The following is a 70,029-nucleotide window of genomic DNA, read 5'->3' as shown; positions in this document are numbered from 1 at the left end:
GTGAAGCCAGTGAAGGCAGGAGGCTGGGATGGGGCTGAACCTCTCAGAGAGGAAGGAGTGAGCCCCCTGTGCTGGAGGGAAGCAGGGAGGAATGGGGAGTGTTTCTTCTCCTCCTGTTTTCAGAGCCTTCTTACCAACCCAGGGCACTATGAATGGTGACCACGCCCCAGCCCGGGTCACCTGCACCCCTCTGAGAATGCCCCGTCCCCTTCGGGCACCTCCATGGTCACCTCTGGCATCTTCTCTCAGGGGCCATTCTCTTATCCACCTCCTGAGTTAGACTCTGGAGCCCAGATTCTGCTAATGGCCAGCTCCTGAGTGGCGTCCCCTCTCTGAGCCTCAGTTTCCTCATCTGTAAAATGGGTGCCTGTGCCCCAAGGTATGTTTTCTGTGAGGCGAGGCCCGTAAAGCAGTGGGTACAGAGCCTGGCTGGAGAAATGCCCTATGGCAAGGAGCCACGATCATTAATGATGTAGCTGGGGCCTCACCCCTTATCCCACCCTCCTCCAACCATCCCTGGGCCCTGGCCCCCAGCCCGCCCAGCACAAACCCACCCCGGTTCTCTTCCTGAAGCAGGACAGTGCTCACCCACACCTCTGCTCCAAAACTTCCAAGACTTCCTGTCCACCAAGCCAGTCTCAGCTCCTACTCTGCCTCCGAGGCTTCTGTGGTTGCCATGGACCCAAAGACCTTGCCCGGCCCAACCGAGGCAGCTCCCAGTGAGGGAGGCCTCCGTTTGTCCATGTGGTTGGGTTGGCTTGTGTCAGGAAGGACAACGGGCCAGAGCCCAGGGAGGGACGGACATCGGCCGTGAGCAGGACAGCTTGCCTAAGACGCAGGGAGGAGAGATCCAGGAAGTCCCGGAGGGTGGGGCCCCCACGCGGGTGGCCCTGCTCTGTGTGTCAGAGGCCCGGGCCCGAGGAACATCCAGTAGGAACATCCTTCTCACAGTAAGGGTCCCGGGGATCTTGGCGCTGCTTATAAGCCCACGCGTGCCAAGTTCTTCCTTGCTAAATAATTAGCCACACAGGTTTTTAGGAGTTGGCCCGAGAGTGTTCAAGCTGCATATAAATAGGACAAAGGAAGTGGAGAGTCAGCACTTCTGGGTTTGCCTTCACCCCTGGAAAGCGTTTCAGGCCCATGAATGTCGACCTCGATGTGCTCATGGGCAACACGGTGATGAAACAGGGGACAGTGTCAGGGCTTCATTTCCAAATCCACAAGGGATGCCCATTCTAGCTGCCGAAGGCCTTGGGACCGTGTGCACAGTGGTGTGGCATCTCGACGACCGTGGGCTCACTCAGCGTCAGGACCATGACCACAGCAGCCAGCCCGGGGCCCAGGTGTCACACCAACTCCCAGGACCTCTGGGAGGCTGAGTTAGATCCAAAGTCTCGCAAGCCCGGGTCCCCAGACCGGGCTCTGGTGGTGCCAACGTCTTTTACCATCAGTGACCAACAAGAACAGGACGTGTGACGGGCCGTCCTCTCTTCTGACCTCATGTGACTTTCACTCCCTGGGGGTTTAGATGTCCTTTGTTTTATGAACTCGTGGTGACAGCGGACGGAAGTTGGGTGTTTGTTTTGTTTGTTTGAGGGTCTTGACTCAGTAAAGGAAGAAGTGAGCCACTGTTCTATCCCAGATGGCTGTCTGCACTTTGTTCTGGGTGCTGAGGGATTTAAGCCCTAGAAAGCAGCCTGTTCTGGGCCATCCTGGGTATTTCACCTGCCACCACCATAACAGCTCCTATTTTGACGTGAGCAGGGCAGAATTTCCACCCTAAGGAGGGAGATGGATGTCTCCCAAGTAAATAAAGAATATGGTTTCTGGTGAGTGTGATGGATGTCACACAGCAAACAAGCAGGGGCAAGGACTGAGAATGGCAGGGACGGGTGGGCCCCTTGAGCTGAGGGAGGGAGGGAGCAGCTCCTGTGGGGGAACAGCAGGTGCAAAGGCCCTGGGGTGGGATGGAGGGGCATGGCTGGGCAGAGGGTGCACAGAGGGCAGTGTCTCAGGGTGTCCACCAGGGTGCGGCAGGGCCAGCGGGGCCTGATGGACAATGATGCCGTCATTTAAGGGGCGGGTGGACACAGGGAAGAGCGGATTTCTGGTTTGGACACGCCAATTATGAGCTGCTAGGTAATCTCACAATCAAGGTTGTAAGAGATACGGGACTTCCCTGGTGGTCCAGTGGTTAAGACTCCATGCTTCAAATGCAGGGAGCTATGGGTTTGATCCCTGGCTGAGGAAATAGAATCCCACATGCTGTGTGGTGTGGCCAAAACATTAAAAACAATTTTTTTAATTTTTAAAAAGAAAAAAAAGGTTGTAAGAGGTTGACACGTTGAGGAGTTGAGTGGGTGGCTGGATGAACACAATTCTGGATCACAGGGGGGACTGGTGCCCAGGAGCCATCCCCACATGGATGGCATTTAAAGGGCTGGGAGAGGTCCTGGGGGAGGGGCACAGATGGGGCTGAGTCCCGGTGCTCCCAGGGGGGAAAGAGCCAGAAGGACCAGCCCAGGAGACGGAGAAGGCCCTGCCCAGAGGGAGGAGAAGGCCAGGTGGGGCCAGTGCTTCGGACCGGAAGGCTGAGCATGAGAGCCTTTCTGAGGACGGACTCTTGATTGAAGCCGGAAGTGAGGAGGAGGAGTTTGAAAAGAGATGCGGGGAGGGGAGTGAGCTCGGTTGCAGGTTGCTAGGACTGAGCCCACATGCAGGGAAGCTGATGACCAGGCAAGAGTGAGGGTGGCTTTGGACCTGTCCTGCCCCAAACCTGAGACCAGGTGCGTTTTGGTGCCTGGACTCACCCAGCCGTTCGCCCTGAGCTGTGTACCTCCCTCTGCTGAAGCCCCCATGGCTCCCCAGTGCCCTCAGGGGAAGTCCAGCCCCCATCCTTCCCCAGGGGGCCTGCGCTCCGGCCTTGACCTTCTAAAGCCCCTCCAGGATGCCCGCCCCCCTCCCCTGGGAGGGGGCAGGTCAGGCTCACTCCTCACTCTGCCCGCCCCAGACCTCGAGCTCCCAGAGGCCTCCACCGTGTGTCCAGCCCGGCTGGGAGTGAGCACCGAGACACGGCCGCAGAGCCAGAGCCCATGACAACTGGGGGAGACTGCTGGGGTCAGCCGGGCCAGCCACATGCCCTTCGACCTCCCACCTCTCCTTTTCCTCTCTGCTCTCATTGTCCAGCTTCCCCTTGGATGCCCCCCATGATGGGGTGCTCAGCACCATGCAAGGCTGCCGTGTCCCTGCTCTGGTTATTCCCTCCTGGTGTTGGTTCTAGGCTAGAGCAGGGAACCGGGGCCAACAGGGCCAGGGGTGGGGCACACTCTGCAGCTCGGGGGCCCCGCCACTTCTTTGCCTCCACGACACCTGTACACACGTCTCATTGCCTGTTCACAGACGGAAGATGGACCCACCGCTGACCCAGCTCTCAGACATGTACAGTGACACACACCTTTTCATTCGGACCCGTTATTGTAACCTGCTGGAAATAAAGCATCTTTCTCCCAGGGACAGAGTCACACGGGTGTTCCCAAATTCTCTTTTTGCACAGCCCTCGGAATCCTGCCCACCGGTCATACCCATCATCCGGGAGAAAAATAATGTCGTTTCTATCATGCGCACCCTCTCCACGGAGGCGCTATAAACATGGAGAGAGGCCGTTGAGGGCAGCACGGTTGTGTGAGTGATGTCATCTTGCGGGGTCGCCTAGCAACCCAACAACGTTTGGGAGGCACTAATTCTCGAGCAGGGCAAAGTCACATTTCTGCATTCAGTTCATCAGCTTCCTGGCAACTCCGCCAAGATGATCTCATTTTATTCATGATTATTTGATGTGAAGTGCACTTTTAGCTCTAAGAGAACACAAAGATTTAATTCAAAATCCGCTATTGCTTTATGTTTCCAGGGTGTCGTGTTAACATGGCGTCCACGCAGATAACCATGGTAACACATGGGTAATTAGTATAGGCAGCGCACGGTGTTAATACAGAGCCGGGGCCAGCTCCCAATCAGTGGGGGTTATAGCACGTCATTACTGGAGTGATTACCTGCAGTAACACACAAATTGAACTAAACGGTCAATTGAAGTAAAGTGAATGGCTTTTTATTCTAGTCCCTAAATAATGTGTCTGCTTGCCTGAGTAGTTCAAGGTAAATAAAACTCTCAAATTGATGGCCTCTCCCCCACCTCGCCCTGGCAGAGAACTGGGCTTCCTTCCAGACAGGTATTCCTGGGTGCCCCCTGCTGATCCACCAGCTTCCCCATCTCCTAATGGGCACCCCTGAAAGAGGGGGACGCCCGGCCCCCTGTCTCTGCAGTGCTCCGGCCCTTATTTTAAAAATCCTGAGGCCTCACACAGCTGTCTTACTCATCCCCCGAGGGAAGAGGGCACAGAACTTTCCAGATAGAGGATGGGGTGAAAAGGCAACGGCCTTCCTCCCAGGGATGTTTTCTTGCCCCTCTGGTAGGTGGGGCAGAATCGCTGGCTTCCTGTTACAGGATGTAAGGGGGGAGGGTGGGTCAAAGGTTACTTCTGCCTTTATTAACGCAGCGTTTCTCAAATTCCATAAACTTAGCAAATCTTCAAACAGGAAGTCACCCTGGACCCCTGAAAAGGACCTCCGGGGCACGCACACTCCGAGTTGGAGATGCCTTGCCTTCCTTTTGAAGAAGCAGGGAGCGCCCGCAAGTGGTCCTCAGAGAATGAGACTTGTGCAGCCAGATGCCCAGCGGTGGATAAAAGGGAACCAACTCAGTCTTATTCCAGGCATTACCCACCGAGAGAGGCAGAACCAGACAATGGTGAGCAGGCCGGGGGAGTCTGGGCTCAAAACACCCAGAACCCCATTTGATGGAGGTGAATTGGTCTCTCCAGCAGTTCTGGCACCAAGGGCCAGCCTTCTGGACGATGGCCATTGCCCTGCAAGGCCATCAAATGCCACAAAGGCAAAGATGGGGTGCAGGGGGCAACTTGAAGGGGGAAACCTGGCTGGGGGGTCTTATCTCAGGAGTGATATTTAAGCTGTGGTCAGGGAGACTGACCAGGAGGCCCTCAGTCTGAGGGCAACTGAAAGAAGGCCACTGATCTTATCACTGTCTTGACATGCCACCCATGCCAAAATTTGTAAAGGTAGAGACACATGTAGAGGGAAGAAAGACGTGACTTCAAAACCCATGGTCATGTCTGCCTCTCGGGGTCGGGGTGGGCAGATTCACCACAGGGGAAAGTGGCTGTGTTTCTCAGGAAACATTCTAAAAGGCTTTGGTTTCCAGGGCCAGACCACCCTATCTACTCCGGTTTGGAGAAGCCAAGACAGACAAAGGGAGCAAATCACACTCCAAAACAAAGGGTGCACCAAAATAGCTCATGGGTGCACCCTTCTCCCATCCTACTGCTCCAGTGATAAAAGCCACGCAAAGGAGGTGACCCAACACACATGGTGGGCTAAAACCGCGGTAACCTCTCCAGAAATGAGGGACACAAAGTCAGGGTAGGGCGTCCGGACTCTTGGCAGTCCCTGCAGGGAGCAGGTACCTCGGTCCAGGTGGGGGCCGACACAGGTCTGTAGAAGGGGACAAGAACAGAGCAGGGCAGCTCCCACACCAGGTGGTCCTGTAGAGGGGCTGCATGCCATGGAGATGGGAGTGAGGAAGGCTGATGCCAGAGCTCAAGGGGAAAAGCCCAGCCAAGCTGCCTTCTGCCTCCAGGACTGGATCCGCTTGACCCCTGTGTCACACCCTCCATAAACATCACCTCAAGACCTGGTTCTGGACTAGGGGCGAGGGGCTGGTAGACAAACACAAAGCTGGTCAGGGCTGGTCAGGGCTGGTCAGGGAGGAAGAGAGTGTGAAAGCAAAACCCCAAGTCCTCCAACTCAAAATGAGCCCCCAAACTAATGTTTGAAAAACACAGGAAGAAATGGGAGAAAGAAGAAATCAAGTTTGTATAGCAGTCTGACAAAGACTCTAAGATAAAGACACAAACAGATGTCTAACATCTATTTAGAATGAACAAGATACCTATACATTTGAAAAATACATGAAGTTAGATGAAATGGGCAAATTTCTTAAAATTAATTAATAAAATAATTCATCAAAACAAAAAAACTCAAGAAGAAATAGAAAATAATAGAAATAGAAAAACTGAGTGGTCCTATGACTATTACATGAATTTAGTCAGCTAAAAAAAAAAAAAACAGGGCTTCCCTGGTGGCTCAGTGGTTAAGAATCCGCCTGCCAATGCAGGGGACACGGGTTTGAGCCCTGGTCCGGGAAGATCCCACACGCCGTGGAGCAACTAAGCCCGTGTGCCACAACTACGGAAACTGTGCTCTAGAGCCCACGAGCCACAACTGCTGAGCCCCTGAGCCACAACTACTGAAGCCCACGCACCTAGAGCCCTTGCTCTGTAATAAGAGATACCACCACAATGAGAAGCCCACACACCGCTACAAAGAGTAGCCGCCCCCTCGCCACAACTAGAGAAAGCCTGCACACAGCAGCAAAGACCCAACATAGCCCAAAATAAATAAATAAATAAAATAAAATTTTAAAATATATATTTAAAAAAAATTTTTTTTTAAACAAAAAACCCCACCTTCCTAAATAGGGAGCCTCTGGTCATGTTGAATGCAAACAGAAGAAGTTTTATATCTTCCTTTCCAATCTGTGTATATATTTTTTCCTTGCCTTATTCTACTGGCAATACTTATTCCAGTACAGTATTGAATAGGAGTAATGACACTGCATACCCTCGCTTTGGTCCTGATCTTAGAGGGAAACGATTCAGTATTTCACCATTAATTACGATGTTAGGTAGAGGGTTTTTGTAGACACCTTTTGTGAGATTGAAGAAATTCCCTTCTCCTTCTGAGTTGCTCAAAGTTTTTTTTCATGAGTAGAGGTTGAGCTTATCAATGTTTCTTTTTACGTCTGTTGAAATATGGTTTGTCTTCTCTAATCTGTTGATATGGTGAATAATATTGATTAATTATTGAATGTTGAGCCAGACTTGCATTCCTAGGATAAATCCCATTGGTCATGACGGATTATCCCTTTGGGATATTGCTGGATTTGATTTGATACTATTTTGTTAAGAACATTTATGTCCGATTTCATGAAGGATATTAGTCTATAGTTTTCTTTCCTTGTAACGTCTTTGTCAGGTTTTGGTACCAGGGTAATGCTGACTTTATAAAAAGAGTTGGTAGTTGTTCCCTCCTTTTCTATTTTCTGGAAGAGATTGTGTATGATTTTGGTATTATTTCTTTTTTAAGTGTTTGGTAGAATTGGCCAGAAAACTCCTCTAGGTCTGGAGTTTGTCGTCGTTGTTGGAGGGTTTGTTTTGGTTTTAGTATTTATGTATTTATTTATTTTGGCTGTGCCGGGTCTTAGTTGAGGCATGCGGGATCTTCAGCATGCAGGTTATTCGTTGTGGCATGCAGGCTTCTTAGTTGCAGCATGTGGACTCTTAGTTGCAGCATGCAGGCGGGATCTAGTTCCCCAACCAGGGATCAAACCCAGGCCCCCTGCGCTGGGAACATGGAGTCTTACCTTCTGGACCACCAGGGGAGTCCCTGTTGGAAGGTTTTTAACATCAAACTCTTTAGTATTAATGGGACTTTAGCACATATGTGAGCCTGTTTTTTCTTGTGTGAGCTTTGACAGCTTACGTCTTTCAAGGAATTTGTCTACTTCATCCAAGTTGTAGACTCTGTGGGCATAAAATTGCTTGTAATATTCTTCATTATCCTCTTTAATATCTATAGCATCTGTAGTGATGTCCCCTTTTCCATTCTTGGTATTGGTAATTTGTGCCTTCTGTCTTTTTTCTTGGTCCGTCTAACTAGAGATTTGTCAATTATGTATAGTCTTTTTGTAGAGGCAACTTTGGTTTCATTCAGTATTTTTTCCTGTTGCCTTTCCGTTTTCTGTCTCGTTGATTACTGTTTCCTTCTTTCTGTTTGCTTTGAATTTGCTTCTTTTTCTAGTTTCTTACGGTGGAAGCTTAGATCACTGGTTTTCTTTTTTAATATAAGCATTTAACTCTAAGTGTTCCTTTAAGAAAATTTTCTAAATAAATATTTAAATTTTCCTTAAATAAATTTAAGCTATAAATTTTCCTGTAAACATTGGTTTAGCTGCATCGCACAAAGTTGATCTGTGGTGTTTCAATTTTCATTCAATCCAAAATATGTGGTCATTTCCCTTGCCCGTAACCACTCCCCTAGACTAGCTGTGTGTCCCTGGGTGAATGGGGTCATCAGGAGTTGGGTAACACCTAAGCAGAGGATTACCGTCTGGGACTCTGGAACTCCACATCCAGTATCCTGGCTAAGACTCCACATTGCCCTGGGCCAATCCCAAAAGTGCTGTTCAAAGGAGAGAAAATGAGTGAGGATTCATCAGGCCTTCTTGGATACCCTGTTCCAGCTCAGCCCTTCTCTGGCATCGCACCTGGTGCAGCGTCTGGGCCTCAGCCTTTCTGATGCTCTGGCAGCAGTTGGCACCCAAGGGCCACTAACTCATGCTCTAGGATGAGGGACTTCTCACCTCTGTGGCTTCTTATCCACAAGCCCAAACAAATACGATGCTAACAGTCAAGAAGCCCTCACTATACACCAGGGACGGTAGGCTAGCAGTCCCTAAACATTATCTCTCGAGTTTGCAATATTCCTTTCAAAGTAGGGAGAATTATTATTCTTTTTGCATATTCTTTATGGTCACCTGGCCAGCAGGGGCCTGTGTCAGAGCAGAAGCTGCAGGTCTTGACTGTTTGATTCGTGGAGATCTCCTGAGACCATGTAGTTCCCCAGGATAGCTCAGGCGTAGCCTGCCCACTGGCTCCGTATTTCTTTCCTTCCCGTCTAGAACCTAGGTGGGTGTTTGTATTTTGGAATCGAGGGCATGGATGTTTTTAAGGAGAACTGCCAAGTCTTAAACTGGCAGCTTCACCCTGCAGCCAGCTGGGATGCAGGCATAGGCACGGACACAGACACCCAACTTGGGGGCCGGCTCTGTCCCTCCAGCCGAGCCCCTCCCAGGCCAGGATGTTCCGTGGTGTCCCTGCAGAGTGTCTCACACCACGCTCACCTCCAGGACCCTCCTCTTTCTCCCCATGCAAGGCAGGTGTTACCGACCAGGGTTCTTGGCCTCCTTAATCAATAGAAACTGATCAGAGGCCAGACAAGAAATTCAGGCAAGACTTCACTGGGGCCCCTGCTGCAGCAGCGGGGAGCGCGAACCAGTAACAGGTTCCCTTACTCGCTGAGCTGGCGGTGGTGGTGGGGAGTCTGGTTCCTTATATGGGGTGAGGGTAGGGGTGTATCCAGGGGTTGGGCCGGAGAGGTGGCTTAGGGGATCTGCCCACCCCCTTGGTGGTGGTGTGTGCAGGGGGCATGCTCAGTGCCCTGCTTTTGCTCCCAACACCCTGCTTTTGCTCTGGGCTCTTCAGAAGTGGCAGTTGGGCTTTTTGGTCTCTTTGTATCTTGTTGTCCATAATTTGCCCCAACTGTGCACGCACGCAGTCATTTTTAGTCCCTTATAGTTTCTTTGTATTTTGTTGCTCCAGGAGCTGTTTAACCAGGTGCAAACACTGCAACAAAGTGTCCCAGGTCCCAGCCTGTCTCAAAGGGAAGAGAGGGAAACTCAGAGACACAGAGAGAGCAAGCACGTGGGGACCTGCCTCAGGGTGCAAAGTGAGCCCAGCGCGGCCACAGGCGGACAGAGTCCTCGGCCTCTGCCTTCACCCCGACCTGTCAGCACGCTGGAGCCAAGTTTGCCTTTCCAACAGGCTGCAGGTGCGCACCCCAGCGCCCTGGCAGGGGAAGTGGCTGCAGGGGCCTGGGTGCCTTTGCCCACCCCGCACACTCTGTAGACCTCGTGCACAGCAGCCCCTTTGGGCCCCCCTTCTTGCTGTGCCTGGAACAGTCCTCATAATGTTCCCTGTTCCTCCAAGATGCAGCAATTGCAAATGGCATCCGTGTTCTTGTACCAAATTAGCCACACTTAACTCAAGTGCCCGCCGCCCGCCCACTTGCTGCCCGTCTGCCGCTCGCCTGCCTGCCCACCCACGCGCCGAGCCCGCGGTGGGCCTGACTCACTCGCCTGGTGCCACTCGAAGTTCACGAGCAGTGGGTGGCACTCACCCCCCCACACACACCCTTGTGATTACCAGCCCATGATTACTGGGCGCCAGACCAGGCTCAGCTTAGCTGCTGTGTGACTTGGGGCAGTGTGCGCCCCCTCTCTGGGCCTGCTTCCCCTCCATGGAGCAGAGGTTTGGGATAAGCCAGACCTCTGAGCACAGACGTGACCCAACAGAAGAGACGCAGCAGCCCGGAGCCCCTCTGCCTGTCCTCTCCACAGCCCACCTCACAGCGAGACCCTGCCAGCCCTGCCAGCAGCTCCTTCTCCTACAGAGGAACTGTCCCCACCCCGGAGATCCCCCGATGGCACTGAGGGAGTGGCAGAAGTCTTGCTGGTTGGGGCCAAGCCATGGAGAGGGTGGCAGATGAAGGCAATGGATTTGGGGGTTTGGGGAGGAGACCTGCCCGAGCTCAGTTCCCTCCCCATCACTCTCTGGCTGTGTGACCTTGAGCAAGTCTCTTACCCTCTCTGAGTTTTGGTTTCCTCTTCTTACAACATGGGGACAATAATCCCCACATCGCTGGGTATTAAAGAGCCACTGCGTCTAAAGGAGGTGGCACAGTGCCTGGCACCATCGCAGGTTCCGGGTGTTTGTTCAATGAAAGAATGAACGTGTGCGTGCCTGTGTGCTGGCTGACCGTGCTCTGCACGCTCTGTGCAATGGGGCTGATGGCCTCGGTCCCTGGGGCACCTCCTGGGGAAGGGACCCGAGACCCAGGGTGTGGCTGCACGGAGAGCACTGGATTGAGAGTCCAGAGCCTGAGTCTGGTCTCCTCCCACCCGTGACTCCCGCCTTCTCTGAGCCTGTTTCTGCACCTGTTTACCCCAGACACTCACTCCTGGTGAGGACAGCTTGGAGGGGTGGGGGAGTCAAGTTCTCAGCAAAGGGAGGCTAGTCGGGGGTGTTATCTCCTTCCTACCCGGCACAGCAGAGATGATTCAGAGAGGCTCTTCTAAAATCTACGTTTCAGACCTCCCTGGTGGCACGGTGGTTAAGAATCCGCCTGTCGGGGCTTCCCTGGTGGTGCAGTGGTTGAGAGTCCGCCTGCTGATGCAGGGGACATGGGTTCATGCCCCGGTCCGGGAAGATCCCACATGCCACGGAGCGGCTGGGCCCGTGAGCCATGGCTGCTGAGCCTGTGCGTCTGGAGCCTGTGCTCCGCAACGGGGGAGGCCACAACAGTGAGAGGCCCGAGTACCCCCCCAAAAAAAAATGAATCTGCCTGCCAATGCAGGGGATGCGGGTTCGAGCCCTGGTCCAGGAAGATCCCACAGTTCACGGAGCAACCAAGCCCATGCGCTACAACTACTGAGCCTGTGCTCTAGAGCCCGGGAGCCACAACTACGGAAGCCCTCGAGCCACAAATATGGAAGCCCTTGAGCCACAACTATGGAAGTCCGGGAGCCACAACTACGGAAGCCCTTGAGCCACAACTATGGAAGCCCATGCGCCTAGAGCCTGTGCTCTGCAACAAGAGAAACCACGGCAATGAGAAGCGGGCGCACTGCAACGAAGAGTAGCCCCCGCTCGCTGCAACTAGAGAAAGCCCACGCGCAGCAACGAAGACCCAACACAGCCAAAAATTAATAAATAAATAAAATCTATGTTTTGTTACCTTTCAAAAATTGAACAGGAAAAGTATGTAAAATCTCAGAGAGCTAGAGACTTACCAGTTGTGCCCTTGACTGTATACGAGCTAAACCTCGATTTTTTCAATAGTTTTTAAATAAAAACAGTAATACAGCTCACTGGAAAAAAATCCATCAGTACAGTAATAAATAAATATTGCACCCCATCCAATTTCCATTCCCCAGGGATAACCAGTGTCAGAGGGCATCAGGGAGGCAGGCTTAGAACTGAGGGCTCTTAGGGGGCTGGGGGCAGGTACACACAGGGTCACCTTGCATTGTTCTCACTGTGGGACGTTAGGGACCTGCAGGCGCTGCTCAGGCCTCCAGGACCCAGAAAATCCCGAAAATGGGTGCAGGCAAGTGGAGGAGGCAGAGGCCCGCTGAGCTCGGAAAGGAGAGGCCGGAGTGTCTGAGCCTGACAGTGGCCGTGGGAGCCTTCCTTCCCCGCGCAGGCAGCCTCTACCGCTGTGTGCGCGTTCCTTGTACGTCAAGTTCAAGTCGAGAGGAAGACTTCTGCCCAGGCAGCTCCTCGGGGCCGAGGGGTGGGGGTGGTAATGGGAACCCTCAGGTTCTTGGGCCACGGCTCCCGATTCCAGGAAGGCCCCAGAAGCCCCCCTGCTGAGAGAAAAGGTGCATTACCCCTGGTTCTGGGCTCTCCACCCACCGGGGACCCTCAAGAACCCGTGGACTTCAGACTGTAATGGAAAACAGGACAGCAGAAGCCGCCTTGGGCCCTCAGCTGCAGTAGCCAAGGGCTCGAATCCTCTTGGTCCCTGGCCCTTCTCTTCAATGAAGAGCGGAGTGGGGAGAAGGGGAGCTTCAAGGTGACACGGGAGGAGGGAACACAGCCACAGGGGAGATGGCTGGGGTGCACTGGCACCGCTGGCCTGCTTCCGCGGAAGCTTCTGGGGCAATGCCACACACAGCAAATGACGAAGGGCACTGCAGGGGGTAGAAGAAGCACTAGCCTCAGTCCTGACCTTGCCCATCACGGGCCATCCGTCTGACTCTGAGCCTCCCTCCAACGCCCCCTCCTCCTGCTTCCCCGGCCCACCTGGGCCAGGCCACGCCACCCTCGGGTACCCGGCCCCACAGCCTCCAGCCCCCGCCTGCAGCCTCAGGCCCCTTGCCCCTCACCCTGGCCCGGTTCCTTCCCCCACGTAACTCACACTCAAGCTTCAGGAGACGCCTCCTCCTGGAAGCCTGCGGGGCTGCTCCACAGACCCGGAACTTGTGCTAGCTCAGCCCTCCCTCAGCCCGGTCACCACGTGCTCTCTCGTCTGTCCCGACAGCCACCTCGGGCACGGCCGACACGTGTGTCCCCTGGACACAGGTCGGTGCTCAGGAAACATCTGGTGAGTGAGAGGCTGAGGGCGGGGAGGGCGGGGAGCCTCCAGTGGCAAGCGCCCCCCCCCAACCTCCACACTGCCTCTCACACTTTTTGACTCAAGTTGAGATTTCCAGCCCAGGACCCTGAAGCTCCCAACACGCAGGGGCCAAGGAGGCAGGGCCTGGGGGAAGCCAGGGGGCAGGGGCCCCTCTCTGTCAGGAGAAAAGGGCCTCCAGGAGCAAGGCAGGACCCCAGATCTCAAGCTGCCGGGGCTCCTCCAGCGCCCAGCGCCTGGCAAGCCCTCAGAGACGTCACCAGATTGTTAAGAAGCCAGTTCCTGAGGGCAAAGCTGCAGTCGGTCTTGTGAAGGGGGAAGGAACAGGAGAGAGACAGAGGGCGGGCCGGCTTTGGGGGTCTGGAGGGCGAAGGGGAGGGGCTTGAGCTCTACTTGAGGGCACTGGTAGGGGAGGCATGTCAGGGATTCCAGCTGGATTCCAATGGGAATAATAATAACAATAACAACGAAGATAATAGTAATCCCCAACACCCGGCCGCTGGCCCTGCTCTCGGTCCCTCAAAGGCCCCAGAGCCCCCGCGGTCAGGGTGCAGGAGGCCTGCCTGGAGCTGACCGAAGCTGCAATTCTGGCCTGGAACTTGGGTTCTCCTTCCTGCCCTCAACAACGGAGTCGCCACCCCCCCAACACCCCCCAACCCCGTGCTGGGCACTGGGCCAGCCCCTCATCTGTGGAGGGAGGACCCACTAGCTCCCTGACTTGTCGCCAGGACTAAAGGGGGCACCCACACTTGGCAGGCCAAGGCCACTGTGGTCCAGAGCCGCACCGTCCACCATGGCCCACTGGCCACGCTGGCCACTGAGCACCTGCAACAGGCCGGCCCGAAGAAAGATGCTGCAATGTGAAGCGCGGCCCTGCCTGCAGAGACTCAGCCCGAACAGCAGATGCACCGATCGCTATTTCCTAGTCATTACGTGTTGACATGACCGTCTGTGGGGTACGTTATGTTACACAAAACATTACTGAAGCTAATTTCACCAGTTGACTTTTTTTCTTGCAGCTGCTGGAAATTTAAAATTTAAAATCACGCTACCACGTTTGCAACTTGCATTCTGGGTCCCGTGGTGCCTCCGCTATAGAGCCAAGGAGCGCAGAGGTTGGAGGCACCCTGGGAGTTGAGTGGGTGCCGGCTGAGGACCAGGCCAAGGGAGAGGACCGGCGCTAGGGAGACAGCTGGGAGGGCACCAAACAGGTCCTGGTCACAGCAAAGGGGTGACTGCGTGAAGCAGCTTTCCTGGCCTCTGGGCCTTCAACCCCACTGTCCGCAGGGCCAGTGTCCCTGTGCCTGGTCCCTGGTTTCCAGTCTCCTTGCTTCGGGCTCTCACCCTGCTGGCCTCCGATGGTCAGGCCAAGCCTGGCAAGGCCTTTGGGTCCTGCACCCCCTGGGGCCCAGCCTGAGCCTGCTGAGCCTGTTCAGAAGGCCTGCTCTGCAGGGATGCAGGAAAGAAGGAGGGAGCGAGGACCCAAGTGCCAGGGTCCAGGCCACCCCACCGGCTGCCGCTGCAAGGCCAGCAGTGCCCCCCTCCGCTTCCACCCCTCCACAGACCACCAGAAACCAACCAAGGACACTTGCCTCCCCGATCCCTCGACCCCATCGCACCTCCTGGGTTTTCCCCTCCCCTGAGCTCCTCTCTCCCTCTCTCTCTCCCTCTCTCTCTCTCTCTCTCTCTCTCTCTCTCCTTCTCCCTGCCAACCCCCTCCCGCCAATAGCGCTGGTGGAGAGGGAACAGCAGCCCGTGCACAGTAACAAATCTTCTGCGTTACCCCCTCTCCTTTATTTACACCAGGCGCACAGTAGCAATTCAGTCTGAAAAAGTGCTATGTTTTCAGAGGCGTGCAGCCTGAGAAATTGAGGTTTGTGTTAATCAATCTTGTAGCAGCCTGTGGGGCTTGGAGAAGTACGGCACCAGAGAATTCTTCTATTGATTAATTGGACTCCGAGGGGGGAGGAATGGGGAGAAAATCAAACACTCCGAGCGCCTTAAACCTTTGGAGACTGGTGGGGCTCTGTCTGCCCGCCCCTGCCCATCCTGAGGTGTGTCTGGGGGGCCCTGGGCTCTGGGACCTTCTAACTTCCTCCTGGCTCGGCATCCAGCACCAGCTGGGGGCCAGGACTCCTGGCTCCAGGGCCAGCTCTGCCCGACCCCCTGTAGATCTTTGGGGTGACCTCTTTCCTGTCTGAGAATGCTGGGCCAGGGGACATCACTGCCTCACATGCCACCCTCTCACTCCCCACCTGGCTGGCTCTAACCCCTCCAGAGGCTCCAGGGCCTCCATGCTGAGTGGTCCCCATGTGGCCCCTTGGCCGGTGCAGACAGGGCCTGGGCTCTGGACAAGTGTGGCTTTGTGTGGCAGTGAGGGGGACCCGAGCCCCCACACTGGGCTTTCTGTGGCCTCCGCCCAGCACCTCCTGATGGAAAGCCTCTGGGCTGGCCCGGAGCTGCCCGTCTGCTGTCTGGGCTGGTGGAAATGAGGCAGACACTCAGGTATTAGAACCAGCCTGCGCCCGTCCGAGACAGGCCGGCCGTCAATCCAGAGGGCACTCCTCCTGGGTTCAGTGATCCAAAGCCCAGACACTCTGTGACGGTTCCAGGTGCATCAGTTGGCCTCTTTCCCAGGGCCTGAGAGAACCAGGAAGTGGCAGGTGAGACGTGCAGGGAAGTGTCGAGGTGCTCTGTGTTGGTAGGATGCCCGTGGGGCTGACACAGAAACCGAGTCTGCCTGCTTCTCACTGATGGCGAGGGACATAGACCCATCTTACAGAGGAGAACACCGAGGCTGAGCTGGAGAAGGACAGCCAGGACTGGAAAACTGGCCTCAGGACCCCAGGGCCAGTGCTCTATTCTGAGGTCCCTCGCCCCAGGAGTCCAGGGACCTGGTGCCAGGACCCCAATCTCATCACCCAGGGAGGTCACAGGGACGTGTGAGGTGGGCCCACTCTAGGGCATCCTTGGGAGGTTGGCCATCTGACCACTTCTCGGTTGGCTGTAGGTTTATTTGGGAGGCAGGGTACTTGCCCCAACAGGCACATCATGAGAACGTGAAATCATCCCTTCCTCCCCAGGCTGGGAGCCTCATGGGAATCATTAATGTAAAAACAATCACAACGTGAAACCAATTCTACACTGTTCTCTTCTGTCATCACCAGCATTGACTGGGCACCAACTGTCTGCCAGCGACTGTATTCTCACCATCTGATGGGACCTTTGCCATCACGACCCTAGGCTGGAGGTGTCTTCCCCATCTCACGGGGGCAAAACCTGGAGCTGTGAGCCTGACCACACCTGAGTGGCAAGACGGTGTCTGTTTCCAACACAGTCAAGTGATGAGGCAGAGACAGCCCTGGCGGAGTGTGGGGCCAGGCGACGGGGATCCAGGCCTATCAAGGCTCCCACTGGCTCTGTGACTTTGGGCATCTTGACCCCATCACCAGGCCTCAGCTTCTCCATCTCTAAAGTGGGTCTGAAGAGACACACAGGCAGTGGCCCCCATCCAGGGCATGGTGCTGGGAAGCCTGTTGGCCAAACAGCCTTTGTCCGGAGCAAACGCGACCTCTACCTGACACGACAGAATGTGCTGGACACGGCTCAAGGACTCCTGTCTTCGCCCACATTGGGGGAGCCGCCGGATGCTGAGGGGAAGCCTGGGTGCCTTGGACACCCATGTGCTGCCCTCGGCCAACCCTCCCTTTGCTTGCTGCCTCCCACCCTCCCCCCGCCCCCCCTGGCAGGGCTCTCCCATGCTGGGAGGGCTGAGGGCTCAGGGAGGGGCCCGGCCCATCATCGGTGGTCTGCACTGAAAAGGAAGTGGCTTTTTAAGGATGGTCAAAAGGCGTTTTTTTAACTGCTAATTGGGTGAGTCTTGCTACGCTTCCCTACACACGCTTGCACACACACCCACACCCGTTCACATATCTTTGATTTTCCAACAAACAAACAAAGCATAATCTCTGTTACTGCACAGAATGTCCTGTTTAGGTTGACAGGAGCCAAAAGGGATGACCCCAAACTGTCCCACCACGAAATGCATTTCCAGGAACAGTTCGATGGCACGGGCACGTCCTCACCCCGCCCCGGCAGAAAGCCCCCAGTAGTGCGGGCTCCAGGCTCAGAGAACAGTCCTCCCCTCCAGCCATAGCTTCACAGTGACGGCGCCCGGCCAGGGGCTGCCCCCTCCCCAAGGCCCCCCCACCCACGCACGCCAGCGTGACCACCATCAAGGAAAGAGCAACTTGAACGGATCCAGAAAAGCGTCAATGTTCAAACTCCAACGACAAATCGCAGACAGAGCCAAAGGACAAAAAGGACAAACTTGGAGAAGTACTTGCTGCATATACGGCTGGAAAAGATTTTCTATTATTAGTATAGAAAAGAGTCCTACAAGCACGCAACGAAGATGGTTATCCCATCAGGTGAAAAACAGACAAAGGACAGGAACACCAATTCACTTACAGTCAACAAGCCCTTCAAAGTGTTTTTTACTCCACAAAATTCAAAAGTTAAAAGAAAGAAGACATCTCTTTACCCCTCATGAATTGGCAGTGATTGTTCTGTTAATACCTAAAATTAATGAGATGGAGGGAAAAGGTACTCAGTTTCCCCATTTATTGTCCTGGAGGGAAACAGGGCAACTGTTACACGCACACACACAGACACACACACACACACACACACACAAGGCACAAAGACCTACACCAAAATGCTGTGGTCTCTGGGTGGTAGAACTGATTCTCTCTTTTTCACTTTTCTATTCTTTCTGTTTCATTTTTTGTATACTGAATATCTGAGGGGTTTTTTCCACAGCTAAATGCTAAAACTTCCCTCTTTTCCAAAGCTCTCCTCAGAGCCTAGAAACAGGCCACAGAAAGGCCCCTGGCCTGGAACCAACCGCGTGATCTTCAGCAGGTCACAGGGCCTCGGAGCTCACCTGGGAAGGGGGTGACACCTGACTCCCCCCACCCCAGGGTCTCTGAGGGTGAAACTGGAGGGAGCTGTGGCCACGTCAGCAGCAGTGGCCTTTGAAACCGCCAGGTGACCGGTCGCCTTCTCAGCGCGGGAACTGATAACCCGCCCTCAGGACCTGGCACTGGAACCCAGCACATCACCCCTGGCACGTGAGCCGGACCTGGTGGGCAGGCGGCCGGTCTGTCCGCTGCTCCCACATCGCAGCTGGAAAGGCAGGGGCGGACCCTGCTGGAGCCCCACCCCTCCAGCAGCATCCCCACCGGCCCCCCACGCCGCCCGGGCTGCTCGTGAGACTCCTGTGACCCCTGGGCAGCATGCGTCCAGAAGAGACACCTCGGCGGACAGGTGCTTCTGAGGTCAAAGCCAAGTCCCCCTGCCTGCCGGGAGCCCACCCCTCGCTCGCTCAGTCCAGAGCCAGCGTGGAGACCAGCTTTCTCCCTCCTCCGTTTTCTCCCGTCAGTGAACGAGGGGCCACTGTCCGAGACAGGACGGTGCGGGGAACTGGTCTGGGGGCGGCAGGCAACGGGGTGGCCAGGACTCCTGGTTGGACACCCCGGTGCAGGAGCTGAAGGGGGAGGGGTGTGGGGCCATCGGCCCATGGAAGGGACTAGAAGCCAAGGCCTGGACGACGCCTCTAAGGAGTGCAGACAGCCGAGGGGGGAGACGGGGACCCACCAGCACCTGAGGCCAAGCACACGGGCAGCCCGCAGGGGTCCCGGCAGGGAGGGCTCCGCAGCCACGTGGAAGAAGGAAGGGTAAAGACGGTCCAGTTAGAGAGGATGGGGCTCTGCACAGGTGACCCTTGGAGGAGGGGGAGCCACGCTGTGGGGGAGGGTTTCCTGGGCAAAAGGGGACGGGGCTGCAAGGGGAACACGCCTCTTAAGGGGTCTCTGGGTAAGGGGAGCGGAGGAATGGGGTGACAACAGGGGGGGTGGGGACGGGGTTCTGGGTGTGACAGCAGCCGCGGCAGCAGAAGGACAGCCTGGGAGGGAGGCGGCATGACGGGGGCAGCAATCAAAGAGGCGATGCCACAGGAGTGACCAGGGAGCCCAGGGGAGGGTGGCGGTGTGGCAGCAGGGAAGGCAGGCACGCGGGTGTGTCTAAGCTTCACCCTTAGACGCCGCAGCTGAGCCGGGGGACGTGAGGTGAGGTGTGAGGAATGATGAGCGCCCAGGGGTTGATGGATTCAGGGCCACGCGGCAGACGTCAGGAGCCCAGTATGGGGGCCAGGACGTTCAGAGCTTGGGGTCGGGATCAGAGGGGGCTGAGCCCAAAGACGGCAGCAAAGGAGGCCCTGAGGCCCTCCTGAGCTCCACCCCTGCTCATCCCCCTCAGGGCCTTTGCACGTGCCAGCCGAGGATTCCCTTTCTCCAGATCACCGTGTGGCTGGCTCTGTCCCCGCCTTCCGATGGAAGCTGGATCGGGAGAAGCCTTCCCTGACCTCCCAGCCGAATTCAGCCCCGTCCACCTCCTGTCCTGTGTACCTTCCTCATTTTCCCTGTGTTTTGATCAGTCTCCTCCTTCTGGAAGGTGACACCCACCAGAGCCAGACGTCCACTCACCTCTCCTTCTGTGAAACCTTCCCGAGAACCCCCAGCTGAGGGCTTGCTCATGTCCCCGAGCCCCGAGATGTGCCCTCGCTCCCACAGAAATGCCTGCCGCACTCAGGGTCACACCTACTGTGCACACCTCGGGGCCCCTGGCGGCAGGCGGGGTCACCCCCTTTTACAGAGGAGGAGACGCGGGGGAGGAGGCCCCGGCCACGCTCAGTCCACACTTTGCTGCCTGCTGTGGTCAGCACAGGGCCGCGTGTTCCAGTCCCCCAGGCCCACCCTGGACACCAGCCCGGAAGGGAAGAGGAGCCCTGGGCCCAGAATCCCAAGGTCACGGGCCAAGTGTGGAGGATCTTGGCTCCCAGTTGAGCAGAGGCAACGCAGGGGTTACTCCAGGCTAAATAAACAAGGGAATTGGGCAGGGAGGGATGAGTGGACACGGCACGTCCGCTAGCCAGCCAGCCGGTCCGTGAGCCAGGGCTGTGGGGAGCCTGGGGCAGTACCGTGGGGCTCACTGCTGGCCAAGGGGGCTGCGGGCTGGGGGAGCGGCCCGCCTGTTTGGTGAGGAAAAGGCCCACGGCCACACCTTCAGGGCCAAGGGGCCCTGGGCAGAGCTGCAGCCTGGCCCCAGCCCTCCTTTCCTGCCCTCAGGCCTGAAGGTGGAAACGCAGCCTCAGCTGGGGCCAGTGCACCGGTCTGCCTCCCAGCTGCCTACGCAGCTTCGCCAGCCTCCATGTTTCATTCTGGGCCGAATGGATAGCCCAAAATGAACCCAGGTTCTGGAGGGCTCTGAGCCCCTGGAATCATGAACATAGTAGCATTTTTATAGAGCGGGAACAGGCTTCTCTCAGAGTCTAAAAGGCCTATGACTCCATCCCCCTACCCCCAGCAGGAATCTTCCCATTTCAAAGATGCAGGAGCAACTTCCCCAAGGTCTCTAAGGGACTGGTGACAAAGCAGGGCCAAAACCCAGGTCCTGATCCCCGAGGAGGGGCTGCTTCACTGGAGGGGACTGAGCCCTCTGTGGGTGAAGGAGGAGGTCCAGGCTGGGCACAGAAACAGCAGCAGCTCGCTCTGCTCAGCCCATCTGGTCTTCACGAGGGGCCCATTTCCAGATGTGGAGACTGAGGCTTGGAGAGTATACTGGGGTGAATGCTGGCCCCACAGAGATATGTCCCCTGGAACCTGTGAATGTGAGCCAAGGACGCCTGGGCCCCCAACAGCTGGAAGAGGCAGGAAGGACCCTCCCCTGGAGCCTCTGGAGGGAGTGCGGCCCTGCCACACCTGGATTTCAGACTTCAGGCCTCCAGCACTGGGAGAGCATGTGTTTCTGTGGTTTTCATCCCCCCAGTCTATGGTGCTTTGTTACAGCAGCTGCAGGAGCCTCAGGCAGACAGCTTCATTTGCCCCTCTCCAACCCACCGAGGACACAGCAGGGATGCAGCCCGGTGGGTGGGACCCCAGAATCCAAGCCGAAGACGACCCTGCTCCATCCTCGCAGAGAGCCCCAGAGAGCAGAACCGGGCCCTCCCGCCTTTCCTTTAGGCTCTGGCCACACCCCAACATCTGGCCTGGTGAGTGGGAGGTACACAATAACCACCTCCCTGTCTTTGCAGCGAGCTCAGGGGTCCAACGCGGCTCTTGTCCCCTCTGTGGGCAGCGGGCCGAGTGTGGAGCCTGCAGGGAGCTGGGGACGTGACCAGGCCAAGGCTCAGAGGGGCCAGAAATAGCAGAGGCTGCCAGGGCAACAGCGGGGTCATCACGTCAGGGCAGGATGCTTCAATGAGCCGGGCCGGGCCAGCAGTGTCCAGGCCTCCCCCTGACCTCTACCCCTCCGGCCCCGCCCTCTGTGGGAGCTTCTCAGTCACGCCTGCCTCTGGGGCTGAGCCCTCGCTGTCCATAGAAAGTCCAGGTTAGGGCACGTGACCCAAAAGATGACACCCACACCACTCTGCCGTGATCCCATCCTGTGCTTGCTTCCTTCATCCGTAAATGGGAGACCACCGCCTACCTCGTGGTCCTGGGGAGGCCCGAGCTGGCACGGAGCCGGGCCCGGGAGTGGACACTGCTGTCCCCCCCACCATCGCGGTACAGGGAGACACCGGAAGTAGGGCAGAGGCTGCAGCAGTGACTCCCCACCTCCCCCGTCACCCCCAGGGCACCCCCTCCAAGCCCGGCACAGTTATGGTCCAGGCCTGGGCCCCCGCCATCCAGAGTGCGTTCCCAGAACCGCATCCCCAAATTTCCAACAGACGCTTCTCAGCCCTCTCCAGAGTAGCATCTCCTGCATCTGGGGCCAGTGGAGTTGGCTGGGAAGGGCAGGCTGCTGGGAGAGGGCCCGGCGCTGCCCATCTCCCCGAGCGGACACATGGGCAGAGCACGCGCAAGCCTCCCTAAGTGCAGCACCCTGGGGCCCTGGACAAGAGGGACGGGCAGGGCAGCAGCTGTCGGACGCTGGAAGGAGCACTGAGGCAGAGGCCACCGCTCCCAGGGCAGACCAGCCCCACGTCCCTCCCGGACGACCGCAGTGACCCACTGGGCCACCTCCTCCATGCTGCCCGCCTTTGCCCTGGGGAATCCGATCCTGTTGCCTGGCCCCACCCCCTGCTGCCTCTGCAGCCTCCCAGACTCCTCCGCGGGTGTTCCTGTGCGTCTCTCCTTCCTCTCGGTCCTGGAGGGCACTGCTCCTTCCTGCCCCAGGGCCTTTACACGGGCGGTGTCTTCACCCCAAAGCCCTCTCCTCCTTTCCTGGGTAAACCCTGACTCCGACTCCAGATCTCTTCCTTCCCTGCCCGTCCCCCAGACTAGTTCCCTCAGCCCCTGGAACCCTCACGAAACTAATCCAGGAGTCATTTGTTCACTGCCGGCTCCCTGCCAGGCCTGAATCTCCAAGAAGGTAGGGTCGTGTGCCTTTGGGGGATGTCTTCTTGCCGGGGCTGATCTTCCACAAGCAATGGTCTCCTGAATGAAGAGCATCTACAACCACTGCTGGGCGAGGTCTTCCCCTGTGTCTCCCCTGAAAGGTGGGCACCGTTTCCATCTCCATTCACCGTTGAGAAGAGGGGTGCAGAGAGGGGAAGGTCTCGCCCCAGGGCCCTGAGGCTCCTACAGAGGGGTGCCGGGTGTTCCAGGGGCAACCGGTTGGGTGGTCTCATCCTCACCGGCCTGCCCCCGCCCTGCCCGGGGAAGGACCATGCAGGCAGGAGAGACCAGTCCACCCCCACGCTTCCCGAAGCTCACAGCCTTCCTCCTTCCCTGCAGGGCAGCACTCTTCCCAATGCACGTCTGTGGAGCCCTAGATCCACGACGGGGTGCTATTGGCGCTGCTCCGTGGGGACGGGGCTTTGGGAAGTGCTGGGTGGGCAACGGGGAGCAGAATTCTTTCCCAAAGGACTTCTTGGAGCCTTTAGGCACTGTGCACACCGGCCCTGGGGGAGAACTCTAGCAGACATCCCACGGTATTTGGCCAGGGGGTGGGACCAGACCCCCGTGTGGGGCTGGGGGCTCGGCTCGTGGCAGAAGTCTCGGTCCCCTGGTAGACAGCAGGGGCTAGCCTGGGCTTTGCAGTTACCTGAAGCTGCCTTCAAATCCCTCTCTGTTCTCTTCTGGCTGGGGGTCCTCTCTGAGCCTCAGTTTTCTCCCCTGTCACCTGGAGAAAGCAATGCCCAGGTCCCAGGGGTGGAAATCCTCCGGGTAGCACCTGGTTGCAGCTTGCACTCAGAGGGTGGGGCGGCTTTGATCGGCCTGAGGGGGAGAGGGGAAGGCAGCCAGCGCCTGCCACTTCCTCCTGGGTCAGCCATGCTCTGTCTGGCAGCCTTTTTTAAGCTAAATTTGTTCCAGTCTCACTCTTAAGGGTGAGTTGTGGTGCCCCAAGCGAAGGGTGTGTAAATGTTTCATCATTTTGAGTCCTCCAGCACCCTTGCCAAACTTGACCCACCAGGGCCAAGAACTAAGAGGTCTGTGCTCCATCCCAGGCCTCCAGGGCTCCGTGACCCCAACACACTGTCCAGGGAGCAGAACGGGGCCTGCTGGGGGGCAGGGTGATGAGAATCACTGGTGATTATCCAGGCTATTTGGGTCCTTTTAACAGTCCTGGGGGCGCTTGCTTCTCCCTCCAGCAAGAGTTTTTCCAGTTTCCAACCGGAGGGAACAGAACCCAGGCCCCAGTGGCTACATCCCTGCAGCCTTTTGGGAAGAGCCCAGATGCCCAGCCAGGGGGCCACAGTGGGATGGCTGCCAGCGCCACTCCTCCCGGCTGCGGGGCCCGGAGTGAGCATCTCACCCATGGGGCGGGGGCGGCAGAGCTGTGCAAGGACCAGTGAGGAAACCAAGACAGAGCAGCCGGCATAGGTGGGCCCAGACGAGGTGTAGGACGTGTGCCCGCACAGTCTCTCGTCGGCCAGGTGGTTCCAGCAATGGCTCGTTTAAACATTTGTCTCTGCTTCCTGAAACCCGAGGGCCGGGGCACGGGCCCAGGAGGACGGCACACGGATGCAGGGGACACGAGACGCACCAACGCCATGTACTGCCCCATCACGTCTTCCCTGTCTCCCCAGCGAGGGGAAGGACTCCTGGCGCGTGGACACCGTCCCCTCTTCTGTCCCACAAATGACCGAAGGAGAAGAGAAATAAACCAGGACCCTCTGCCAGGCTGCCTCTGGGGCCTGTAAGTGGAGCCGGGCAGTGGGGCAGCCTGAGAAAGTTCTGGAGCCGCTGTGAGCCAGCTCCTGGAGGGCGGGTGACCTGTGTCTGGGTCCTGCCTGGCCCCCCGGGCCTGAGGCTCCCTCCCTCGGGGCCTCAGGACGCTTGCAGGGAGCTGGTCCTGGGACATTTATATCCTGGAGGAAGGGCAGTCCCCGTGCTTGGTCCCCGAGGAGCTTCCTGTCCATCGGGGCCGTAGGGGCCAGGGCAGAGCCGGAGCGCCCGGGGGGACGGCCGGTCACGCGAGAAAGGCCTCCGGCTGAACGCCAGCCTTGGGAACGCTCGGTCCTCTCCTCCTTCCACACATCCGGGGTCAGCGGTCACTTTATTAATAGCAGCCCCCGAGGAGAGGCCTCACCCCCTGGACCGTCATCACCCTCCCTGTGGGCTTGGCCGAGCGACCTGGGGGCATCCCTTGGAGGGACGGTTGGGGGACATTGCCACCCTGCCTGCCCGGAGGCTCCAGACACCGCAGAGGGAAAAAGCAGGTTTCAAAGATCACGTTTTCTCCCTCCTGCCATCAACTGCAAGACACTGCATCCATTTCATAACAGCTCTTGTGGACAAAAAGAAATAGCACTGGGCTTCCCTGGTGGCGCAGTGGTTGAGAGTCCACCTGCTGATGCAGGGGACACGGGTTCGTGCCCCGGTCCGGGAAGATCCCACGGGCCACAGAGCCGCTGGGCCCATGAGCCATGGCCGCTGACCCTGTGCATCCGGAGCCTGTGCTCCGCAGCGAGAGGCCACAGCAGTGAGAGGCCCACGTACCGCAAAAAAAAAAAAGAAACAGCACCAACTTTGTACTTTGGCACAGCGATACACCTCATCCTCAGGAACACTAGGCCGAGAGGGGCGGAGTCTCAGCACTGCAAAGAATATCCTGCCTTAAGCCATCTGGGCCCATTAACACACAGAAAAATCTGGGAATTAGTCCCCTTACCTGGACCTTCCCTCCCTCCTCTGCACAGCAGACCTCTAGATGAGTCGTCTACCGCCAGGAAAAATTGTGAGGCTTTGAAATTGGAAAAAAAAAAAAAAATATATATATATATATATTACTGCTGGTCCTGCCTAGCGTACCCCTCAAGTCATTGCAAACCTATTTTAAAACACAGTAATTTATAGGAAACAGGAAACCAGTAAAAATGCAAAAAGTGTGCCGATCGAAATGGTTCGTTGGTAAGATGTAGGGTTATTTTGCTCCTGTGTGGTTTTAAATGCACGTGCAGTGAGTAGGTATACCATGTATAATGAGAAAAAAATGGACTTCTGAAAGAATTAACTCCAGGAAAAGTGTCCAGGCTACACGTGGATAGAGATTTTGTGTGTCGGGCGCATGTCAGGAACCGCACAAACCTGACGTCTCCCCGCACGTCCACCCGCCCGCAGCACCTCCCAGCACCTCCCAGTACCTCCCAGCACCTCCCAGTACCTCTGGGGGCCCAAGAGCCTGGGCTCCAGACCCCACTGCCTGCCGTACCTGGGGGTACCACCTTCAGGCATCCTGGAAATGCCCTGAGCCTCGGTTTCTCTACCTGGAAAATAGGACGGTAACAGCCACCCTCTCCTGAACCCTCCCTGTGAGCCAGGCCCTGAGCTCCGGTCCCATAGGGGAGGAAACTGAGGCTCGGCCGTGAGGTGACCTGCCCTGGGCCACAGAGAGCCGGACTCTGAACAAGAAAGTAGGTTCTGCTCCAGGGGCTGAGCTGAGGTTCAGAGAAGGTGAGATGTAGGCCCTTCCCCCAGGGCCGGGTGCTCCAGCTCCATCACGGCGGCATAGACCCTGAGAGGTGCAACCCCGCCCCCTGGTGGAGGAGAAAGCCCGAGCTCCCCACCCACCCAGCGCTGCTCCCACGGGAGCGACCTCCTGGGGTGGATGCCCAGCCTTGGGGTGTCCCTTCCTACAGAGAGCAAAGAACAGGCAAGGGGCAGAAACCCACCACCCAGGGGGCAACCCACCAGCCACTCCACGGCCAGCAAGACAGGAGCCAGTGGACAGGGGCACCCCCAGGCTGGGGCCTCTCTGATTCCAAAGGCCCCAAGTCTAGGTGGTGGCCGCTAGCAATGGCCTTGAAGCTGATGCTCTGAGCCCCAGCAGTCACTCTGAAAGGCTCGTGACGGCCCCAGAAGGTTCCTGGGTCACCAAGGTCTCCCATTCCAAAAGGCGACACGTCCTCAGGGCCTGTCGCGGTTCCTGGGAATGTCACTGCTCTCCCCCGCCCAGCTGAGGACCTCCCAGGGAGCTGGAAAGGGCTTAGGGGCCGCCTGGTCAGCAGGCAGAGGTCTGTGAGCTGGAGGTGAGCGGGGCAGGGGCCAGGCTCCCCCATAGTCGCCCACCCTCACCCCACGCAGCCCACTGATGCTGACAGCAAGATGAGTCAAGACAAATCCTTGAATCAAGAGTTAGCTCTCATCCCACCAAATCCCTAGTTCCACAGGATGGTGCTGGGGGTGTGAAGAGCGTTTCCATCCATGGCTCTGCCCTTCCTTGCAGGTGCCACGAAGCCTGAGGTGTGAAAGCCGGCCCAGCTGGGCCGTCCCACAGGTGGGTTTCTGGGAAAGGGAACTGGCCACATTTGGGGGCCCAAACTGGCTTCAGACTTCCTTCAGCTGCCTGACTCCTGACCCTGACATTTCTCCAGATCGGGTGCAGACTTCACCCGAGAGCTGGAAAACTCAAGCTCTCCAGAATCACCTGTACCTGGAAATAAGAGTATTATAATCAGAGCGGAAGCAGGATTATCTGGCTCCGAATAACCCGGATCACTGCCTGAAGTCGTCGACCCAGTGCCCACTGCGGAGTGCTTCCCCAGGGCTAGAAGTGGACTGAGGGACTGGAATGGGGCTGGCTTTGCAGAGCCAACCATCCAAGCTCTGTGCTGGCAAATCCGGTGGCCACCACCAGGGGGTGCCCTGGCATGGACCCTGGCTGGTCTGGATGGACCCAAGAACTGCTGAGGTCAGCCTCCTCCCCTCTGTCTTTGGCCTTCCTCCTCCCCCTCCTCCTCTGCTTTCTTCCCTCCCCTGGGCCCTCTCTTCTCCCTCCTGCACAGACCTGCATGCCACCAGCCCATGAGCCAAGATGGATGACTAAATGACCACGCCCCCTCCAGCCCTCATTTTCACAACATTCATGGTCCCCCAGCAGGCTTTCCTTTATAAAGGGGGTGGGGGAGGCTTCCCTGGTGGCGCAGTGGTTGGGAATCTGCCTGCCAATGCAGTAGACTCAGGTTCGAGCCCTGGTCTGGGAAGATCCCACATGCCACGGAGCAGCTAAGCCTGTGCGCCACAACTACTGAGCCTGCGCTCTAGAGCCTGCAACACAACTACTGAGCCCGCGTGCCTAGAGCCCGTGCTCCACAACAAGAGAAGCCACCGCAATGAGAAGCCCCTGCACTGCAATGAAGAGCAGCCCCCACTCGCAGCAACTAGAGAAAGCCGCGCACAGCAATGAAGACCCAACACAGCCAAAAATAAATAAATAAAATAAATTTTAAAAAAAGGGGTGGTGGTGGAGAAAGACTCTGCAACTTGGTTCAACACAGAATTCCCCAAACAAGCTCCTTCCCTTTTTTTCCATAGGGCACCTTCCCTTTTTTTTTTTTTTTTTGCAGTACGAGGGCCTCTCAGTGCTGTGGCCTCTCCCGTTGTGGAGCACAGGCTCCGGATGCACAGGCCCAGCAGCCGTGGCTCACGGGCCCAGCCGCTCCGCGGCATGTGGGATCATCCCGGACCGGGGCACGAACCCGTGTCCCCTGCATCGGCAGGCGGGCTGTCAACCACTGCGCCACCAGGGAAGCCCTTCCCTTTTTTGCATAGTGGTCCCTGGAGCACAATTTGGGAGGGGCTGCTTCCCGGGCAGATGACAAGAGGGCCCCCTCCCCTGTTCCTGGGGTTGCCAAATTTAGCAAATGAAAATCCAGGACAATTTCAGAGCAACAATGAATACGTTTTAGTATAAGCACGCCCCATAAAATATTTGAGGCATACTTACACTTTTAGTGCTCATTGTTTACCTGAGATTCCAATCTAACCAGGCATCGGTATTTAATCTAGCATCTCAACCAGGACACTTGTAGGGAAAAGGCTCACACAGGCCTGGGGCTTCGCCAGGGCTGGAGGGGACCCCACACTTCCACCATCTGGGTCTGGGTCCCCCCCCACAACCACCCAGGAAACAACGGGCGGGGGGGCGCTCAGCAAGCCCCTCCTCTCCCTCAGCTTCTGCAGAACAGGCAGGTCAGGTGGGTGATCTCACCTTCTCTTACTTCTGGGACTTTTCTGGGTGTAGCCCCTGATCCCACGTGGGGGCCTTTAGGAACAACCCCTGGGGATGGTCTAGTGAGTTGCGTTCCCGGTGAACTCGGGTCCGATAATGATCGGGAGTCCTGGAGGCACCAGCAGGCGCCCGGAAAAGCAGCCTCAATAAATGCAGCCCAGGAACCCACGTCTGCGCCAGTCCCGGCAGGGAGCTGCTCCTCCCGGGTCCTTCCCGGCTGGTCCTCTCAACACTGCGAAGACCCTCTGGCCACCTTCCCGCACAGGCAGCCTCCACCTTATTCTGGAAGTTCTTCCCCAGTCTGTGTCATCATCTTGAAGTCGCCTGGAAGAAGTGAAGTCACCCACTCTCCACCCAGAGCAAAGACAGGCCGTCAAGAGGGGGGCGGTAGGTGGGGGCCCAAAAGGCTTCGTGAATTCGCAGATTCCCGGGCCTGCCCCTAGACCCCCAGGTTCAGACTCTGCCCAAGAATCTTCATTTTAACACCAGGTGGTTTGGAGTCAGCCTAAAGCTTGAGAGGCCTGGTCTGGGGTTCCTCAGGAGCCAGCTGCCCCTTTGTTCCAAGCCAATGGGGACCAGGAGCTTACAGACTCAAGGGAAGGGCAAGGCCCCATGTGGCCTGTCGATGGGCAGGAGGTGACATCACTGGGGCCTCGGGCCACTTTGGATGGACCCTCCCATGTGCCCAGACCAGAGGGTCCCAGGAGGCTCAAGGCAGAGGTGCTATGAACAGAAGTCCCAGCCGTGGAGCAGGACAGTTTGGCACGAGCAGACTCCCCGACCCTCACCCCGTAGCCCGGCTCTAACCCCTCTGCTGCCCCACTGGATGTGTGATGTCCACGTCACCCAACCACTCTGGCTTGTGTCCTCAGCTATCAAGTGTGGGTGCTCATGGCACCAACCTCGTGGGGGAGGGGCGTGAAACGGGAAGATGTTAGCGCAGGGCCACTGGGGCCTTGGCACACAGTGGGTGCTGAGCACGGCCTGTAGCGGCTTGTCCTTAGTGACGAGTTACAGCCCCGCAGGTTTGGGACTAAGGAAGCCCGGCCGCTAGGACGGTGTGGGCAGCTGGAAAGAGCAGTGACTGAGACAGGACTGATGCCCCTTGCAGCTGCCCACTGTACTGACCGGCTCCAGGGTGACACCCAGGCCCCTCGCTGAACCTGGGAGCGCCGACACAGGGCAGGACAGGGCCTTGCCCAGAGCACACGCACACCCGCTCCCAGCTGACCCAGTCCCCGGTGGCTGCCTGCCTGTCCCTTGGTCACGCCTGCCTGTCCCTCGGCTCGTCTCTCCCTTCTCTCCCACGATGCTCTGCAAACTGGGCAGAGCTCTCCCGTGCGCACTTGGTTAGCTCTCCACCTGTAACTAACCGGCTGATCGGAAACTTCTCAAAGGAGAACGGCATGGGGGACACTGCTAGCCTCCTGCAGGCCGTGTCCACCCCCGCCGGCTCAGCGTCCCTTGGCTGGACCCACCGGCCACCCCTTCTGTCCACTGCCCTTCTGTGCTGTCTGTGCGCGCATACACGGTGTGGACGGGCGCGCTCATGGACGCCTGGGCGTGCACGAACACTGTGGATACGCAGGCGTGTCTGCACACATATGCACATATGCTTATGCACACATGCACACGCACACACGCCTTTCTCAGCCCGCGCAGTTCATCGGAGGGTCGCACCCGGCCGCACAGAGCCCAGCGCACACGCGCGTCCGGCCGGAGAACCACGCGCCCGCAGCCATGGGGAGGCACCGCGTCACCGCATCGGCCCGAGGCCGCATGGCCCCACCGTCTACACTGCGGGGACGGCCAGCACCCGAAGCATCGGATTTAAATCTCAAAGCTCTAGGGAAAGGACGGACGGGAAAAGCAGAAGCCGGCTCCGCGCAGACTCTGTCCAACCCCGGGGCTCGAACCGTCGGCTCAAATATGGCGCGGAGCGGGCAAAGAGCATGCGCGGAAGACGAGTGGCGTAGGCTGGGAGCATGCGCAGACCACGCCCCGGCTCCCGCCGCACCCACAGTTCCAAGCGCAGGGCCGCGTCCGGATGTCCGTGGAGCGACTCTTCCTTCCTCGTCCTCTGATTCGCTACCAACCACTTCCATTTCCGCAGAAAGTTCCGAGCCATTTCCGCGAGGCGTGTCGCTGTAGGAAGTGCGCGCCAACCCTGTTTTGTTTCCGGGGGAATCTATTTTCCTGAGGGACGCTCGGAGTTCCGGGTATTCCTCTCAGCCTCTGATTGGCTGGCTTTACGAATATATTAGAACACGAAAAAGAAGTTTTTTCATCGCGCTAAAATAATATAGAGACTTAGAAAGGACTTATTTGCGGCTCTCCGTTGGACGCGACCGCTTTCACCAGCGTGTCTGAGGCGAGAACCTGAAGTTGCCGTAAGCGAAAGGCGGTACGCCCCTGGGCCCTCAAATAGGGCGCGCGCAAGAAGAAAAGCGTGTTGTATGAAAAGAGAGAAAGTTAGCACTCTCCTTGACAAGGATGAAGGAGGCCTTCGGGCCTGACAACACGCCTACAGTTAAGGCGTTGTCACCTACTTCGTGGCATCTAACCACTGTTTTCCGCTGTGCGGACACAAGGGCGTGTGGTGCACGGGGGCGCATCGCTACACGATGTGTGCGGCACGTTCCACACTGACACGTGGGCGTGACGCTCGCGGGTGTAGAGGCGGGGTGTGCGACAGAGGGGTCTGTGATACACGGTTGTGTGATACATATGTGTGCCGCGTGGACAAACACTTACGCGACTCTACTTTCTCGGCTCTTTGAGATGCTTGGCCTTTTTTTTTTTACATCTTTATTGGAGTATAATTGCTTTTCAATGGTGTGTTAGTTTCTGCTGTATAACAAAGTGAATCAGCTATACGTATACGTATATCCCCATATCTCCTCCCTCCCTATCCCACCCCTCCAGCTGCTCACAAAGCACTGAGCTGATCTCCCTGTGCTATGTGGCTGCTTCCCACTAGCTATCTATTTTACATTTGGTGGTGTATAGATGTCAGTGCCACTCTCTCACTTCGTCCCAGCTTACCCTTCCCCCTCCCCGTGTCCTCAAGTCCATTCTCTACGTCTGTGTCTTTATTCCTGTCCTGTCCCTAGGTTCTTCAGAACCTTCTTTTAAAAATTCAATATATATATGTTAGCATATGGTATTTGTTTTTCTCTTTCTGACTCACTTTACTCTGTATGACAGACTCTAGGTCCATCCACCTCACTACAAATAACTCAATTTCATTTCTTTTTATAGCTGAGTAATATTCCATTGTACATATGTGCCACATCTTCTTTATCCATTCATCTGTCGATGGACACTTAGGTTGCTTCCATGTCCTGGCTATTGTAAATAGAGCTGCAATGAACATTGTGGTACATGACTCTTTTTGAATTATGGTTTTCTCAGGGTATATGCCCAGTAGTGGGATTGCTGGGTCGTAAGGTCTATTTTTCATTTTTTAAGGAACCTCCATACTGTTCTCCATAGTGGTTGTATCAATTTACATTCCCACCAACAGTGCAAGAGGGTTCCCTTTTCTCCACACCTTCTCCAGTATTTGTTTGTAGATTTTTTGATGATGGCCATTCTGACCAGTGTGAGGTGATACCTCATTGTATTTTTAATTTGCATTTCTCTAATGATTAGTGATGTTGAGCATCCTTTCAAGTGTTTGTTGGCCCTCTGTATGTCTTCTTTGGAGAAATGTCTATTTAGGTCTGCTGCCCATTTAGGGATTGGGTTGTTTTTTTGCTATTGAGCTGCATGAGCTGCTTGTACAAAATTTTGGAGATTAATCCTCTGTCCGTTGCTTCATTTGCAAATACTTTCTCCCATTCTGAGGGTTGTCTTTTCCTCTTGTTTATGGTTTCCTTTGCTGTGCGAAAGCTTTGAAGTTTCATTAGGTCCCATTTGTTTATTTCCATTTCTCTAGGAGGTGGATCAAAAAGGATCTTGCTGTGATTTATGTCATGAGTGTTCTGCCTGTGTTTTCCTCTGAGAGTTTGATAGTGTCTGGCCTCACGTTTAGGTCTTTAATGAGATGCTTGGGATTTTTCAGAATACAAAGTGGATCACAGCTTCCTTGTATGGGCATCATTGCACCTGGGGCAGGTGTGCCTTCACCTCCTCGTCCCCAGCCACAGGGTGGGGGGCAGGGCCGGGGAGCGGACATCAGGACACCCAGGTGGCTTCCACTTCCTGTCAGTGTGTCTCAGCGTGGGAGCAGGAAGGGGGTGGGGGAGGTTAGGCAGGTGACCTGGCGGTCAGACCAGGTCCCGCAGGTGGCCGACGTCTGAGGCCTTGGTGGCTTCAAAGTCTCCATGTGCGTCTCTTCAGCATCACAGACATTCGGGGGACAAATAGTAATTGAGCAGCCATCCTCCGTGGGACACTGATCCAGGTGGGGGAGGAGCCCAGCCCCAGGAGCTCACATCCTGGACCATTCCAGAGCCTTAGTGGACAAATCCAAAGCAGACGACCTCTGTGGGGTGAGCAGCAGGCACGAGTGGTCAGGGAAGGCGAGGCCAAAGATGCCCTGAACCAGGCTCCCCCTTTATGTCCAGAGCACAAACTGCTGCGAGTTTCAAATGCAGGGCTCATTTAAGGACCCAGTTAAAATGATGGTCAAAGTAAATAGAAGCAACCTGACCAACGATTTAAACAGACAGGGGTGGCGGTCAGTCCACTCCGGCTCTCAGGAAACGGGGAGACGGGAAGGTGCTCGGCAGCCCCTCGGAGGTGCAGGCAGCAAACCCAGACCTGGACACCTAGGGGACGAGTGACCCATTCTCCACAGAGATGCCGAGGGAGAAACGGGGGAACCTGGAGGTTCAAGAAGGAAACACAGGCGGGGGCTTTGCTGGGGCCCGGTTCACACCAAGCTTGTGTACATGTGCGCGGGTGTATACGTACATATGTGTACATGTACCTGTGTGTACATACGTAGGCACGTACACTTTAAGATATTAAGATGACTAGGGAAACCTGGACACTAGATTAAAGAATTCATATTTTAGGTGTGAAAACGGTACTGGGGTAATGCTTTTGGAGAATTATCTTTTAGAGATACCATGAATTCACTGCTTAAATTATAAAACATTGGGGATTTATACTAAAATAACCAGGGAGGGATGCCTGAAACAAGATGTTACAAGTTTTTGAAATCGGATGATAGAACACAGGGATTTTCTCCACTTTTATGTACGTTCGAAATGTTCCAAAACGAAGTTTTTGTTTTTAATATAATAGAAGATACTCCCCAAAATGTTAGTGGTAAGAGGCATCTGGGTGATTTATTATCTTTGCCTTTTCTTTTCCTACTGTTATAATTAGCACAAATATATAATCGTCATAGTAAGAAAATGGCATTTTTTAAAGACCAAGAACCTTCCGCTAGCGCACGTGGCACTGCAGAGCCTGCGCAGCAAGAAGCACCGCCTCGGGGTCCGCCTCCCACTCCGGAAGCCGCTACACGGAAAGAAAGGTAAACAGTTCTCGCGGGGACACAGTTACAAGACAGGAAATTCTTTATTTTCAAAAAGAGAATGTATTTTTACATAAATCTACAAGAGAGAATTCAAATGTAGAAAAAATAAACTATATTCAAGGACACGGCACTCTGCACGCACGCCCCTCCCCCTGGGGCAAGTCCGACACCGGAACCAACAAAACCCAAAGAACCTCAAGGCCTCGGAAATCCCGAGGCCAGGCCTCCGCCACCGACGCGGGGCCTCAGCGTCCCCCGTGCGGACGCTGCCGACACGGGGGTCCTTTCACCAGAGCAACTCGCTCCTACGACAGCCAGCGTCCGCACGGCTTCTTCCCACGTGGTGGGGGGGGGAATGGCGGGAGGCTCGTTTCCAGACGCCGGTGCGACTGTCCTCTCTGGGCCACAGTGGCCGCTGGGGGGTGGGCTAGCGCTCCCCCATCTTCAGGGACCCCCGGAGCCCAAGGACTGGCCCCGCCGCCCGGCATCAGGCAGGGGACGTGCCTCCCCAGCAAAGGTCTCGGGGCCGCAGGCGGGATTGGAACCCCAGGGTGGCCTGGCTGCACGGAGGGGTCCCTCCCTGTGGACGGCACTGCGACAACACTGCCCTGCAGTCCGGTGCGCCCCACACCCCACTCCCGCCGGCAGGAAGAGGCCCCTGACCCAGCAAGCAGAGCCACTGGGTGGGCGAGGAGGGCGGATGACACCCAGCTCCCCACGAGGGGCCGGCTCCCAAGCCCGTGGGTCCCGCGGTTGGTGGCGGGGGCGGGCACCAGCCTGTGCGCCCCAGACCCGGGCCGCCCACACCCCCGCCCTCGCCAGCGTCCGCCACGGTCCACAGGACGACATCGCAGGGTCCCCGGCAGCATCCCAACTAGGCCCCCCATCTACATGCCATTAGCCCGTGGGGCCGGCTGACTCGCCCTCTGCGGCCCCGGACCCCGCGTGGACAAGGGAAGAGTGGGCACATCACTCGGGGGACCTGTCTCGTGAGAAAAATCCTTTCAACCTCCTGCCAACTGTGAGACTTTTCCTCAAAGAGCCACATGGAGGAAAGCTTTGCCTGAGAACTCGGCTGCCACACGCACACACGACCCTCCCTGCATTACAGCCCGAGGGGCTGCCTGTAGTGTGACCACCTGTGGGACAAACGGAAGCCCTGAGTGTGGTCGCCACGCCAACAGCACAGGGGCAACAACCCCAAAACACAGAAGGCTTTTACGCGGTCATCAGTGCACACCGCTCTGCGCTTCCCAGAAAGACTCAAGACACGTGGCTACTGCTACAGGTGGGACAGTGTCTCCAGAGCATCTGCTGAGCACTGACAGGGGCAACCCCCAAGTTCGGGCGGGCCAGGCTGGCGGCCAGAAGCCGTGGTAGCAACACAGCCATGGTCACAGCACTGGCACTGGGTCATAAAATCACATAAACAGTACAGGACAGTTACTGGAAGAACACACAACTCGTGGTAAATTGAACTTCACCTTTTTGTAATAAAAAATTAATTTCTGTTGACTCTCTTTGAACACAAAACAGACTAGGAAATCTTCCCCAACGGTGAGAGAGGAATTGGCGAGAAACTTCACCAGCAACTTCTAGAACCCTCCAGTGGGAGACACGCCCCAGCCAAGTCGTCTTCAGAGGCGGCTCAGGCCCAGGCCCCTCCGGGCCCTGGGCCTGGACCACGGGAGCCCCTCCGAGAGCTGCACTCTCGCCAACCCAGGTGGGCTTCCTGACAGTCCCTCCGCACGGCGGGCCTAGCAGTCACTCTTCCAGAGCTTGATCGTCTTGTCGTTCTCCAGGGCGGCCGAAGCGATGATGTTCTCGGTCGGGTGACAGGCCGTCGAGATGACAACATCTGGAAACGGGACGGCGACAACCAGTTCATTCCTTGGACCCGGCCCCTCCCCACAGGGCCCCGCCCGTGGTGCACTGAGAGCCCAGGGCCCGAGCAGGAAGACAGCGGGGCACCCAGCCCAGAACCCAGCCCGGAGGCTGGGGCGCCACACGGGCCAGGGGCACAGCTGGGGGGCCGCTGTCGGTCTCACGGTGTCAACACTGCACCCTCTGCACCTGGACCAGAGCCCGGGGCTGCCCCCCTCCACAGCGCTGGGCCACAGGACGCCCCGAGGGGCCAACTCTGCGAGTCCACCAGGGCGGGGACGGCAGATCCCGCGAGCTGCCTGCCTCTTGGGGTCCGTCAGGTTAATGTGTTTGTAGCTTTTAAATAAAATGAACCCCAGAATTTTCCCTCTGGCCTGAGTGGCTTCAAATGAGCCTCTGAGCGTCCTGCCCGCACAGCAGAGGAGCAGAAGTTAACAGGCCAACGATGGAGGCCGAAGGCCGGTGCCGGCCTCCAGGGTCAGGCCCTGCTCCCAGGCGGAGCTGCCTTCTTAGGGAAGAGGGTGTCACTCCGATCTGATTCTCAAATGGCTCAACACCACTCTCCACTGAGCACGGGGGAAGAGCCCCGGAGGAGCCGGAGCAGCCAGGGGGACGGCAGGCGTCCCTGCTCCCCGCCCCACTTCCACGCCTCACCTCCACACGGGACAGGCCACAGTGCCCGCGTGGGCTGTGGGGCCGGGCAGCCCGGCCGATAGGAAGAAGAGGTTAAAGGCTGTGGCCTTGGGATGTGGCCTCAGCCTGCGGGAGCCAGGACCAGACCACCCCCCCGAAAGCAGCCCCAAAACGGGCAGCGTCCCCCAGTCACCCGCAGGCGAGGAGAGGAGGCGGAGCAGGCAGCCCAAGGTGCCCACACGCGCTGGGTCGGGTTTCCCAGGGCACCAGGTGCAGGAGGGCGGCGGCACACATGCCGAGCTCACCTGTGTGGCCCTGAAGCTTCTGTACGATCTCCTTGGTCTGCAGGTTCCAGATGTAGACCAGGTTGTCCTCTGAGCCCGACACAATCCACTGGTCGCAGACGAGGGGGGGAGAACGCGGGGTCAGGGCGCACACGTGGATGGACAGTGCCCTGCACCCCCCGGCACACCCGCCCCCGTGCGGGCCCAGAGCCCCCGCCCTCCCCCCATCGCCATGTTGGACATTTGCCGTCACTCACGGCTCGGCTGCTCGTCCCCGGCAGCTCCTCAGTCTGAGCCTGAGGGTTGGCGAGGGCCACCCACGAGGGACGAGAACCCACCGGGGACCGACTTCCAGGAGGCCTCAGTGTGACAACTGAGCCTGTGGGCCCCCAGCAGCCGGGACAGGACACCCCGAAACAAGTGAGAGTCACCAGCACTTTGTGTGGCGTGACTTCGTTTTGGTTAAAAAACAGGAAATTCCTATTTGTTCTGTGGGTGAGAGCACAAGGCCCGTCTCACGAAGGGGGCGGAGCAGCTCCTGAGCTGGGAGACGACTTACCTTCCCTCCAGTGACAGAGAAATTAGCAAATATGCAGTACTTCTCATTCTTGTGGCCCGTGTACGTCTTCAGGCACTGAAACGGCCAGGGGACGTCTGCTCAGTCACGACCGCCCTGCATGCATCCCAGGTGCTGCCCCCGTCCAGGCATCTTACAGCCGACTGGACGGCTCTGAAGAGCACCGTGACCCCCACCGCACAACCCGCCCAGGTCAGGCTTTAACCTGAGTCGTCAGGCAACGTGCACCAAACCATAGCGACAGAGTTGCTTTCTGGGCCCCTCTGGCCACAGCCCAGGACCCCGCACGACCCCTCCGCGAGCCCACGCCCACCGCTCACCTTGCCTTTGCTGTAGTCCCAGAGCTTCAGCGTGCTGCAAGGCAGAGGGGGAGGATCAGTGCGCTCCCCCGCGGCCGCCCCACCCCCTCCGGGTGCAGGTGCCCCGCACGGCGTCCAGGGACCGTGAGGACACCCGAGCAGAGTGTGGTACCTCCAGGCATTTGTGGGTCAAAGACACTTTTCTAAAGGAAGCTACTCAGTGTCCCTAAGCCGGTAAGGGGTCCTCGCTGCCGCCAGAAAGGGACAGGAGAAGCCCCGGCTAGGGCAGTCCTTCCTTCTCCCGTGGGGGCCGACCCTGCAAGCCCACCTGAGGGCAGCCCGCGGGGCACAGGAGGCAGAGCGCCAACCACCTCCCAGGAGGGCGCCCGGCGGCCGGGGACATCTGCCCGGAAGCTTGTCGGGGGAGAAGCAGGGTGCCCGGGCAGACCGGGGAGCACCTCGAGGCCACCGTGCCCGCCACCGCCTCAGACAGGACGGGCCACGGTGACCACGGAGCCAACAACCTGAGATCCAGCCCCCGCACAGACGGGCCCTCGCAGCGTGGCACCCAAGTCCGGAGCCCAGCCCCAGCGGGATGAATCGCCTTCCACGCTGGCATCTGGCCCTGGGGGGCGGCGGCCTGGCCACTCACGCCGCGCCGGGGACGGAAGCACTTACTTGTCCAAGGTCGCGGCCAGGATGTACTTGCCGTTCGGAGAAAACTTCACAAACGACACGGGAGGGTTGTCATCGTCTGCACGGAGCACAGAGATGGCTGCCAGCGGGGCACTGGCTCTGCCGGGAAGGGGGGCTCCCTCACCGCCACCCGGAGAGGCCACCGCCACCTGTGCCGACACCGCCCCTCGCGGGCGTCCCCCAGGGCCAGCCACCTCCCTCACCCGCTGCTCGTGCCAGTGTGAGAGCCGGTTCTCCCAGTGACCCCGTGACACTAGGACTTCAGGAGCGAAGGCCCTGCGGCCAGTCGGCCTCGGGATCGCCTTCCTCACAGGAGAGAGCTTGCAAACACCCAGCTAAACCGAGAAACTATCCCCCTGAGAACACAGGGGCTCGGGCGGGCGCTCTCCGGTTGCATGGTTATAGTGGAAGGCGCGTAATTTCTCCCTGGAAAGCACCCTGGTGACGTCACAGTGCACCCTTGCTCCCGACACTTGGGGTCAGAGCGCACGCCCTGGAGTGGCCCTGGGAAGGCGGGTCAGAGGCCCTGCCACCCTCTCGGCTGCTGGCACGAGAGCACGCACCCAGGAGGCGCTGGGGCTCCGTGACGGTCCCACGCCTCCTCGGGAGGCGTGTGTCCCAGCCTGAGCGAGGAGAGCCCTGGGCGCGTGCCCTGGTGGGGGGCCGGCGTGGCCACGTGTCCCGAGCACCAGGCGGGGAGCGGCACGCGCGTCACCACCCCGGGAGGCCCAGGCCTGCCCCCCGCGCACCGGCGGCCTCTGCTCCCTCCGGCTGGTCCCAGCCACTGAAAACGCCCACGAGAGGCCGGCGAGGGCCACCCGGCCGCGGGGCCACACGGAAGGCCGCACCCCCCCAGCTCGGACGACGGGAGGCAGTGCCCAGAGGTCTAATCAGGCTCCGACAGTGAAGCACCGCGGGGCTGGCCCGTCAACGCCCGAGGTTCTAACACCCTAGACCCGAGGTTAGAAACAGGACGGGACTCCGCTCACCACCACCCCTCCCGGCCCGGCCCCAGACCGCTCGCTGCTGCCGGCTGTCAACCTCTCTGGCCTCGGCTTCCCGCCCAGCTGTGGGGCGGCTGCAGGGACTGCCCGCGCTCGGCCGCCTGGGCACGAGGACACTTCCTGCTGGGCAGAGGTGGCCGCCCAGGCCTCGGGGGGGAAGACAGCGCGACAGACACGGGGAGATGCCGCGGTGGGGGGGAAGGACGCACGTCAGAAGGGTGGCCCCCCTCGCAGAGCAAGAAAACCACAGAGACCACTATGTCCCTCCCCAGTTCTCCTGCTGAAGCCCTAGCCCGGCACCTCGGAGACAGCGCCCTGGAGGTGGGCTAAGTTAAAATAAGGCGGGGGGCGGGGGAGCGCCCAAGCCAGTCTGACTGGCATCCCTGTCAGAGCAGGAGGTGGGGACGGGTCTGTGCTATTGAAGCCGTGCAGCCACGGTGTCCTGTCACGGTGGCCCCGGTGCACTCTCACAGCCACGCTTGTTCCCAGGACAGCCGGGGACAGGAGGCTCAGGTAAGCGCCCCGCCCCGGCGACCCTGCCTGCTCAACTCAACACTGCAAAGGCCTTCCCCCCAGTCAGTGACCGGACCCCTCCAGGGCTCCATCTCTCCCATCACCTTCCCAGGCCCAAGGCCATCCTCTGGCCACACGCCCAGCAGCACCAGCTGCCGCCCAGACCACGCTGTCCCTCCACTCCCTGCCGCCCTCCCCTCCTCCCCAAGGCACAGCCCAGCCCCATGTGCAGAGACCTCGGGGCCCCTTGCCCACTTCCCCCACCCCACCTCTGCACCCCCAGCAGACAGGGCTCACGGAGAGCAGGGGCTCGACCCCATCTGCTCAAGGAATGACCCAAGCGGAGGGTCCCCAGGCCGGGGAGGAAGACAAGAAGACAAGGGTCTGCTGAGCACGGGGGGAGTCCGAGGGTCTCGCGGGTCCTTCAGAGGACACCGCTGGGCAGCGCCACGCCAGGCCAGAAGGCAGAGCCAATCAGGAAGGAGCGGATGGGAGATGGAACCGGTCAGGAGAGAAGGAGCCCTCCCAGAGGGAGCAGGTCCAGCGGGGAGAAAGGGAGGCTTCCGGAGAACCACAGACAGAGGGCAGGAAGCATGGGAGAAGCTGTCACAGCCAACGCGCGGCAGACTGTCCCTGGGGACACGGCCCCCCTGCAGGCAGGCGGCGGCAGTACTCACCGATCAGTGTCTTCAGGCACTGGCCCGAGGCGGTGTCCCAGATCCGGCTGCAAAGCAACGGGCACAGCAGGTGACTACAGGCGGCTCTCAATGCAGACGTTTCAGGACCAATCCACAGGCAGTCCTATCTCGTTTTTCCAGTCATCGTTCACAACCACTCCCTTGAGTCCTGGGGACCAGAATGGGCGCGGCACGTGCAGAGTGCACGCGTGTGCTCTTGCCGGAGAGCGGAGAGCGTGCTCGGCGACAGGCGGGACGGCCCAGAAGGGAACGCCGGGCCCTCCCTGTACACCCGCGGCTGCGAGGCCAACAGCCCGACCTGCGTCCCTGCAGGGCTCTCCACGCGCAAACACGCCAAGCACACGGCCCCTGGGGCAGAGTGTTTTTTATAAAAACGGGATATCGGAGGCACTTTTCTGGACGTCCTCTATTCAGGAGCAAGAGAACCCACTCAAAGAGCCACCATTCCCCAACGGGATGCACCAGGCATCCCGTCGCTGCAATCTCAGTGTTTCTGTGATTTCTGCCAACACAACGCCCTGTTTTGGGAACCGTGGCGGTGTATTCACGCGGACACTTCTGGAGCACAGATGCCCAGCGATGGGGGCGGGCGTTGGGTCGAGGGCACGCGGGTTTTACAGGTGACGGGAACGCAGGGGTTATCACCCAAGCGTTCACTGTCCCACCTGTGGCCCTTCGGAGCCAATCCCGCCCTGGGGGACGCAGTAACGGTGTCTCGGGTTTTAACACCCAGAAACAGCACTCCCCCACTCACTGTTTGTTTTCTTAATTCTACTGGCAGAGAACTCAGTTTATGCTTCTCTAAGAATTTTAAATTAATTTTATCTAGTTGGAGGGGTTCTCAATCGAACCACTTACAACGTATCAGCCCAGGAGACGGGTGTTCCCCACCGCCAGGATGAGGACGTGCCTGGTCCCGTCCCTCCCTCTTTGCTTTGTGTCCCTCTAGTTACATTTCACCATTTCCTGCATACAGGCCTTGCTCTCTTGTTAATCATATTCTAAGTACCCCCAATGCTTTTGTGACTCTTATGGGGGGAACTTGTTCTCATCCACTAACTGGCAGCTCCCAGGATAGCGAAAAACTGTCAATTGCAAACAGTGACCTCACCAAATGCTTGTCCGTTTTGTAACTAGCAGGCTTGGTGGCTCAGAGCCTGGGTTCCAGAGCCCGAGGTGTGCTCCAGACCCTGGCTCTGTCGCTGACCAGCTGGGGGATGGCGGGCAGGGGCTTATCCCTGCCTCAGCTTCCCAACCGAGGATCGGGGATGGCGACCATCCAGTACCCGAGTCACAGGACGGTTATGAGGCTTAAATGAGTCCCTATTTGTAAAAGTACTAACACGTGACTTTTAAGTTTTAAAAAACATCCCGGGCTTCCCTGGTGGCGCAGTGGTTGAGAGTCCGCCTGCCGATGCAGGGGACACGGGTTCGTGCCCTGGTCCGGGAAGATCCCACATGTCGCGGAGCGGCTGGGCCCGTGAGCCACGACCGCTGAGCCTGCGCATCCGGAGCCTGTGCTCCGCAACGGGAGAGGTCTCGGCAGTGAGAGGCCCGCTACCGCAAAAAAACAAAACAAAACAAAACAAAAAACATACAAATGTACCACCTACAAAGAGATAAGTCTCTATCCAGTTTTCACACAATGACTTTATCTTCTTATCACGTTAGCTAGAAATTCCAAATAGCACCAAATGCTAAAGGAGATGGGCATGACTTCTGCCCGATTTCAGCAGAAATGGATTTAGCACGTTACCACTTACTATAAACATGATTATTAAGTTTCTGTTAAACGGTCTGTGATACTGGCGTATTTTGCTAGAGTTTTTATTAGGAATGGCTGCTGGATTTTATCAGGTGCCTACCTGACTTATACCGGTAAGAAAATTATATGGATCTTTGCCTCCAATTTCTTGGTATAGTTATTAGATTTTCAATTTCCTATTGGTTGGTACATTACTACAATCGTCTCATGACTCAAAAACCCCACTTGGTCACGAAATACTATTTTTCCACACACTGTGGACTCAGTCTGTAACATTGTCCTGGGGGTTGTGTGGCCTCAAGATTCACTAGTGAGGTGTCCTCCGTGGCTGTCATTTTTGGACTAGCAAGCAAGCTGGCGAGTTAGGTCATGCTGGACCCAGAAATGAACCAGGGGGCTCCCCATCCTGTCCTGTGGTCCAGTTCCAACAGCCTTAGAAGTTTCTGTTATTTAACTCAATTCCAGTGTAAAATCATAGGACCCATATAGTTTTCAGACCTTTAATCACTTTTTCCAATCTCTGCCATGGTGACTCCCTTCCTCAATTTAGGAAGTATGAATTAATCCCCGTCTAAACATCCTGCTCAGAGGTGGGCCAGGCATCCTCCTGCTCGTCCCTCATCCCCCCGAAACTGCTCTTTTCCACCCCCTTTTTATTTTTTTATTTTTTGGCCACGCCTCGCGCCTTGGTTATCAGCTTCCCAACCAGGGATTGAACCCGGGCCACGGCAGTGGAAGCGCGGAGTCCTCACCACTGGACCGCCAGGGAATCCCCATCCCCTCTAATTGAGTCTTGCCCTTTTCTGCTCTTTTTCCTTACTTAGGTTTATAAAGGCTGACCACTTCATTGGCCTTATTAAGAATACAGCTTATGTAAATTCTCCTGTCATTTTCCCCTTTCTCCACCTTTTAACTTTACAACTTTCCTCTCCTCTTACTTTTTTTTGGCATGCTTTTCTTTCCCCTGATTTCTTTAGAAACCTTTTAGAGGCGGTCCACAAGGAATTCTGAGAATGTGCCACACGCTTAGGAAAACTAGCACTTCTGTTTACAGGACACACTTTACTCCTCTCAGGTAGCAAATACACAGCCTGTGGCATCGTGCAGCCCTGCTGAGTCCCAAGCCCCCTGCTGTCAAAGTCAAAGCGGCACGTTGAACTCATTCACCAACGTTTCAGCTCCCTATATTTCCAGTTTCTCCAAGGCAGCTTTGGGCTGCCATGGGGCCTGGTGCCTGAGCTTTCTCAGCCTTCCCGTCAACTCTACCCGGTGGTTCGTTTCCGTCACCGTCTCCCTGGCTGATACTCTTGTCTCTGCTTCCCATCTGCCCAACCCCACTTGCCCACGCTTCTTTTCCGAGCCTTGACTCATCACTTCGTCTTAGGTGTGTTTCTTGAAAACAACAAGAGTCAGAAGGGCTTTTAACCCAAACCTGACAGCCTTTCTTGAGGGTGTTCAGGCAGCCCCGCCACGGTAGCACCCAGCAAGTACCCTGAGCTCCGTTTCTTCCACGGTATTTTTACACGTTATCACTTATGTTACTCGAGTTTCTCTATTTTATTTTCACTAAATGTAGACAAATTTCTAGCCACACTGTCTTTCTCCCGCGTAGCTGGGAAGTCCTTCTCGGGCCATCGGTCTGGCCGGTGGCTGCTGCCGCCCCATCCCCTCCCCAGGGTCCCCTCCCCGGTAACCAGGTGAGCTGTGACACGCAACCTTCCAAGCCCAGATACCTAATGCTTTATACCCACGTGTGCCCAGTTAAATTTAAAACGTTTATTTCCGCATCTTCCCTCGTGTCTCTTAAAGAATCCAGAAGGCACTTACACTAGCAGCGCCAAGGCCACGAGCGTGATCCGCTTAGACTGGATGTTCTGCAGGAGACGGTGCCCCCTCCACCCTTCCTCCTCACCCTCCGTGACGGGACCTGTTTTCATACACCTGTTCAGGACCCTGACGGCCCCGACGGGACACTCTCGGACGTTCACGTCAGCACACCTTTCTTCCACCTCCCCACCAGCGCCACGAGCTTGGGAGGCGCACCCTTCGGGGTCCACGGGGAGCCACGTCCAGGACGGCAGTGCCTCCCCGCGTCTCTGGCTGGGGCCTCGCTGCTGACAGGAGCCCGCTCTCCCGGCCATGCTCACCGCCACCCCGCCTGCCCAAGCCCCTCGAGGCAGAGGCTTCCGCTGGACGCCCAGAGGCACAACGGTGCAAGGGGAGGCCGTTAAATGCTTGCTGACTCAACGAAGTAAAGCTCTTTCACTTACCAGAGACCATCGTAGCTACTTGAAACTATCAAGGATCCATCACGATTAAAATGAACCTGAGGATGAAGGAGCGGGAGGGGGGAAAAGAAACTTACTTTCAGAGCATCAACACAGACTGCGCCTCACCTGGACGGCCTTCCGTTCACCGGCCCCCGACAAAGGGACACACACCCTGCTGCATTCTGAGTGAGCTTTAAGTTCTGATTTCCCAAGGATTCTAACGTAGACCACAAGCAATGTGGATAAAATGGTCATTTTTACCTGGTGTCTCAAGTAACCGTCAGTCTGTTTCACGACGGAAGACTGAACCACAGAAAGCAAACCAACCCTGAAACACGTCTTTAGTATTTAAATCACTTACTACAAGACGCACCACTGAAGAGTAACAGACTCGACCGACCCAGACCTGCTGGCTCCGTGGAGAGGCCCCACTGCCCAGAGCGTGTCTGTGGACCCACACGGCCGTGGGGGCAGGAGGACCAGGGCTTCCCCGACTTCCATCGAACAAAGCAGAAGAGTCAGGAGAAGGATGCCCACTTATTCAGAAACTCCGGAGCTTTCCCACCCGCATAACCCTGCCAGCTGAGCACCCCCAGAACCACAAGACGGCCAGGTTACTGCTCCGAGGGCCCGGACACCAACCCCTGGGACACTCGAGCTGTGCAGACGGGGCAGGAACGAGATCCAGGCTGCTCCAAACTCTGTGCCTGGGAAGAGGTGTGATGTCCAGATCAGGTGCCGGGCCCAGAAGCGGACCTGTGATATGTCCACACCAGTTATTTTATCTGAATGCCTAACTGCCCACCACAGAGACAGGCGAGATACACCTTCTGATAAAGAAATGGCAACGTGAGCGGTCCCTTCCTCCTAAGTGGTTTGCCATTGGGTTTGTCCTCTTTCTTCTTTCCAGCTGAATCTCAGTGTATACAGAAGGAGTCGCAACGTCCGAAGTGACATTTCATCATAAATTCCCGTCGTTTTCATTCGAGTCCTGGGCAGGAAAAGCCTTTTTACGACACCCCCGCTCCCCACTGGAATGCCCTCTTTCCTGCTACATGTGATGCCTGTCCCATGGGGGGTCGCGCCCCAGGTCAACCTCTCGGGGACGGGGCTGGGGCCGCCCGCCTGCCGCCACAGTTCAGACCAGCGTCTGGTCCTCACACCACTGACAAACGGTTCACACGCTCCTTTGCTATGGGCTGTCCTGTGTAGCAGCTCCCCCGCCCTTGACTCACGACATGTCAGTACCATCTGGTTGTTGACAACATAAATGTCTCCAGACGGTGCCAGGTGTCCCCAGGGGACAAACCCACGTGTAGCAGAAGCACCTGGAAGGCTTGTCAAAGCCCAGCGCTGGGCCCCGAGAATCTACATGTCTTGCACAATCCCAACAGAGGCTGGTCTGGGGACCACGCTTGGAGAACCACTGTCCAGACTGTCGAGGGGCCCGTGATGGAGCCACGTGTGCCATCTAAACTTCTTAGCCACTGCAGCAGGGAAGTTAACAGGTGAAACAAACCTGACAGGTTTCTACTTAACCCAATATACCTGAAATGCTACTTCAACACGTAACCGGTGCTAAAGTTATAAACGAGACACTGTACGTTCTTTCCCTTGCACTGGACCTTCAGAAGCTGGAAGCTTACATACTGCCCACTCCTGCATGTCTCAGCCTGCGGTGCTACCTGTGTGGCTGGCAGCCTCCGCGTGGCTGGCGTGGCCCGTGAAGAGCCGCTGTCACTGTCCTCGTCCTACACCCCCGGCGGTGCTCACGGCGCCCCCCCCAACCTGAGCCACGTGCTTGTCAACCTCCCAAAGCCGGTTTCCCTAAAACTCACAGCAGCGGATCTCATCACACTCATCCCTCTGAACCTGCAAACTATGATCTGATCGAAGCCCCTTCGCTGGGTGATGACGAGCTGACATGGGGCCCCAAAGCCTGCCCCACCAGGGCCACGCTCTGCTCTGTTCCAGCCACGTCCAGACAGCACCGCCGGCACACGCCGGCAGACCAGCGCGCAGGTGTGAGGGGCAAGATGGCCAGGAAGTCAGTGCCACCCAGAAGGAAGCGGGGGGCGAGACAGACCCCAGTGGGGACGCCAAGTCTCGACTCAGACGGACAGCCGCTGAGCTCTCTGGAGGTGACACTTGCAGGCGCACCGAGGAGGGAGAGAGTGGGCAAGTGAGGCAAATGCAGAGGCCAGCAGCTGCGGAGAGGGGGCGGGATGGATGAAGGGCACAGCAGGGACTTCAGGAAAGCACTGACACGGGGGAGTGCAGGCAGGGGGACAGCAGCTGGACTCAAGGGGGCGGAAGACCGCAGGAAGCCCACACACCCCGAGGGCTCTGATCCAGGACTGGCCTCGCAAAGGCTGACCACTCGCAGACCCGGTGCTCCCCCAACACCTGCCCGCAAACGCTGTGGCACAAGCGTGCAAGGCTGTTCAACAGACGTGCACTGCACTTCTCTCCATAAAGTGCAAGTCACAAGCCAGCATCCACGGGGGGATGACAGAGAATGTCAAGCACCTGCAGGCACAGAGCCGGAAGGTGCCCGAGACCTTTCCGCAGTGCACAAGCTGGAACAGGATGCCGCTGTCCTGTAGCACCACCGCCATCCAACGAGAGGGGGTGGGCTGGGAAACACGCACTTAAAAAACCAAAACACCCAGACGGTAGCTGCCAGCTGCGCGCAGTTGCCTCTGAGGATGGGAGCTCAGGAGACTCTGATTTGCTACGCGCTACGTTGCCTCTTGCCTTTTTTAAAATAAGCACACGTCACTTTTGTAAGAAGCAAAGACTTTAAAAATCCTACCATCGTTTGCGATCAGAGCCCCATCCCTGACCACTGCAACACAGACAGAACTCTTTCAACTCACGGCCCTCACTCCGAGTGTCTCCTGGTTACTTCACACGTGCCCATTTGCGGCATGTCTGGAAGCCAGCTCGGCTCAGACCGGGCCCCCAGCGTGGAGGACAGAGGGGCGACGGCACAGGCTCAGGAGGGCCCGGAGCCCAGACGGCAAGGGCGCCTTCCCCGCAGCCGCAGGCACCGGCCGTGACACAGGGCCAGCACTGCGCCAGGCAGCTTCGACCAGCACACGTTACGTGTCCCCCAAGGGGTCAGGACTCTGCCCACGGCCTCCGCTGGACAAAGGCCTTCCAAGGCTGAAGCCACTTAAAGTCACTCACCTCCACAATTCTAGAACCTGAGGAGGACCATCTGCTCAGTAACAGCGAACAAGCTGTTTATACGTGACCCCTTCCACTTTTCAAAAGGCAAACTTGGCTAAGGAACCACTTCGGGCTCTTTGCTGACAAAGAAATACTTTGGCCGTTTGTAAATGGAGCCGTTTATGACACGCATGTAGTTTAACCCCTGCCTGTTCATCCTGCGCACTGGCGGCAGCCTTGGACCGCGCGTGCAGCACGCTCGCGGGGTCCCACCTTCCCACCGCCTCACCCATGACTGGGCCACCCGGACCCCAGGGCCCTCTGCCCACCCACCCAAAGGTGGCTCCACGCGACACCCACGCTGCCCCCGCCTGTTCTGTAAGCCTCCGTGCAGGGACGCCTCCCCGCCCCGCCTCCCATAGGCACGGGACCCTGAGCCCAGTCTCCGCTCATGGCCTTGCTGTCGGGCGAGCGACGCGAACTGGCTGGGCGGGGAGGACTCACAGCTGAGACGGGGTCCGAGTGCGCGGGCAAGGTCTTGAGGCACTTCCCCGTCTTCACGTCCCATATCCTCACGCTTTCGTCAAACTGGAGACAGAGGGGCAGGTGGCAGTGGTTCTCCGGGGGGACGGAGGTGACAGACTCGCTGTCCCCCGAGCCCCCAGAGCAACCCAGGACGGCCCCCCGCTCACCCCCGCCCCTGGGGAGGCCCCAAACTCACAGAGCCCGAGACGATGAGGTTGGACTGGGGGTTGAAGTTACAGCAAAAGACGTAATTGCTGTGTCCCTTCAGGGTTTCCAGACACTTTCCCTGAGAGGAAGTATTGTGAGACTAAGTCATTCCCAGTAGTTATTTCTTCAAATATCGGCTAAACCCATCAGCACCTGACCCGCCACAGCTGTAAAGCCCCTCTGACAACAAGCACGGCTGCTCCCCAGACGCAGTCCCACCCCAAGCCCCTTCCCCAAACGCACACGCTTCCCAAGGAGGGGCCCGTGCGGCTTACCGAGCTCACGTCCCATATCTTCAGGGTTTTGTCATCTGAGGCAGAAACAAGGAGGTTAGAATCTGAGGACCAGGCCACATCAGATATTCCCTGGGGGAGGAAACACACGGTCACTATCTGAGCAAAATGGGATTAGCCAGCAAAAGTCAAATCCTCAACGTCCAACTGAACATAACTAAGCAAGTCACTCCCTCTAGTTCGTGCTGACCATATAGACTGAACCCGCAGGCCGGGCCCAGAAGCCTGTACTCCGTGGCTCTGCCAGGCCTCACAGTTGGGCAGAAACTCATCTGGGGAGGTCAAAACGATCTGCTTGAAAAACAAGAGGCGGGCTTCCCTGGTGGTGCAGTGGCTGAGAATCCGCCTGCCAATGCAGGCGACACGGGCTCGAACCTTGGTCCGGGAAGATCCCACATGCCGCGGAGCAGCTGAGCCTGCGCGCCACAACTACTGAAGCCCGAGTGCCTAGAGCCCGGGCTCCACAACAAGAGAAGCCACTGCAATAAGCCTGCGCACCGCAACGAAGAGAAGCTCCCGCTTGCCGCAACTAGAGAAAGCCCCTTCACGGCAGTGAAAACCCAATGCAGCCAAAAATTAATTAACTAATTTTTAAAAAAACCAAGAGGCAAGTAACTATCCCAAAAATTGGGGGCAGGGAGGTTCAATCTTAACCTGATAAGCCCGGGAGATGGGCCCCAACCCACGTCCAGCAGCAACTTCGGCCCAGGGTTGAGACCTACCAGCTTGTGACCCAAGATGGTTTTCTCAAATTTCCCGTCGTATGCTCCCCAAATCTTAATGAGTTTATCTGCAGCTGAAAGAAAGGAATGAAAAGCAACCGAGGTCTCCAGTCATCCAGGGGCCAAAATCTGGGCTGCCCGCAACACAGGCCTCCCCTAGGGAGCCGCGGTCCTCGGCACCCACCCCCAGGCCTCCCCCCTGGCCCGGGCCCGTCCCTTCAGAGTCACAACCGGCACGGGCACATCAAGGGGACAGGCAGGGAAGCCCCAGGGGCACTTACACGAACTCGCCAGCCACTCCCCGTTCGGGCTGAACTTCACAGAGGACACGGCTTTCGTGTGCCCGGCCAGGGTGAACTTCAGAGCGTAGTTCGGTTTCACAGGTGTGGGCTGTTAAAGAGAGGACACGTCAGCGAAAAGTAACCACCACTGTCCAAACCCACCGATCGCCGGCGTGGAGCTGGCGCCCAGGCCGAATGTCACGCTCACACCTACCCTGTGACGGCGCTTCCCAGAGCCCTCGTCCACCGGGGTGCACCTGCCTAAACCCGGGCTCCGAGTGCCCCTCACAAGCCCTGCCTCTCCTGAAGCCCCGTCACCCAGGCCGCCCTCCAGGCAGTCCCGGCAGTGCAGCTGGAACCTCCGGCAGCCCCAGCCCTGTTTCGGCAGCCCATCCACCCGAGGTCAGGCTCCCCAACGCACACCTGAAGGCCTGTGCCCTTGGTGAGAGGCCCACCTGCGGTCCACAGGAGGGGTCTGCACACCGCCCTCCGCAGGAAACTGTGCAGGCCAGGGGCAAGGTGCTGAACAAGAGGCGTTTCCCGGGTCCCACACAGACTCTTACGATCAAGACCAAGGATGTGTAATGCTGGTGAAGCCCCCTCCCCAGGTGACAGTTTGGGAATCCCCGACACGGCCCACAATCAGCACTGGACTGGCTGGGAATGTAGTTTGGAGTAAAAACTGGCAATATTTAAGTGTGTGTGTGGAGGGAACAGAGTTCCGGGCTTGAAATATTTCCGAGGGTCTCCCAGCCTTCGTGCCCAGGAGCCCTCAGGGACGTGCCTTGCTCTGCGTGGCCGATGACGACGGGGTGGGCTGTGCTCGGGCGGCCTCAGCCTCGGGCTTCTTCTCCTCGGTTGCCATGGCTCTGCAGCCCACCAAGGCAGGGCGACGCGGGTAGAGCGTTCACAGCTCCGAGTGGAGGACGCACAGTGGCAAGGGCTGTCTGCTAATCCAAACCTACAGTGGGGGACCGAGGCCAATAAACCACACTTCAAAAATTAATTTCCAGGAAAAAGAGTTTTAAAAATCTGACCACCTCACTGAGCTCTGCAGCAGGTGCCGTTCCAAATTAAGCATCCTCTGCACGTAACTCCTCACTAGTCCTTTGCAGGTACTGTGCTGCTCTCGTCCCTTCTGTGATCAGAGTCCAAGACCCACCTTCAGGGGTGCTTCCTATTTTGTTACCCGCATGTCTGAAATGCAGCACAGTCCAGGCAGACAAAACGTAATTCTCTTCAAGGAGCCCTTGATACATTTAAAAAAAAAAAAAATCAAAGACTTCTTGTCAGGAAACAAACACGCCAAATTACAGGAGACCGAGCTACAGGGTGCAGAAGTTTGGGAACTCATCCAAATCCTTAAATGCATCCCAAGTGATGCAAAAGCGCTAACAGCCACGTTTGAACACGCAAGAGCAGGCCCCAGTGGTCCACACCTCCCGGGACTCCAAGGTCGCCGCGTGTAGGCTGCAGACACAAGGCTGCTTCCAAAACGCTAACAGCCGGGAGGCTCTCCGTCCCTGGTGAAGCAACGACAAGACGCAGCCGGAAAGCACAGACGGGAGCCGAGTCGCCAGGTGACTCTGAAACAAGGGACGGCGCCTTTCCAGAGAAGCCAAGGCAGCCGGCAAGCATCACCGGCCAGCCACCCCCCAGAAGCTGGGCACCACCGTTAACCCAATGCGGTCACACCTGGTAAATTCTAGCTCGGCGCTTAAAACTGGAAGCTTGCACGGGCTCCTTGTCGCACCAAGGCCGAACAGAAGCCATCAAAAAGAGCACATCCTAAACTCTTCATCCAAGAGCAGGGGAGCGAAATCACAATGCAACACAGCTGTGCAGACAACCCCATGAGGCCACAGCTGGTTACCTGCAGCGAGGATCCCGGCCCAGGAGTGGACCCGGCAGCACTCAAAGCCCAAGCAGTAGGGGCGGGGAGGGGAGGGGCAGGTCAAGAAAGCTGCCGGTGGGGCAAAGTCCTAGCAAAAAGCTGGTGCTCAGGAAACGCTGCCTACCTGGTGATTATCTTTAGCGCAGGCAGGCCGTGCCAATTAACCCAAGTGCTGCCCTCCCCTGGGGGGGCTGGACAAGTGGGGGGAAAGGAGCCAAGGACGAGAGCTGGATGGTCTGTTTCACAGAACCTAGCATCTGAGAAAGGCAGACCACAACTAGGGCTGAGAGGAGGGAAGCCCGGGGCCCGTCCAACCTAAACACCAGTGGGAACTGAAGAGGCTCCATCTGGCGTGGAAAGGGCAGCCCAGAGGCCTGAGCAGCTCCTTCTAGAGTAAAAATCAAGACCCACCAGGAGGTGTGGTGTGACTCCCGCAAACGGTGGTCTTACAGGAAAGGTGCCCAACCCCTCCCAGCTCAACCCCTACCCAACACTTCGGCCAGCAAAACATTAACACAAAAAACATCAACACAAAAATTCAGCAAACTTTTAGAAATACAACTTCTCGACTCAACGTTCGGAGCCGCCTCCAGATCACTTGCTACCTACTCCCTCTCGGCACCTAGGTGAGCCACACCACCCAAGGCTAAGCTTCCGAACTTCTTCGGAGAGCTTCGGAGAGAAGCTCTCCCGGGCTGCCGGTAAAATGCATATTACTAGGCTCCACCCCAGAGACTGGGCCCCTGGGTGTGGGAAGACGGGCGGTAACGAGGCCCACTGAGAGCGAGGGAACCCGGCTCTCCGTACCCCACCTGGGTTCTCAGACACGCGGGCGTTCTGGCTTACCTCTCCGCCTCCTACGGGGCCCGGCCAACCTCAGAGGCAGTGTCGACAGCGGACCTGGGCGGGTAGAAACAGGGTGAGGAGGCTACCGGGGAGCATCTTCCACATCCCCCAAAATGGCTCTCGCAGGCCAGACTGGAAGGGCTCTGAGACTCCAGGGCAAGAGCGTGGTGGTCTCTCCCTTCATGCCGGCAGCCCCGCACCCCTTGGGCCCCGGGCTCGCGCGGGGGGAGATGCGGCCTGGCTGCCCCCGGCTGGGGGTGAGCAGCAGGTTAGGGTGAGGGCGCCTCTGCAGCAGAGACGAGCAGACAGCGCGCCACATCCAAGCTCGGCGGCTCAGGGGTCTTTCTCTGGAGGCAAAGGGGGGACGCACGGCGGCTGCAGGAGGAAGTCACAGTCCCGGGGCCGGGGGCTTGTCACCTGACCGCTGGGGGCGGGAGAAGCCGGGGGTCCCCGGGACTCGGCGGTCCGTGCGGGTCCGTTTGGGGCTGGTTCGGGTCAGGGGAGGGGGCCGCCGGGGCCCGGTCGCTCGGTGGGGAGGAGGGGCTTAGAGCGGGCGCCCGGAGGCGAGGCAGCGGGCGCGGGGCTTCTGCGCCGGGAGGCCCGGCGGGGCTGAACCGGCGCCGGGCCGGGCCCGCCGGAACACGTGCGGCGGCGGGCGGCGCGGGGGGAGCCAGCGTCGGCCCCGGTCCCGCGCCCCCGGGGCGTGCCTGCCGGCCGGGCGGTCCCCACTTACCTGCCGGGCGGCTGGGGGATGGGGGCGGGCGCTCAAGGCTTCGCGTCGTCCGCCGCCTGGGCGGGAGCCGGGCCGAGCTCAGCTAGGCAGTGCGGGGGGGGGGGGGGGAACAACAGTGCGCATGCGCGCGCGCGGGGCGTGGCAAACGCACAAAGCCGGCCTCTCGGAAGGCAGCTACGGGGAGCGGAGAGGAGCAGAACGCTTCGGCCTGGCTCAACGCCTTAAAGGGACAGTGTGCTGCCCGTGCCTCCGGCTTACGGGCGTTAACCCCAAAGGTGGCCGGTTCCAGCCCTTCTCCTGCACTTTCTGAAAACGGAAGTAGGAAGACGATACATACAGGAAATGCTCATGTGCCCCTCGATTGTTCACATCCTGAGCTCGCCCTGCAGCAGCGCCCAGGGAGGAGAGAGCACCCCGCCCCCGAGATTCGCGGGGACGGCGGGGCCCTAACGTTTCTCCTGGGCTGGGGCACCTGTGCGGTCGCGTTCCTCCGTCGTCGCGCACGCTGGGGAGCGGCGGCTACCGCGTCCAGAGCGTCCGACCGGCCCCGGCGGTGTCTCCGCGTGGCGTCTCCATTAATCTCGGGACACCCCCATACAGAGGCCCTTACCTTCCAAGTTTGAAGCGAAGAACCTGAGCTCCAGAAGGTTCAGAACCCGGGCTCTGGGAGCTGCGTCACCACCTCCAGTTACAAGTGGGCAAGGGGAGGCCCGGAGAGGAGGGCTCAGGGGCACGAGAACCCGCAGCCGGCGTTCTGGCCCCAAAGCCTGCGCATTCTCACCCCACTGCCCTACTTCTGCTACCCACAAAGGTCTTAGAGTCGTGGATGTTCTCCGCAGCCCCATTCAGGCCCGTGGGTAGAATAACATGCAGTCTCTTATTTCCCAACTAAAAATGGGAACACCAGATATGACACGGGAACCCGTGCAAACAAAAGGACAGAGCATTTTAAATGGAAATGCCCAGGGAAAATGAGTTGTGTGGTTGTCATAGATACAGGAGCCACGATTGACAAGCCGGCTGGATGCCCCTCCCAAGAAGGATGCGGGGGAAGCCAAGTCCCAGTCTGGCCCCGCCTGGCCGGATATGGATCTCTGTGCCCGGCAGCCCTAGTCATCTGGGGCCAGGTGCCCTGGAGCATGAGGCCTTGACTACCAAAGGTGACAAAATCAGCTCCGGATGAAGAAGGGCATCTGCATCCACCTGGCTGCCTGGGCCAGAAACAGAGCCCATTACGTAGACCCCTCCCTCACCTCTCAGACAGCTCTTATAGCCATCCTCTTCCCTCCCTCCATCCCTACCCCAGTCCCACCTCCCAGCTGGCCTCTTCCAAACCTCCCCGAAGCACTGTCAGAAGAACTTATAAAACCCCAGGTCTAATCTGTCACTCCCCAGTTTACGACTCAGAGCCGGCTTCCCATTGCCCTGGGGTCCAAACTCAGTCTCTGCTGGCGGGGTTTACCAGACTGGCCTCCCCCTGTAGCCTAATGCCACCCCCAAACTGTGCACCCCGGATCCTAGCCCCAAATCGGAAGTACTTCCTGACCCTGGAACTCAACTCAAACCAGGCTCCCAGGTAAATTGGTCTTGGCTTCCTCCCCCCCACCCCCCAGGAGATAGAGCCTTCCAGTTAAAATGAGACAATCTTCTAAATCTGTTGAGTGTTTTTGCGGTCATAGCTAAAATCCTGAAACCAAATAACACAGCAAGTAAAGCAATTTAACAAAAGCAGGTGATTTGTTTATTGTCTTAAGTTTTAAATCCTTTTATAACCCTCCCCAAATGCGGTCAGGCTCAGAAAAATCACAAGTGGAAATGGAAGGGAGAGTACAAACTAGAGAAGGAGAAAACATCTTGGAGGTTTGTTTTTTAGAACATTTATAACTGCTTTGGCCAGCGGGAGCTAATTGGCAAATGAACCTGTTTCCGTGAACGATTTCTATAAATACAACATATCTCCAGGCTGTCCCATCAACCAGACAACCCGAGCATGTCTGGGCACCCTCTGGACTCACCCAGGTCCCTCCACCAGGCTCTCCTGCTGTCAGGGCACCCTTCCCACCGACAGCCAACGTCCATCCACTTGGGCTTCCTCCCCCGAGCCCCAAACCTGGCGAGTCTTCCTGGCTACATTTTCACGGCTCCCAGCTCGTCCTCAGCAGAAACACTTTCTTCTTTCATCGTAATTCCTTGTTCAGTGTCTCCTGGCTGAGCCGCGTCGGGGTCCTCGTCACAGCACTCTGGGCAGGTGGCCCAGGATGAGAGGAGAAGCACCTGCGTGCTTTATTCTTTAGTAAAAGTTTGTTACATATGTTACCTGCCTGCACCTTCACCTTCACAGCAAGCCTGTGAAGTAAGTGCCTTTATTCCTTTTCACAGTGAGGAAACTGAGGTTGAGAATAAGAGAGGCTGAGAAGCTTCCCAAGGACCCATAGGCAGTAGGCGCAACCATGGAATTCAGGGCTGGCAAGGCAGAGGCTGCACTCGCAACCACCATACTACACAATACACACTCAGTGGTGCTTTTCGGATGGACGGGTGGATGGATGGATGGTGGGTGGATGGATACATGGACAGATGGATGGATAGATGCCTGCATGGTGGATGGTAGGGTGGATGGTGGGTGGATGGATGGATGGATGAACAGCAAAGGAGCAACCTGTGTCAACGGGAGCAGTCAGCAGGGGTCTACGGAAGTGGCAGAGCTGAAATGGAGAACATCACCTTCTTATAGGACTTGAAGCTTTTGAAAAACCATATTTTGTCACCTAGTGATAAATATTTCATCAGGGACAGCACTCGATCGGGGCTTGCCAGGAGGTGACAGGAACAGATGATGCGGCAGACGTGGCAGGAAGGCTGTGATGCTCCCCACAGCGGGCAGGACGCTGGGTGGGCAACGCTGGCCCTTTAATGGCCAGGCCCAGAGCTCTGGATTCCATGGCAGTTGATGGGGGAGGGTCGTGGAAGACGCTCAGGACCCAGGACCTCCAGGCACTGCTCACCAAGATTTCCTGACTGGAGGGGCTACCTCTGCTGGGCCACATATCCAGGGAGCTGCTGACGCTGCCCGGAGACCCCAAGGCTCCTGCCAGCCAAGGTCAGTGGGGTTTTGTGTTAAAACTCCTCTTCCCCTGGTAACTACGCCAGGGCGGCTGGTTTGGGAGACTCTGTTCCCCTTTTCCCTCCCTGATCTCTGCTCGCCCTTTCCCCACACCTCCCCACAGTCCATCAGGACAGGCAGTTGCCCCTCGACCCCTGGGGCCCAACGGCCCGCATCTCTCAACCCTGGTGCCCAGAAAGCCACTTCTAGTCCTAACTGTGCCACCCTCCTTCTCTTCCTCCCCTGGCCTCACTTTCCTGGGTACAGGAAGAGCAGCTTAGACAGCAAGCATACCAGCTTTTGACATTGACAAGGTCTCTCCTGATGTCAGCCTCCCTCCTTCCGTGGCCTTTGCCCAGTGTAGCCCCCAGCCCCACGTATCCTTCCTTGTCTCCCTTCCCCCTCCCACTGGCGAGGAAGCACCCCTGCATGGCTTCCCCTCCTGGGGCCACCCTCCCTGAGGTCAACCCTGTAGGTTGCTCTCCCCAGGGAGACTGACCATCCCGTTTGCCTGGCACTGTCCTGTTTCAGAACTGAAAGCTCTCATCCCCGGCAGCCCCTCCGTCTCAGGGAAGCGGGGACAGTCACCTGAAGCCACCTCCACTTCCATCACTCCTGTGGGCTCATAGGAGCAGGGGTGGCCCGTCTGGGCTGGGATGCCTGCTGGGAGGGGACACAGTAGGGGCTAGACCCTCCAGATGAATGAATCCTGGAATGTTAGATTTCACTTCCAGTTGGATTTAATCCTACCCTCACTTGTTGGAAAATCCCCACCACGAAACCCCTCTGCCTCGAGCCTCCGCCTGGGTCCAGGCCTGGGTGCCTCTGGGTGGGCCCTCTCCAGGTGGAGCTGGGTGCTGCGGGCACCGGTCTGGCCCGGAGCCAGGCTGGGCGGAGCGCCCGGCAGGAATCCGCGGAACGCGGCTCCCACTTCCAAAGCCAGGCCCCACCTGTTCCGGTCTGCAAATGGTCTGCAAATGCCCCTCCCCGCCTCGGCCTGGGTGAACTACCCCTGGTTAGTGAGGGTCCCAGCAGCGAGAAAAGAAACAGCTCCTGTGACAGGCAAGATGGAAATCAGAGGCCCAAAAAGCCAGGGGATATTTTTCCAAGGCTTTAGAGTTTTTTTTCCCGGGTTGGCGGGGGTGGGGGGAGGGGGAGCCGGTGTGGATTGTGCAGCAGCGGCTTATGGGGCCCTTTTTAAAGGATGTGAATTTGGCTGCTGGTCTCCCACAGGTGTTTCCCGGTCCTGTCAAACTATTTCCATTTGTCCCTGTTATAAAACCCACTGCAGATGCCCTTCCTGAGCCCCTAATGTGTGCCTTTCTGAGTCCTCCTGGCCTGAGGATTGTAAACACGGTCCCCTTAAACCCCAAACGTGGTGGTAAAGTTATTCTGAGGTTCACAGATAGGGAAAATGGAGGCGCAGAGGGTCCCAAGGGCAAAGCGAACGGCAGAGCTGGGGCTTGACCCCGCCCTCGGCCTTGAGTCTCCTGCGCGCGCCACCAGCCGCCCGCCCGCCGTTTTCCGTGCGCAGATACGGTTTCCACGTAACTGTAATCACAGCCGTCCTGCAGTCACCCTTCCTGCTCAGCGCCTGTCGCGGGCTTTTCCCACGTCACCCCGCGCAGCGCTCTCCATCCCCTTCCCACGGCCGCGGTGAGCCCCGGGCTGCACGCTTGGGCCGGTGCCAGGGTTTCACGTCTGCGAATTGTTTCTGTGGGATAAGATCCAGGAGCCTGACTGGATCACAAGTTGGGAACATTCTCGACGGGACGTGTAACCCAGGGAAAGGGTGACCTTCGTGTGGGCGAGCGAGCATGCCAACCCGGGCGCGCCCCTCGCCCGGGTGCTGGAGAGCACCCCAGGGCCGCGGAAGGGCGCGCGGGAGCCGCGCAGACCCAACGTCCGCCTTTCTGGGTTTCCCACGGCTCCCTGAGAATTCCCTGACGAGGAGCAACCAGCCTAAAATAGAAAAGCTGACACGGGAAACGCCAGGGGCCGAAGTCTGTGCCCAGGCGCTCCGGCTGCAGCTGCCGGCACGCTCCCTCCAGCCCTGGCTCCCCCCCCGAGGAGCCTCGGTGCCCCCTGCATCTGCGTCCCCACTTGCCTCCATCCTCGGGGCCTTTAAATCCCCCTGCGAACAGCTCAGGGCCTCGCATTTGCAGGCACCGTGGACAAGGCTTCTCCAAGGCTGGCCAGCAGCCAGGGCTTCCTCGCAGCTGTCTTCCTGTGTGAGCCTGACCTTGGGGGATGGAACTGGCGGCAGGGAGGGGCACCCCACTCCACCCACACCCGTTGCCAGAGCTTCCAGCTCCCAGCAAATGGGGCAGGCGTTCCCCACTGTGGGCCCGCTTTGGGAAGTTGGAGCAAATTCGAAATTGGGGCCGACTGGCGCAGTCTGGGGCAGAGGAAGTGGGGCGTGGATGTTCTGGCTAGTTCTAATCCCAGACATCAGTTCATGGTAAAGCTGTCCGGGGACTAAAGAGGAGGGGCTGCAAGGGTAGGAATGCCATTTAAATAATAGAAACAGTGGTTCCTAAAACCCAAATGAAAGATGGACCTCAGTGTCATTTAGAACACACAGACCCTGCCGCGGTTCCCTTCGGGGAATCTTTCCCTCGGAAACAGCTGCAGAAGGCTGCAGGCTGCCCAAGGAAGTTCACGGCAACAATTTTTTTTTTGAGCGGGGGCGCTCCACAAGGCCTGTGGTATCTTAGTTCCCCGACCAGGGAGCAAACCCAGGCCCCGGCAATGCAAGCACGGAGCCCTTAACCACTGGACCTCCAGGGAAGTCCCACAGCAACATTACTTGTAAGGACGAAATCATTAGAGACAACGTAAATGTCCATCCCTAGGGGAAGCGGTGAATCCATCATGGTACACTGGATACTGGAACATTCTGCAGCCTCCAGAAGAATGAGGTAGCTGGGGGCATCGTGAGTGGAGGGACGGCCGCCATGGCACGTGGAGAAAGAGAGTGTGCAGCGGACAATACTATTGTTGTAAAATGAAGCTGTGTGTAGGGAGAAAGTGAGAATCTGCGGGCACAGTCTCTGGAGGATTCATCCCTGTCACAGGCGCCCAGGGGAGGGGACTGGGAAGGATGGGAGGCGGCACTCTTCAGTTTTCCTTTTACACCCCCCCACGAGATTCTTCCAATCGGATGTTCTTTGTGATTAAAGGGAGTAATAATGGGTCTTGGTTTTCCTTCATTTCCACAATGGGAGAATGACATACGATTTAGGTAGGCCATTACGAACATTTCTCCCTCCATCCAGCCCATTCCCCGCCCCCCTCTCACCCACCAGCACCCCCGGAATGGGCCCACGTACCCCGTGCTGCCAGGGGCCGTGGATGTGAAGCTGGCCCCTCAGGGCCCCTGCCCGGGGGAGCTCTCTGTCTAAAGGGAGCCAGACCCACAAGCCAGTGGTCCCAGAACGTGGTGCCAGGTTCTAGAATACGCTTCTAGCGGGCTGGTGGAAAGTCAAGGAGGCCTTCCCAGATGGTGTTTGACCAGAGGCACCCGAAGTGCAGGGGCTGACCCACAATCAGGGTGCAGGCCGGTGGGGGAGGGCGGTCAGGGAGGGGAGAATGGGCCACATAAACAAAGGCCAGCGGGGTGGAGGAGCGAAGGCGTGAGGCTGGAGCAGGCAGGGCCCAGCCAGCAAGCTGCGGACAGCGGGGCTTCAGGACAGCGGGGCTTCAGGACAGCGGGGCTTCAGGATGTAGACGGTGGGATGGGAAAAGCTCAGCTCGAGGATGAGGCCTGGCAGAGAGATGAGCCTGCAGCTCCCCACACCCGGGGATCGCCCCAGGCTTGCAGAGGGTCCAGAAGACACAAGCATGGAAGAAACCAACCCTCCTGGGACAGCGGTAGGAACAGGGTTGAGAGCAGGGCTCTGGGCTCAGACCGTGGCACCCAGAGACTGGCTGGGTCACCCAGAGTGGCCTGGGCACTCATTCCGTGGGTTCTGCTTCCTCCCCTGGAAATGCGGGTGATGTGAGGGTGGAATTGCCTTGTAGGGCTGCTGCCAGAGCAAAGCCACTGTGAGCCTGAGGCGTTCGTTCGGCCCAGCTCTCAGCTGCTCAGGAAGACCGACCCTCGTTAGGAAATGCTGGGAGAAGGAGGTGGGCCTGGGCCTGAATGGCGCAGCCTGCAGTGAGTCCGAGGCAAGGAGACCCGCGTGGCTGGGTTTCAATCTTAGAGGGGCCACGGTTGCTGTCTGCGGTGCTCGGGGCCCTGAGTGCAGATCCCCAACCCCAGTTCCCCAGGCTACCTCTGGTGGGTGCAAGGGCAGCGGGGGAAGCCCCTCTGAGAGCTGCCGCAGGTAGCAAGGCTGCAGGGGACCTTGGCTTCTGGGCGCCTCACTGGGCGTAGAGCCTCTCAGACTTGGGGTCCCCCGTGTGCCTGGCGGGAGCCCAGGTGACTGCAGCTCCAGCTGGCCCCCTGCAACATCCTGGCCACACTCGGAGGAACACTGTTCTGGGGCCGGCCCCGACGTACCCGTCCCTCGGGCAAGTCCACCCCCGCCATCTGTCCCTGTGGCTGAGACCTCGGTCAGGCCTGCCATCCCCCCTGCTTTCCCAGCCTCTGCTCCCTCTGACACTGCCCCCCGCCCCCCCATGGCCCTCTCCCCCAACCCCTACCCCATTCAGCCTCAGCTCGTCCTTCTAAGGGCCTCAGTCTCTCCTGATCCCGTTCCTAATGGCAAGCCTGGGGGAGGCCACTTTTGGCCAGTACTCCCTCTTCAGCTATGCTTTCAGGGGTGGGGAGTGTCCTGGCCCAGGGCTGCTCCTTTGACAGGGCCTGTGCTGGCCGACGGGAGCTTCGAAGCGGCCGTGGTGTGACCAGCTGCCTCGGCCTGCCTGGCACAGTGTCCAGACAGCTCCAGCCATCCTGTGGTGCTCGCCTAGCCAGGCGGCCCGGGTGATCCGCTTTGGCTCTCGGCCTCTGTCCCCCTCCCACTGGGTGGTCTGTCCAGTGCCAGAGTCCAGGTTTATCCCCGAGGAAGCCATGGGCATCTTCTCAGTCTCCCCGAAGGCCCGTGAAGCAGTCCTGCTGCCCCCACGGCCTGAACACGGACTTGACTTTTACAAGGCTCTCAACTGCGTAGTCGCTACCAGCGTGAGTTCTGCAGTCAGACACCCCCAGGCCCCTCCCTACACCTCAGTTTCCTCATCTGTAAAATGGGAATAGTAGGCCCAACTGGTGGGGTGTGTGAAGGATTCTTATGTAATAACGTGGAATGCGGTGCAGGCTCTAGACCCCAGTGAGCACTCAGAAGGTCCAGATGTTTACAAGTCTTTTACTTCTTTTTAAATTGGTATATTGTAAAGTTGAAGTGGGAGGGGTGCTCTCCAGTTCTATGAGTTCTACACACATGTACATTTGTGCCACCACCACCATAATAAGGACTGTCGAACACCAAACCCTCAGATTCCTCCTGCTGCCCTTTGCAGTCAAATCCCCCCCCATCCCTAACCCCTGGCCATCACAGATGTGTCCTACATCCTACAGTCCTGTCTTTTCCAGGATGACATACAAACGGAATTAGACAGTAGGTAACCTTTGAGACTGGCTTCTTTCACCCAGCATACTGCCTCTTGGAGTCATCCATGCTGTTGCTGTATCAAGTCTGCTCTTTTTCATTGCTGAGTAATATTCCATTGCATGGAAGGACGGCTGTTTGTTTAACCATTTACTCACTGAAGGATTGGGTTTTTTCCAGTTTGGGGTGGTCATGAATAGAGCTGCTATAAGCATTCATGCAGAGGTGTTTTGGGTTTTGTTTTATTTAGTTATTTTTGGCTGCTTTGGTTCTTTGCTGCTGTGCACAGCTTTCTCTAGTTGCGTGAGTGGGGGCTTCTCCTGTTGCGGAGCATGGGCTCTAGGCACGCGGGCTTCAGTAGTTGTGGCACGCGGGCTCAGTAGTCGTGGCTCGAGGGCTCAGTAGTCGTGGCTCGAGGGCTCTAGAGCACAGGCTCAGTAGTTTTGGCACAGGGGCTTCGTTGCTCTGCGGCATGTGGGATCTTCCCAGACCAGGGCTTGAACCCGGGTCCCCTGCATTGGCAGGCAGATTCTTAACCACTGCGCCACCAGGGAAGCCCCATGAAGAGGTTTTAGCGTGAACACAAATTTTCATTTCTTTTGAGTCAATACACAGGAGTGGCATTGCTGGATCTTTTGGGTAAGTATGTGTTTAACTTTTAAGAAGCTGCAAAGCTGTTTTCCAGAGTAACTGGACCACTTTGCATTCCCACCAGCAGTGTGTAAGAGCTCGCATTGTTCAGCAGCCTCACCAGAACTTGGTATGATCAGGTTTTTCCCCATTCTAATAGATGTGTAGTGAATTCTCACTGCGGGCTTTTTGCCAACAGTTTTTTATTGTGGTAAAATACACAGAACATAAAATTTACCATTTTAACCATTTTTAAGTATACAGTTGACCCTTGAACAGCTCGGGGGTTAGGGGTGCCAACCATCCATGGCGCTGAAAATCCACCTGGAACTTTTAATCAGCCCTCCTTGTACATGGCTCCTCCGTATACACAGTTCCTTTGTACCTGTAGTTCTGCATCTGTGGATTCAGCTGACTGTGGATCCAGTAGTATTTACTGTTGAAAAAAAATCCGCATATAAGTGGAGCCACGTGGTTCAAACCCATGTTGTTCAAGGGTCAACTGTATAATTCAGTGGCATTAAGTACCTTCAATGCATTGTTGCAACTGTCACCACCATCCATTTCAAGAACTTTTCATCATCCTAAACGTCCCAAACATAAACTCTACCCACGAAACATAAACCTCCTATTCCCACCTCCCCCACCCCAGCCCCTGAGAATCTCTATTCTACTTTTTGTCTCTCTGAATTTGCCCATTTTAGGTACTTCATACCAGTGGAATCATGAATTCTTTTTCCTTTTGAGTCTGGATTATTAGCATAATGTCTTCAAGGTTCATCCATAGTAACATGTGTCAGTACTCCATTCCTTTTTATGGATGGATAAATTCCATCATATGTCTATACCATATTTTTTAATCCATTCATCTATTGACAGTTGGTTTGTTTCTACCTTCTGGCTATTGTTGTGCTTATCTTTCACCTCCATATCTTCTTTGGTGAAGCATTTAAATTATTCTGTTTAAATATTTTGCTAATTAAAAAATTTTAAAAAATTTTTATTGGCCACACCATGGGCTTGCGGGATCTTAGTTCCCCAAACAGGGATTGGACCTGTGCCCCCTGCAGTGGAAGTGCAGAGTCCTAACCACTGGACTGCTGGGGAATTCCCTATTTTGCTAATTTTTAAATTTGGGTTGTTTGTTTTCTTATTTTTGAGTAATGAGAGTTATTTCTATATTGTAGATACATTCCTTTGCAGGGTATGTAATTAACAAACATTTTCTCCCAGTCTGTACTTATTGCCATTCTCTTAGCAGTGTCTTTCACAAAATAAAGAGTTTTTAAAAATATTTTGATGAAGTTCAATTCACCAATTTTTTTCTTTTATGAATTGTTTTTGTCATGTCATATCTAATAACTCTGCCTAGTCCATGGTCTTTCTTCTAAAAGAGTTATAATTTTACATTTTACATGTAGATCTATGATCCAGATTGAGTTAAATTTTGTATTAGGTGTGAGGTATAGGTATATTTTAATGCAATAAATGTACAATTCTTCCAACACCATTTGTTGAAAAGACTATCCTTTCCCTAGTGAAATGTCTCTGGAATTTTGCCAAAAATCAAGCAAAGGAAATTTACTTTAGATCTAAGTACACAAATAGGTTGAAAGTGAAAGGATGGGGAATTCCCTGGTGGTCCAGTTGTTAGGACTCTGTGCTTCCACTCAGGGGGCCCGGGTTCAGTCCCTGGTTGGGGAACTAAGATCCCGCATGCCTGTGGCACAGCCAAAAAAAAAAAAGTGAAAGGATGGAAAAAGATGATCTATGTAAATAGCAACCAAAAGAGACCAAGGGTGGCTACACTAGTATCAGACAAAATAGACTTTAAAACCTTTTAAAAACTATTAAAAGAGACAAAGAATGACATTACACACTGATAGAAGAATTAATTCACCAAGAATATGTAACAATTATAAACGTATGTGCCCCAAACATCAGTGGTCTAAAATATATAAAGCAAAGTAGAAACCAATTGAACCTAACAGACATATACAACAACTGCAGAATACATATTTTCTCAAGTGCTTATGGAATATTCTCCAAGATAGACCATAGGTAAGGCTACAAAACAAGCTTTAAAAGATTATAAAGATTGAAATATACAGTGTCTTTTCCCAACACAATGGAATGAAACTAAAAATCAATAGCAGAAGGAAGATTTTTAAGTGTGTGGAATTTAAATAACACTCTATTTAACAACCAATCGATCAAAGGAGAAATCACAAGGGAAGTTGGAATATATCTTGAGACAAATGGAAACAAAAACACAGCATGCCAAACTTAATGGATGCAGTGAATGCCGTGCTAAGAAAAAAATTTATCTCCATAAAGACTTACATTTAAAAAAAGAAAGACTTCAAATCAACAATCTAAATTTACACCTTAAGGAACTAGAAAAAGAAGAGCAAACTAAACCCAAAGCTAGCAGAAGAAAGAAAATAATAAAGACTAGAACAGAGATAAATAAAATAGAAAAACAATAAAGAAAATCAATGAAATCAAAAGTTTGTTCTTTGAAAAGATGCCGCCCCCCTGCTTTTTTTGCCTTATTGCAAGAAACTTCTCAGTGCTGGAAACTGAGGGTGGACTACCTTGCCTGATTCCTGATCTTAGTGGATAACATCCAGTCTCTGACCATTCAGTATGAAATTGACTATAGGTTTTTGTAGATGCCCTTAAGGTTAAGAAAATTTCTTTCTATTCCTAGTTTTCAAGTGTTTTGTCATGGATTGATATTAAATTTGTGTCAAAAGCGTTTTCTGCATCAATTGGTATGATCATGTGATTTTTCTTCTTTAGTCTGTTAACATGCTGGATTACATTCATTGACTTTCAAATGTTAAACCAGCCTTGCATTCCTAGGATAAGCCTCACTTGGTAATGAAGTGTTATTCTTTTTTTTTTTTTTTTTTTTTGCGGTACGTGGGCCTCTCACTGTTGTGGCCTCTCCCGTTGCGGAGCACAGGCTCCGGATGCACAGGCTTAGCGGCCATGGCTCACGGGCCTAGACGCTCTGCGGCATGTGGGATCTTCCCGGACCGGGGCACAAACCCGTGTCCCCTGCATCGGCAGGCGGACTCTCAACCACTGCGCCACCGGGGAAGCCCTATTCTTTTTATTTATTTCTGGAGTCGACTTGCTAATATTATATTAGGGATTTTGCACATATGTTCATGAGGGATATATGTCTGTTGTTTACTTTTCTTGAATTGCCTTTGTCAGGTTTTGTATCAGATTAATGCTGACCTCATAATAGGGGCTAGACTTTCCTCCTCTTCTATTTTCTGGGAGGGATTATGTAGAATTGGTGTTATTTCTTCTTTAAGTTTGAGTGGAATTTCTAGTGAAACTGTCCGGGCCTAGATTATTTTCTTTTTCATAAAATTTTAAACTGAAAATTCTATTTATTTACTAGATATGAGACTGTTCATGTTATCTATTTCTTGTTGGGTGAGTTTGGGTAAGATTGTGCTTTTCAAGGAATTCATTCATTTTGTTGAAGTTGATGACTTTATGTGCATAGTGTTGTTTGTGGTATTCTTTTATCATCCCCGTAATGTGTGTGTGTGGGGGTGTCTGTAATGATATCTTCTCTTTAATTCCTGATATTGGTAAATTGTGTTTTCTCTCTTTTTTGTCAGTCTAGCTGTAGTTTTACTAATTTTATTGAACTTTTCAAAGAGCCAGCTCTTAGTTTCATTGATTTTCTCTATTGCTTTTGTTTTCAATCTTATTGATTTCTGCTCTTGTTTTTGTTATTTCCTTCCTTCTGCTTACTTTGGCTTTATCTTACTTTTCCTTTCCTAGTTTAAGGAGGGAGCTTATATTATTTATCTGAGACCATTCTTCTGTTCTAATATAAGCACTTAATGCTCTAAAGTTCCTGCCTCCAAGCTATGCTTTAGCTGCATTCCACAAATTTTGATATATATTCATCTTCATTACATCTAAACTATGTTCTGAATTCCCTTGAGACTTCCTCTTTGACTCATAGGTTATTTAGAAGTGTGATGTTTAATTTCCTATTTGGGGATTTTCTTATATATGTGAGTTAGATATTTCTAATTTAATTCAGCTATAGTCAGAGAACATACTTTGTATAATTTCAAGTTAACAGTTTAAAACAGTTTAAAACTGTTTCAGGGTTTGGTTTAAAGACCCAGGTTATAATATATACTGAAAATGTTCAAAAGACACTTTAGAAAAATATGCATTCAACTGTTGTTGAGTGAAGTGTTCTATAAATGCCAATTGGGTCAGGTCAATTTGAGGTATTTTTTTATTTCCTTTATTTCTCATCAATTTTTTCTATCAATTACTGAGAGAGGAATGTTGATGTCTACAACTATAATCATAGTTTTGTCCATTTTTCCTTTCAGTTTTATTACTTTTCTGCAACAAACACTTTAAAGCTTTGTTGTTAGGTGTATAGACCTTTAGGATTGTTATGTCTTCTTTGTGAATTGGCACTTAAATCATTATGTAAAGTTCCTCCTTATCCCTAGTCATTTTCATTGCTCTGAAGTCTACTTTGTCTGGTATTAATTTAGCCGCTCCAGCCTCCTTGATTAGTGTTTGCCTAGTATATACTTTTCTATCCTTTGATTCTTAACCCACCTATATCGTATCTGAAGTAAGTCTCTCATAGACAGCCTATGGTTGGGTCATGGATTTTAATCCATTTTGACAATTTATATATATATTTTCTTTTTTTGGTGTGTTTAGGCCATTTATTTTTTTTCATTTTATTGTGTAAAGCCCACTTAACATGATATCTACCCTCCTAACAGATTTTTGAGTGTACAATATATTCTTGCTGACTGTAGAAAAACCATTTACATTTAATGTAATTATTGATATGTTTGGGTTTGGCTACCATTTCATTATTTATCATCTATTTTTCTTCCTTTTTCTTCCTCTGTTTTCTCTTTCCATGCTTTTTAAAAAATTATTTGAATACTTTTTAGTGTTCTGTTTTAAATTATCAACTGGATTTTCTGCCTATATGTTTTGTGTGTATTGTTTTTAGTGGATTCTCTAGGGGTTAAAATAAATATGTTTCTAAGTTTATTTCACAGTCTACATCATATTCCTACTTTACCATTTCACGTAGAATGGTAAGCATTTCAAGTAGACTGTGGAAACCTCACCAGCATGTTGATCCCTCTACCCGCTTGCCATTGTGTTGCAGTTGCCGTATGTATTAGATCTAAATACTTGAAAAATCCCACTAGACAATGTGATGGTTTTTCCTTCAACCGAAAAATAGTCTATTTTCCTAGATATTTACAATTCCCATTGCTCTCTTTTCATTTTTGACATTCCAAATTTCCTTCTTGCTTCATTTCCCTCCTACCTGAGAACTTCTCTCAAAGCACACCTGCTGGCCATAAATTCTTTTAGTTACTGTTCACATGAGATGTCTTTATCCTTCTCGAAGGATCTTTTTCGCTGGATTGACAGTTCTTTTCTTTCACTTTAAAAATGTTGTTCCACTCCCTTCTGACCACCATACTTTCAAATGAGAAATCTTCTGTCATTCAATTTCCTTTCCATATATGTATATATATATATTTTTTATTTTTTATTTTTTTATTTTTTTGCGGTACACGGGCCTCTCACTTTTGTGGCCTCTCCCTTGCAGAGCACAATCTCCGGACATGCAGGCTCAGCAGCCATGGGTCACGGGCCCAGCTGCTCCGAGGCATGTGGGATCTTCCTGGACTGGGGCACAAACCCGTGTCCCCTGCATCGGCAGGCAGACTCTCAACCGCTGTGCCACCAGGGAAGCCCCCTTCCAATATTTTTTAATAAGCGTTGTTTCTTTCCTGCTGCTCTTAAGATTTTTTCTTTGTCTTTAATATTTGGTAGCTTGACTATGATGTGTCTTGGTGTGGATTTCCTTAAGTTTAACTATTTGTGGTTCACTCAGCTTCTTGAATCTCTAGGTAGGCTTGTGTCTTTTTCCAGATTTGGGAAGTTATCAGCCATTCTTTTTCCTCTGGGTGCTTTCTTATGTCTGCCCTCTCTCTACTTTCCCCCCAAGACTCCAGTGTCATGAATGTTAGATCTTTTGTTAGAATCTCACTGGTCCCTGAGGCTCTGTTATATTTTTTTTCAGTCTATTTCCTCTCTGTTGTTCAGAATGGATAATTTCTATTGTTCTCTCTTCCTCTCCATTCTTTTTTTTATTTTATTTATTTTATTTTTGGCTGCATTGGGTCTCCGTTGCTGCATGCGGGCTTTCTCTAGTTGTGGCGCAGGGACTACTCTTCATTGTGGTGTGCGGGTTTCACATTGCAGTGGCTTCTTTTGTTGTGAAGCTCGGGCTCTAGGTGCACAGGCTTCAGTAGTTGTGGTACATGGGCTCAATAGTTGTAGCTCACGGGCTCTAGAGCGCAGGCTCAGTTGTTGTGGAGCACGGGCTTAGTTGCTCCGTGGCACATGGGATCTTCCTGGACCAGGGCACGAACCTGTGTCTCCTGCATTGGCAGGCAGATTCTTATTTATTTATTTATTTATTTATTTATTTATTTATTTATTTATGGCTGTGTTGGGTCTTCATTCCTGTGCGAGGGCTTTCCCTAGTTGCGGCAAGCGGGGGCCACTATTCATCGCGGTGCGCGGGCCTCTCACTATCGCGGCCTCTCTTGTTGGGAGCACAGGCTCCAGACGCACAGGCTCAGTAGTTGTGGCTCATGGGCCTAGTTGCTCCGCGGTTTGTGGGATCTTCCCGGACCAGGGCTCGAACCCATGTCCCCCACATTGGCAGGCAGACTCTCAACCACTGTGCCACCAGGGAAGTCCTCTTCCTCTCCATTCTGAAGTTGAACCCATTGACTGAGTCTTTTTTTTTTTTTTTGTGGTACACGGGCCTCTCACCGTTGTGGCCTCTCCCGTTGTGGAGCACAGACTCTGGACACGCAGGCTCAGCTGCCATGGCTCACGGGCCCATCTGATCTGCAACATGTGCGATCTTCCTGGACCGGGGCACGAACCCGTGTCCCCTGCATCGGCAGGTGGACTCCCAACCACTGCACCACCAGGGAAGCCCATTGACTGAGTTTTTAAATTTCAGTTATTCTATTTTTCAATTCTGAAATTCCCATTTGGTTCTTCTTTGTATATTCTCTTTCTTTACTGAGACATTTTTGTTGTTGTTGCTTGTTTTGGGTGTGTTCACAATTGCTCAGTAAAGCCTTTTTATGTTAACTGATTTCAAATATTTTTCAAATAATTCTAAGATCTCTGTCATTTCAATGTTGG

At 55.6% G+C, this 70,029-nt stretch overlaps 1 protein-coding gene across 2 annotated transcripts; it reads right to left on the bottom strand.

The window, feature by feature from the left end:
- Window positions 1-35,898: 35,898 nt before the first annotated feature.
- LOC308609630 (WD repeat-containing protein 5-like) lies at window positions 35,899-53,495 on the bottom strand. 2 transcript variants are annotated; one of them, XM_081223367.1, is made up of 15 exons: window positions 53,476-53,495; window positions 52,743-52,796; window positions 50,787-50,963; window positions 50,003-50,111; window positions 49,722-49,795; window positions 48,982-49,071; window positions 48,696-48,785; window positions 48,479-48,562; window positions 44,801-44,856; window positions 40,745-40,791; window positions 38,533-38,608; window positions 37,876-37,909; window positions 37,538-37,612; window positions 37,000-37,087; window positions 35,899-36,035 (listed from the first exon to the last, which is right to left on the bottom strand). In XM_081223367.1, exons 3-15 carry the CDS (start codon window positions 50,865-50,867, stop codon window positions 35,935-35,937), a joined length of 1,005 nt encoding a protein of 334 aa, XP_081079493.1. In that variant the 5' UTR covers window positions 50,868-50,963; window positions 52,743-52,796; window positions 53,476-53,495; the 3' UTR covers window positions 35,899-35,934. The 2 variants fall into 2 exon arrangements, with proteins under 2 accessions (XP_081079493.1, XP_081079492.1); XM_081223366.1 differs by lacking the exon at window positions 53,476-53,495 and having other exon boundaries at window positions 52,743-52,841.
- Between the last annotated feature and the right edge of the window lie 16,534 nt (window positions 53,496-70,029).

The sequence above is a fragment of the Mesoplodon bidens genome (assembly GCF_964165515.1).
Source record: "Mesoplodon bidens genome assembly, chromosome: Y".
NCBI lineage: Eukaryota > Metazoa > Chordata > Mammalia > Artiodactyla > Ziphiidae > Mesoplodon > Mesoplodon bidens.
This window is presented reverse-complemented; position numbering and strand designations above follow the sequence as displayed.

Coding starts and splice junctions, on each gene's coding strand:
- LOC308609630 (XM_081223367.1), bottom strand. CDS start 50,867: ATGGCAACCGAGGAGAAGAAGCCCGAGGCTGAGGCCGCCCGAGCACAG. Junction 44,857..48,478: donor ACTCGGACCCCGTCTCAGCT/GTGAGTCCTCCC, acceptor CTTCATCCTCAG/GTTCATTTTAATCGTGATGG. Junction 37,613..37,875: donor GGGACTACAGCAAAGGCAAG/GTGAGCGGTGGG, acceptor TGGCCGTTTCAG/TGCCTGAAGACGTACACGGG.